Source organism: Magnolia sinica, chromosome 2 (assembly GCF_029962835.1).
Source record: "Magnolia sinica isolate HGM2019 chromosome 2, MsV1, whole genome shotgun sequence".
In the NCBI taxonomy this organism is placed as follows: Eukaryota; Viridiplantae; Streptophyta; class Magnoliopsida; order Magnoliales; family Magnoliaceae; genus Magnolia; species Magnolia sinica.
This window is the reverse complement of record NC_080574.1, coordinates 27,716,838-27,786,966: the sequence shown is the minus strand read 5'-3', so window position 1 is coordinate 27,786,966 and position 70,129 is coordinate 27,716,838. Positions and strand designations below refer to the sequence as shown.

At 39.3% G+C, this 70,129-nt stretch overlaps 2 protein-coding genes and 1 non-coding gene across 3 annotated transcripts; 1 reads left to right on the top strand and 2 right to left on the bottom strand.

The window, feature by feature from the left end:
- The first annotated feature begins 21,130 nt into the window (after positions 1 to 21,130).
- On the top strand, positions 21,131 to 23,514 carry LOC131236810 (DNA damage-repair/toleration protein DRT100). The gene has a single exon (XM_058234268.1). It carries the CDS (start codon positions 21,479 to 21,481, stop codon positions 23,246 to 23,248), a length of 1,770 nt encoding a protein of 589 aa, XP_058090251.1. The 5' UTR covers positions 21,131 to 21,478; the 3' UTR covers positions 23,249 to 23,514.
- Positions 23,515 to 24,233: 719 nt separating this feature from the next.
- On the bottom strand, positions 24,234 to 28,640 carry LOC131236809 (high mobility group B protein 7-like). Its single transcript, XM_058234267.1, has 8 exons — positions 28,497 to 28,640; positions 28,199 to 28,281; positions 28,013 to 28,061; positions 27,806 to 27,913; positions 25,338 to 25,395; positions 25,202 to 25,246; positions 25,016 to 25,102; positions 24,234 to 24,406 (listed from the first exon to the last, which is right to left on the bottom strand). Exons 1-8 carry the CDS (start codon positions 28,601 to 28,603, stop codon positions 24,377 to 24,379), a joined length of 567 nt encoding a protein of 188 aa, XP_058090250.1. The 5' UTR covers positions 28,604 to 28,640; the 3' UTR covers positions 24,234 to 24,376.
- Positions 28,641 to 35,466: 6,826 nt separating this feature from the next.
- Positions 35,467 to 35,575, bottom strand: LOC131238277 (small nucleolar RNA R71). Its single transcript, XR_009167682.1, has one exon. It is a non-coding gene; the product is annotated as a small nucleolar RNA R71 (small nucleolar RNA).
- Positions 35,576 to 70,129: the final 34,554 nt, after the last annotated feature.

Genomic DNA, 70,129 nt, shown 5'->3' with positions numbered 1-70,129 from the left:
GGTTATGACATATCTCTTTACCCTCTTTGTTATTAAACTGCTCATCTAATATATGTCACTATAATCTATGTCTAAGAGTTGTGATTCTCTTTCCACCTTAGGAAACGATTTTCTAGTTATTTTGGATTGTATACAAATGTCGCATTTGTTATTAGATTTTGTATACTTATAAATTAAATTAAGGCTAGACATACTATCCATACTGCAATAATTAATGTCTTAATCTAACATATCATATAAATTGAGCATATAAATAGAAGAAAATTTTTCATTAATGAGGTTAACTTGAACATTGCATTGGATAAATAGTCATTCCCCACATATATCATATTTTTAGACATAATCAATTTATCGAATTCAAAGAGGAGTCTGAAGCCAAACTTAATCAGTAGACTAATAAAGATAAGATTCATTATAATATCCGGTACATGCAACACATTATTTTGGGATAAGTACTTATTTAAAAGTTAGCTTGAGCAATACATTCCCTTTTACTACAAATTTGATTGTGGAGGCGTTTCTCATGTATAGTTCTTATCATCCCCTACTATTTTATACAGATCGAACTTGTCGCAATTTCTGCAAACATGTTTGGTAGCTCCAGAGTTTACCTACCACTCAACATTCTTACTCACCATGTTAACCTTAGAGATGATAGCTGCCAGTCTGCCAGATTTATGTCTTCTATCATATTGACTTGTCATTTTTTTTCTTGCATTTTTTTTTTTCGACAATCTTTCTTAAAGTGGTCATAGATTTTATATAAGAAGCATTGACCCTTATTGGATATGTTCTTTTTAAACCATTGGTTATTAGGTTTAAGTCAATCACTCTTTTTTAAAGGTGGTTTTTTCGATTATCAGTTTACACTATTCTCAAATAGGTTAGTGTTACCCAGGGTCTCCTATTATTATTATTTTTTTGTTACAGAGCCTAAATTATATTTCTATTCAAATAAACATCAAGAGATCCTTTAAAAACATTTTCTCTTTTTCTTATTTTAGAGATTTCCTAGTAATTAGTATCATTTTATTTAGATAAAAGTTTAGCTATAATGGTAGATACTTGTAAGGATTTGTTGAGATTAATGTCATCGACAACAGTCTGTTAGATGATGACCTGTAACTTTTGGACTTAATCGAAGATAGGTTTTTTATCTAACATTTTAAATTCTAAAAACTAACTTATAATGAATTTTTATTGCGTTCATCCTCTGAAATATGTTTGACAAATAACGCTTGCCACAATTCCTTAACAGTTTTCTTTTAGTGGAAGACAGTGTATAACGAGTCAGAATGATCGTTGAAGAGTGACCATTACATAGATAGTCGCTATGCTCTCAATCATGTCATTTTTAAACTTGTTCTGCCATATCATTATTGGAAGGCAGTGCAAGATGATTTTGATTAAGCATGTGACTCAACTTAAGCGATGTAAGGAAGAGATGCACCCTCAATTGTCATCAAATGAAATTTTAGCTGTCAAATGGTCTTACTTGAATAAAATCATGATGACCCATAGAGGATAGGGCTGAAAGTTGGGCGGGTTCAACCCGACCGACCCGTGACCAACTCGACATTGGGTTGGGCTTGGGCAAGATATATCGGGTCCAATCTCAAGCTTGGGCTATACAAACACTAACCCGATAAAACTTGGGTTGGGCTCGAGTTGCCCGACCCAACCCGAACCTGATCAATATATTAGTTTCTTATAAATTATAATTGAGTGTGGATCGTTTGTGTCGAAAGCACACCAGTGATGTCAGGTCTCATTTTTCCACGTCATTTCCAAGTACTCAAGCTAACAAGATATGCCGGATTTCTCTCTCCCATATAGATTGCGTGCTATGCTACATGACTTTTAAAGGAGTAGTTGTCCTATATTTTAGCTTGTTTTTTTAAAGAAAAAAATGAAGTTATTTATGGTGAATAATCACATATATAATTAATAAAATCATAGATACAAAAAATAAATCCTATATTAAAATATAATAAACTAATGTAATAATGAAAATATTAGCACGTATACACCCGACTAACCCGATCAACCCGACCGAGCCCGCTTGGGTTGAGAATTTCCAACCCAAGATTGGGTTGGGTTGGGTTAGGCTTGAGGTATAGGAACCTTGGGTTGGGTTAGGGTTGAGCACCAACCCGACCCAACCCGCCTAACTTTCAACCCTAATAGAGGATGCCATAATATTACCTTAAAATTGAAAGAGTATAGGTGGAAAGATAATAAAATTACTCACTTAAAAATAGGCGTAAGGTGCATTATGATGTCGCTATCTTTGAAGTGATATTTACATCATACTAGTGATTAAACCAATTTGCAAAATGGTTGCAATAATTTCTACTTTCAAAATATAATAAGCATATTCTCCATAACCAGAGAAATTTGAAAATCGGCCTGTAAAATCAAAAAATCATACCTCGAACAAACTTTCATAATATACACTCCTAACTTCTATGGTTTTATAATCCACTCTCTGAAATTTTGTTTGTAGTTTACTAATGGAAAAATCTGTTTGTAGTTTACCACCTGAAAAAACTGCAATTATTAAAAAGACCCAAAATAAAAATGAAGAAGAACGACAACAAGAGGAAATTTTAGGAATTCGGGTGATGATTCGAAATTGCCCGAAAATGGATTTATATAAAGCCATAAAGATTGCTTTAAATTCAATTTCATGGAAAAACATATCATTTTATAGTATCTTTTTAAAAATGACATCCCACTACCATTAATGACATCTATTTTACTTTCAATTCTAAATTAAAGGATGTTCCATTGAACAAAAGATATCACCATTCACAAATGGACACATTAGGCCTGAGCCCAAGCTCAATGGACACATTAGGCCCAAGGCCCGAGCTCAATGAGCTCCAAATAAATGAATGGGCCCAAGTCCAATGCATAGCTCAAAAATTGATAAACCTTATTTCCCTACTTAAGTATTCCTGATCTCCAACTAGGCCACATATGCATGAAGAAATTTGCACCTATAGGAATGAAATCAATGGTCTAGTTTCAACAGGCATGGGTTGGCTAACCAAGGATTGAAATGCCATATTTTTATGTTACAACACATATGCACGGAGCCATTGATAGGTCCATGCTCAGTCCAAATCCAGGTTGACCTTGTTGGGCCAAGCGGTCTACCTACCCATTGCCTCATTTACCTAACAACATGTTAGAAGATGTGTGATATTCAAGATATAGAATAAGGTATTGTAAGCAAGGGTCCATCTGAATTTTTAATTTTTATTTTATTTTATTTTATTTTTTATTTTTACAGTTAGCTTGTTAGTACACACCCATGTCACTACACACACTCCATGTTAGCCATCCCCACTAGGGATTGATACCAAGACCTCAAGTGTTGAAACGAGGTATCTCCACTCAGTCTGCCAGTTGAGCTATGGATCTGGGTGTGGGTCCATCTGAATTTAAATGAATGGTACTGACATGATATCATAAAGTGTTTTCATGAGCAATATTGGATATTTGCAGATATTTGAGGTGTTGATTTTAATTTTACAGAAGGTGACAAGGGAAAGATCCGTTGTAGTACTAGTTTAAGTATATGATTTTGAATTTTAGACCTTATGCGGAGGGGTCAATCATAGCTGTTTTGTATGCCGGTGGTACGATGTTTTGTAGATTAGATGATGTGATATTTGCCCGTGATCTTGGTTGGAATACAATGTCATTTGATTGGCAACATTTGAAGCTATGCAGATTTCGAACAATGAAAATGTCTACTCGAATAATTTGAATGGGGCCCATGTGATGGTTTACTAATCACTCTGCATGGCCCATGTGAAGATTGAAACGGGTGATCACAACCATAGATGCTAAGATTAACATGCTGTTACGTTTCTCCCACCAATGTGTCTCACGTGGTGGATGTGGCAATAGTGCAAAGTGGGCCCCATCATGAGATTACCTGGTCCGATCACCATGTCACATGGCTTGCCCTTTTAGGATGTGTCATTTGGATGCCGATTGTGTAGTGAGTAGCTCACCATGCAATAGATGGTGTGTATTCTCTGTGCGCCCCTACCGTGATGTATGTGTTTTATCCATGTTGTTCATCATTTTTTTTAGTTCATTTGAGGGCATGAGCTCAAAATTGAAGCATATCCAAAGCTCAAGTGGACCACACCATAGTAAATAGTAGCAATTAATCACCTACCCTACCGTAGAAAACATCTCCAGGCACACAGATGTTTTTAGATTAAGCTGATATTTGTGTTTTCCGTTCATCCAGGTTTACATGACCTTATGAATTGTTTGGATGACAAATAAACATCATCATGGCCCTTAAGAAGGTTTCAACGACAAGGTTTGCATTATTTTCTGCAACGTGGTTTACTTGAGCTTTTGATTTTCTTTAATTTTGGGCACAAGTCGTACAATTATTTCCAATGTTTTCTCTGATGTGGTTTACTTATGCTTTGGATATGCTTCAATTTTGGATGCATGACCTAAAATGGACTGGAAATGGATGAATAGCATGGATAAAACACATATATCACAGTGGACCCCACAAAGAATGCACACCACGCTATAGCCTGGTGAGCTTCTGACTACACAATTTATGTCCGTGTCACACTGGTGGACTTAACAGTCATTTCAAACTCAAGTGGGTCACCCACAGTAAAAAGTGGGGATGAGACGCCCACTTTTGGGGCCCACCAAAATACTGGATCACCATGTTATTAGTTTTTATTTTTCCTTAATCCTAGTGGGGCCCATCTTATAAAACGGGTTGGATGGAATATAAACATCACCTTGGACCTAAGAAAAGTTTCATTGTTAGGCATTCCCATCCTTAATGTTCCCCGGGGTATGGCCCACTTGAATTTTCTACGGACCTGATTTTCAGTCTCACGTTGTAACATGAGCTGGCACGAATCATGGACGGAGGGGATGTCTCACCCACACACGACAGGTTCCACAGAGCTTTTTGTTGGAAAACCGCGTCCTTCTTGGCTCTTGCCTATGTCACAATTTTGCAGGAACAGGAAAATGGAGTAGCATTGTCAGCGTTGCATGTTAATACAAATGATCACATACGACCAAAGCTATAATGCAACTCCTGTCAACGTGTCATGAATAAAGGACACCAACCATCCAAAAGGTGGGCCCAACCATAAAAATCACCTAGCACACAACAGGCCCTTCTGCCTCATCAACCGGGCCATACCATCGAAACTCTCAAAAATCAACGGTCATCCAAGTATCTAAGACAAATCATACGGCCCATCTGATTAATGGACGAGCCTGATTATCGATCCAGGCAATCTTCATGGAGGTGCAGCCCATCTGATGAGTGGACCAGCTAACCATAGTATGGTTTGTAATAATAAATAAATATATTTCATCATAGGCGTGCTGATCGCGCATGCACTGGGCTGGTGATAGCTATAAATGGAGGAACTTTTGGTAAATTTCTATGAAAAGCGAGCTCAATCATGCAATTAGTTACGGTTATTATTTATTCCTCCGTATGAAAAAAAAGTGTCAAAATCAGACATCTTTGAGTAGGATATTACGAAAATAGATAAGAAACAAGAAGAGGGGAGCTGCACCATTGCCTAACCTCCGTCTTCTATCCAAAATAAACGGTAGACTCCTGTGATTGTTCACCACCATTTTAAAACGGTGGTGAGTGATCCTCCTCTCATGTTGTACTATGTACAGCCATCCAGACCATTCAAACTGTGGGCCATATTGTGGATGGAGCGTATATTTAAAATCACTCTGATCAAGAAAACTTGACTGACCCTATTGTTGGGTATCAAATGAATGGTTAAGGGTAAAATGGTTGTTGTCCAATTATAAGGGAAAAATCGGACGGTTACTATCATCTTATTAGTGTCATTTTTTGGTGATGTTCCATCCATCAGTTGGTCTGGATTGCCAAGCTTCTATGCCATGTGTTAGGCTGGAGAGTCACCACCAACAACTAAAGAGCTTGCAGTATCCTATCCATTCGAAATGTTCCTCAATTGGGTGTGTAGAGCCTAAAGCATAGGCTTTTAAAAAAAAAAAGAGGAATAGCTTTTTGTGGGAACCTCATCAAGAGGGCAGATTAGTCTTAGATTTATATTATGAAAGAGAAAAGGTTGGGATCCGATTAGGTGTGTTACCCTTACTGTGGGGCCCACCTTGATGATGTGATGTATATCCATGCCGTCCATCCGTTTTTCCAGCTTATTTTGGATGCTGTCCTAAAAATTAAACAAATCCATATCTCAGATGGACCACACCAAAGAAAGCAGTGGTGATTTAAAAACTTCCTAAGGTCCACTGTGATGTTTATTTGCCATCCAACCTGTTGATAAGGTCAAGCAGATCTGGATGAACGGAAAATAAAAAGATAAGCCTAATCCAATTTTTTTGTGGCCTGCAATTTTTTTAAAATGGTCATTCACCACTGTTTCCAATAGTCGTCCACCTTAGGTCTGAATCTGCTTCATTTTTGGGATCACCTTATAAAATGAGCTAGAAAACGGATAGACGGTGTGGATATACAACATATTCATCAAGGTGAGCCGTACATGGTAAGGGCTAAGGTAACACCAAATCCTCTCACGAAAAAGTTCGATACTCTGGCAGAGTGTGATGGATGGATGATACGCTGGCTCCTATACGTCAATTAGAAATTGCAACTTGGAGTACAAGTGATTCAAATTCAAGTACTCATATAAAATTTTTATAAAAAACTACCTAATTAATATAAAATTTACATTTGGGCAGCTTTTTATAAAAACTACCTCAATAATCAATATAATTATCATTCTTAGAGGTGTACACAAACCGAGGTAGCCCGGTTAGCTCGCTCAACTCAACTCAAAAAAGCTCAATTCGACTCAATTTGAAGTTGAGTTCGAGCCGAGTCGAGCTAATTTTTTAAGCTCGAAAATGAGTTTGAGCCGAGTTCGAGTTAGCCCCAGCTCGACTCGACTCGGATCAAACCCAGCTCGAATCGAACCAATTCGTTGACTTGGTTACTTTGATATTGATGTTGCTTACCTAGTGTTTGATGAAATGACTCCACGAAGTGTGGCTAGTTGCAAGGATGGTATGTACATGAAACAAATATTCTTTTTTTCTTGGTTTTTATGTTGCTTACAAGGTGTTTGATAAAATGCGTGTAAAACCATTGTTGTTGTTTTACATACAGTGATATTTTAATGGTGCAAACCAAGTATTTGTGGAAATGATGCATGGGTGAACTCAGCTCGATCTTGGCTCGAACTGATCCGAGTTGCTAACCGAACCAAGCCGAGCTGGCCAATCAAGCTCGAGGACCGAGCCGAGCCGAGTTCGAGCTGAGGTCAGCTAGTGGCCGAGCCGAGTCGAGCTAAGGCCAACTCGACTCGGTTCGACTAGATGTACACCCCTAATCATTCTCTACCTTAGTTGTGAGGAAATGAGTCAGGGGACTCAAGTAGGCCCCACCAAGATGTTTATGTAAAATCCACTCAACCATAGGTCAATCACCCATCCTAAAACATGGAACCAAAATTCAACCTTATCTATGATTCAGGTGACCCACATTATTGGAAAGGGGGCCATGTTCATCCTTAAAACTTTTTAGTCCACATGATTCAATAATGGATATGATTTTTAGGCGGTGGGCATAAATTCTTTAATGGAATCTAATGGTTAGGATAGATTTCATACAATTATCATAGAAGGCTGTATATAAATTAAAGATGGACCTCTTTTTCCTAGCTTCTTCTATCAGTATAGCCCACAGGGATCATAGGTTAGCTTGAGTTTTATCCCTTAATTTAATATAGGACTAGATATCTAATAGTCAAAATAAATCTTACATAAAAATATAAACATCGTGGCGGCCTTATCATATTCAAGAGTGATGTCACATATAATTTTCTTTTCTTTTTTTAACAATCTCTCTTGGAAAGGCATGGACTCAAAGCAAAAGAAAATCATGCAAACTTAATTTACGTGGGCCACACCAAAGAAAAAACTTGGGAGAGTGTGTAACATTGATTTTTTTAAGGTCAACCATGATGATGATATGATATCCACTCTAACTATTAGATGACATACTCAAATTTAGGCTGGATGCTTAAAAATCAGGCTTATTGGTAATTTAAGTGGACCATATCAAGGGAAAAAGTTTGGAGGGCGATCATTTAGTTAAAGCCTTTGGCCTACCATGAGATGACATGTCTAATAGTTTGGGTGAATTTTAAATAAGCATCATGATGGGCCCATCCAAGCAGCCAACCCATCTCCGGCCATTAAAGAAATGCAGCCAAATGTATGGAAAGATAATTATAGCTATAGATGAGGTTGCTTTTAGCACAAGGCAGTAGAATGTAAATTCCATATAATTAGCCAATTTTTGTAAAATTCTTAATAATAAGCTAGGCTCACTTGATTAGCTATTAGTTTGGTAGACATTCTAATATAATTATGAAAGATAATATAGCGATAATTGAGGTAGCTTTTTGAAAAAGGCAGCAGAATGCAAATTCTATATACTTAGGCATTTTTTTGTACATTTTCTTATAAAAAAATTAGGCTTACTTGATCAGACATTAGATTGGTGGATATTTATTGGATGGTTAAAAATGTAAAAAGGATCTCGACAAACAAGTGTCCACTGATCAGAGGTCAGTATTCTTCAGCCAATCTGATTTTCAAGACTGTCACTTAAAGCCAATTCCTTCAACGACTGCAAGCTTAATTTGACTTAATGTATGTCTCGTGGGGCCTATTCATCAAGAGTCAAACTCGGCTGCAGTATCAAATACCTAACTCTCATTGTGAAAAGATAGAATACTAAAAACTAAAAATTAAAAATTAAAGGCCTATAAACGTAGGTGGGCAACAACAAATGCAGGGCCCACCGTTTAGTGACACGACTCCTTTATCTAAACGAACCCACATTGGATGGGAGATGCCCAAAATATAAATCGGATTTGAACTTTCCAACCCTCTTAATGTAGAGCAGGTTGCAAATACTTTCATAGTAAGGATGGACTGGAGAAAGCCCGATCGTAGGTGGAAATAATCTAAACTGTCAAAACCTGAAAACAGTTATATTTCACAGATCAGGATAAGTTTTTCCATGTATTTTATATGATTTTGGGTAGGAGAAGTTACTTTAGACAATCAACCCTGCCCATGCTGGATTTACAAGATTCATCATATCAATAATCAAAAGTCCTAAGAAAGGGTAGAAAAATTAGAAGAATAATGTGGTTAGGCTAAATTAAACTGTTACTAATTTTTTTAAATAAAAAACCATTAAATCTAATAAGAATGGATACCATTTATAAATAATAATTTTAGTACTTATAATAAGTCACGTTTTTGGGAGTTTGAGTTTAAAACTTAGTACTAGAGCTCATCATTTAAAGGAATGTAACTTTATTATTATTATTTTTTACTTAATTTATTTCAAATTTATTAAAAAAAATATTTTTATTTTTATCCATTTTGATTTCGCGGAAACTTAAGGAATCTAGAGAACTCTATGAATTGGAGTAGTTATTCTCATGCAAGAAAATGATGGACCTCATCACATCCTTCTTGTGTCAACTTTGATAAGCAGTGATCAAATGTTAAACAGATCGACTCATCCAATCTGGAATATTTTCAGGGCATCATCCATCCACAATGTCATATCCATGGTCAGGATTAGCAAAGCAGAAATCTTCAAGATTGCAATATATCCTACCCGTCCATATTTGTCACTTTTTCAGGACCGTTGCTACTTTTTAAAAATCGTCTTGAAGGTAGGAGATTCTTGGGGCATCCGTAATGCACAAGGGAACTCATCAGATTAAACTTTGCATGGACTAGCACATCATGAACATTATTTCTGTGCGGATACATCAGAACCGTACATCGAAATCATAAGGCAGAACTCAGAAGGCTTCACTACCAAGAAAAGAACCTTGATACTCTGGCAGAGTTTGATGGATGATACACAGGCCCTTGATACTTTGGATGTGGCATCGAGTAATTCAATTGAACTGTCCAAATTACATGTCTCAGTTCAGATGTATCGTGAACCAAAACTTATACCTGTTTGATCATCTTACCGTCGATTGGTAGACATTTATTGGACGGTTAAAATGAAAAATATCCATTGAGCCTATTTAAGCAAACAAGTGTCCACTTTGTAGTGGGCCTAGTCTTCAAGTGGCAAGTTATTAATATACAGTGGTTTCATTGGGTCCTCATGCATCGAGCCATTATAATGCCTGCCGTACTTAATGCCAGTGGACCATGATTCGCTGATCTAAACCGTTGATCAGATGGACTCCACATTGGATTGTGGATATTCCAATGGACGCGGTTTGGCCAGTGACCCCGACCCCAGCCAGCTGCCTGTTATCAAAGCTCTGTGAGGCCATCATGATATATGTGGTTTATCCACACCGTCTATCTATTTTGCAGCATATTTTTTTGGCATGAACCCAAAAACGAGGCAAATTCAAAACTAAGGTGGATCACACCATAGGAAAACAGTTTTTATTGAACGCTTACCATTAAAAATTCTCTGGGAACAATGTAATGTTTATTTGCCATCCAACCTATCGATGAGGTGGCACAGACCTGGATGAAGGGGAAACACAAATCAGGTCGATCCAAAACTTGTGGCACCCAAAAAAAAATTAACGGTAATCATTCAATTCCCACTGTTTTCTGTGGTGTGGTCCACCTAAGACTTGTATTTGACTCATTTTTTCGGTCCATGCCTTAAGATGAGATTACAAAATGGATGGATAGTATAGATAAAACACATATATTACGGTAAGACTGACAGAGTTTTGACACCATGTTGGGCCGCTAGCCAAACCGTGTCCATTCAATCTAGGAGATATTTTTTGGAGATATTTTGGGCATGCCCCCATCTATGGCGGGCTCTATTAGATGAACGGCCTAGACAACCAAACCATAAGCTGCATCTGTAGATACTCAAACAAAGGCATCTTACACGTCACCCTGTGATTCTATTACTGTATACAGCAATCACGGACGGCATCCATTTACAAAAATAGTCACATCCGAGCCGTCGATCAGGAACACACATCACCATCATCCACTTGGACACTAGTGCTGGACCACAAATCCCAACCTACCATTTTTTTCCTTTGTCAAAAGCATCTTTCCTACTTTAATTTGGAATCCGTCACCCCAAAAAAGAAAAACGATGTTTATTAATATCTGTCGTCTACCATCCATGTTGGCATGATTGATTGATGTCTAATGCATGGATGTGTAACCATTAAGGGTCCATTTTAAAGGAAAATGGAGGTGGGCCGGTCGTGTATCATGGGTTGGTGAAAAAAGGTGCAATTAAGTATCATAGACTACAGACCCTGGAATGATGTCATGTGCAGTTGTACTGTGGAAATGGGTCTCCTTGGACTACCTAGCGGGACTTGAAAATTCATATAATGATATCCACTTTATGGTAGGACATGTGACGCCGGGAAAATAAGACTATATATATATATATATAGAAAATTAAAATTTAATTGATAAATGATAAAAATAAATATCAAACCTTTTAAAATGTATTATTATTATTATTATTATTTTACACACGCACACACACCCCCACACACTCATGCCTTAGTGGGATTTCACCACTTATGGATACTCGAACCCATGACCAGGTGTTAAAACTCCCAAGAGACTACCATTGGAGAAAGTGCTTAGATTAAGTTCAAAAATCAAACTCCTTAAAATTTGTAACTTTCCATACATATTAAACTTATTATTTATAAATGATCAACATTTCTATTGGAATTCATGATTTTCGCAAAAAATAATAAGTGTCCTATTTGGCTCAAATATGTTATTCTTTTAATTTTTGTAAGCACTTTTAATGATTGAGATAACTGCTAAAGCTCATATGATGAAAGTTATAATAAAACTAAAACTTATTATAAATAATAAAAATAAAAGTAAAAATAATTTTCTGATTGTCAATAACATAGAATCTCACAAATTCCCCATTGTCAATCTAACTTCGGTGACTAAAGTAGCTTATCTTTTCTTGAAATAATATATGGCATGTCAAATAACTTAGTATTATTCGTGAGATACCCTTGGTCCGAAAAACACAAGAGATATAAATCTCAGGTGAACCACACCTGAGGAAAACAATAGTGATTAGATATCCACAATTAAAATCCTCCTAAGGCTCAATGCATTGTTTGTTTGACATTCAATCTATTGATTAGGTCATACATACACAGGTGAAGGGAAAAAACAAAGATCAACTTGATCCAAAACTTTTATGGCCCCCAAAAAGTTTTTAATGGCCAAAGTTTATTCAACACTGTTTCCTCTAATGTGGTACATTTGATATTAGAATATACCTCATTTTTGGTCTCATACTATAAATTGATCTATAAAAATAGATAGACGGAATGGATGAAACACATACATCATGGTGGGGCCCACAGAGCACCGACCATCAGCCATTGGCTGGTAGCAGGGGGAGTAGCCAATCCGTTTCCAAAGTGTCCGAACCCGGTGGACCACATCAAGTTGCGTGCGTATCATGGCCATGTGGGCGTCTGCATAAGGTAAACTCTTATACTGTTGTGGTGGCCCACCAGGATGATGACTAGGATTGCTGACTAAGGATCTGTGGTATGGCTGTTATGCAACCTAGTCTCACTGAGTGTGTGAGGGATCCAGGCCGGTCATTTGGTGTGCCCCATCGTGTATTCGCAGTGGGCGGAGAGGCGCATTTGTCCGGTCTCAGATGGGCCATGTACGCAAATATATTGAAAATTGATCGATAGTTAATTATTTAAGTTGTCTTTTTCTCGTACTTGTGTGGCCCACCTGATTACCAACTGACTAGCCTGACTTTCAGGTCACATAACATAATGCTGGCCCCAGACATGACACATAGTCACGTAGCAATTAATGTTGTATTAAAACTACTAATCACATAGTATTATAAAAGGGAAAAAAAAAATGATACGGTGGACTGGAAAAATGGAATATGATAGAGCAATCTCTCCAGGGACGCTGATTGCCTATCGCTACTGGACGGTGCTCCGTGGGCCCCATAATGATGTATGTGTTTTATCCATTCCGTTCATCTATTTTTCCGGATCATTTTAATGCGTGATTCAAAAAATTAGGTGGATCCAAATCTCAAGTAGACCACACCACACGATAACAGTGGTGATTGAACACCTACTGTTAAGAACTTCCTAGGGGCCACTACGATGTTTATTTTCCATACAACCTGTTAATTAGGTAACACATGACTGGATGAAAGGAAACACAAATATCAGCTTGATCCAAAACTTTTGTGGCCCTCAAGAAGTTTTTCATGTTGGCTGTTTAATCACCACTTTTTCGTGTGGTGTTGTCCACCTGAGGTTTGGATCTGTCTCATTTTTGGGTTCTTGCCGTAGAATGAGCTGAAAATCTGGATAAATGGTGTGGATAAAATACATACATTATGGCGGGCCCAGATATCACCATGCAGTAGCGACTACCTAAGGGCAATGTCAGTATGCAATCCGCATTCCCACCGTCATGCATCAATTGGGTCCACCCATATACGGTCAGCAGGACGGGTGGCTCACATTCAAAACAAAACCAATCATGAGACAATCGTACCCATTAATTCCTACGGTTTATCCAATTGGATATTTGACCGTTAGCTTTTTTGCTTTCCACCGTCAATTTAATGATCACGGACCGGATCAATAGGACAAATAGGTGTACTTTTTAAGACATAAACCGTCCATTCAAATATCCTGCCTATGAGCTGGTCTGATTTGCACAACACTCTTATCATGTGTACTGCAAAGAGATGGCTCTACCATGCAATTCACGGGAGCCGATTAGGTGAGGCCCTGGCCCAGTTTTCCCGAACTCGACCCAACCAATTTCAAACCCGTAATGATTTCTTGCTTAGTGAACTCTGTGGGGCCACTGTGATATATGTGTCTTATCCACGCCGTTTATCTTTTTTATCAGCTTATTTTATGGTAAGATCTTAAAATTGAAGCATATCTAAAGTTCAAGTGGACCACACTACAGGAAATGGTGTGGATAATGATGCCTGCCGTGGAAACCTTCCTAGGATATATGGTGATGTTTATTTGTCATCCAACCTGTTCATGAGGTCTCACAGACATGGACCAAGGGAAGCATAAATATCAGGTCGATCCAAACTTACCAAGTGCTCAGGAAACTTTCAACAGTAGGCGTTCAATTCCCATGGTTTCCTTTGGTGCGGTCCACTTTGAGATTTGGATACTTTGTGATGGATAGCTAGGTCGGCCCACTCTGATGTTTGCGAGAAATTTGTTTTATGCGTACGTTTTTCCCCTTATGTCAAGACATGGACCTAAAAATGAGATAGATCCAAAACTCAAGTATGCTTGCGAGGCCTCATAAATTTTGGATCAGACTAATATTTTTGTATTTCCAATTCATGTAATGATCTTATGAACAATAAGATGACATAAAAATGTTGCAGTACACTTAAAAAGGTTTCAACAGTAGACATATCCCTACCCACTTTTTCCGGGGGGCGGGTGGCCAACTTGAGCTTTGAATCTACTTTAGTTTTGGACCCCTGCCAAAACGTAAACTGTAAAAAAGGTGGATGCATGGATCACAAACATCAGCCCCAAATAGCTGGTCACAGGAAGTCCCCCCGAAAGCCTCGCCATCCGGTCCGCAATCCACGCTCGTTCCAAAGCATGCCGCTTAGGTGGATCCAGGAACGCCCACTATTAAATTTTCCTTGAGGCCCATTGTAATATTTATTTACATCCACCCTGTCAATGAGGTATAAATGAAGATAAATCACAGACGTCAGCTTAATCCGAAACTTGTGACTCATATGAAGTTTTTAATGATGACCATTCAATCATCACCGTTTCTTGTGGTTTTGATCTACCATGGAATATTTTAATTTTCAAAATAAGCAGGAAAGTGAATGGACACAGTGTATATAAAACAAATACTTCAAGCTGAGCCCTATAGTCCTAAAACCACATAGCTGGGTGGCTCTTCAAATACATCTAAGTCGTACTTGTCACTGTATCTTTAATTGTAGCAAGTGGCTCAATCAAATCTTACTACATCAGTGTCTCACCCAATCCACTCCCGGATTATCCATCACACCGTATAGATCGGCATGAAGTGGTTCACAAAACTTGAAATTGTAAGGCCACAACCCTATGGGGCCCACTGAAAATACAGCATTGACATCACATATTTTAATTACAGTGGCACACATCTGTGTCTGTTAGGAGAGCCATCAATGAATTGAGCTGCATCAGTCAGATGGTGGTCCCAATCAGGCTATCTATCACATAATCATAGACATCTCACATGCATTGTACCCTTTTACAGACGTCCGTGTCACTCCCTGCGTTTCCTACAATTGTTGTGTGGACGCTGTTCAACAACGAGCTCCATTAGGCGTGTGTGGCATCCACTCCATCCATCATTTGTAACAGCTCATGTTAGTTCTTCAACTCGAAAATAAAACCATTCCAATACCTATATGGGCCACACCATGTGAAAAGGTAGAGATGAGGATGCCTACTAGGGAGTTTTGGATAAAGCTGTTATTGGTTTCTTCCTGTCATCACAGCGGGACTGACATTATGAACGGATGGGATGGAATATAAAAATTAGGGTTAGCCCAGGAAGGTTTCAACGATGGGTGTCCCAACCAGCGCCACTATTCCCTTGAGTTTTGTATGGGCATGATTTCTGGTATCACATCCTATCATGAGCTGGCTCAAATGATGGACGGAGTGGATGTCATGCACACATCAAGGTGGGCCGTAAGGAACTTTCTGTTGCACGAGCTCCCGACAACAGTTGTTGTATGTCACCTATCAAGCGCCTGTGTGTTGACATGCACCCAGATGAGGTCCATGTGCGTTGAGCCATGAGGCCATGGGTCCCACCTTGCGGACTGAAACGAAGTGTGTTTGGAGTAACTCAATATAGACCTAAAAATGTCCACGTCAGCAATGGACATAGTCACAGATGACGACCATCCACGTGGACCAACCATCTCTGTCCCGTGATTAACGCAAAGATCAAAGCAAGGAATTGGCTGGCACGGCCGACAAACAACCATCATATCTGTATACAGTAAAGTGGGCCATGTCTTTGAGTGGGACAGAAACAAAGGATTTCAAAAAATCAAAGGATCGACACTACCGGTTTGACCAGGGAATTTGATTTTAAGAGAGAGACCAATACTACTCATCTTTAGCTCAGATTTCAAGAAAATCAGGACCGTTGAGATTTTGACTCCTTGTCCTCATAAAATCTTTTCCCACGTTCGTTAACGGGATATCATGCCATTTGGAAGCTTCGGAGAGAGTGAAATCGGATTGCGTACTGAGTTACTCAGTGCGCTCTTACTGTACTCAGTAAAGTCTGTTGGGCCTACTGTGAATTTATGTGGTTTATCCACACCGTCCATCCATTTTTCCAGATCTTGATCCCAAAATTAAAGCTTATCCAAAGATCAAGTGGATCATACCACAGGAAACAGTGGAAATAATGATTTTCACTGTTGAAACCTTTCTAGGCCCCACAATGATGTTTATTTGTCATCCAAACTTCTTCTAAGATTTAAAAAACATGGATGAATGGAAAAAACAAAAATAAGATTGATCCAAAACTTCTATGGCCCCAAGAAATTTTCAACGGTAGACATTCAATTCAATTCACACTATTTCCTGTGGTGTGGCCCATTTTAGCTTTATATATGCTTCAGTTTTGGGATAAGGCCCTAAAATCATGTGGTAAAATGTATGATCTGATTGGATAAAATATATAAATCATAGTGGACCCCACAGAGTTTACTCAGTACGCAATTAGGGAAAGCTAGTCGTTATTGGTTATTATTAATGACATTTTGAAATAAAATCGGTAGATTTAGTGGGCCACCTATGGATGGCCTACAGTTCGAAAATCACGATAGTTAGAGATAACAAGACATCACTTTCGTCCAATATTACTATCATGTTTCATTTTTACATTTGAGGACATCTATTGGACGGTCAGGATCATCTGATTGTTGTGATGTTTTAATTATGGTCCATCCACAGTTGGGGCCCAGGAGATCATGGTCCCGTTCCACCGTCCTTCTGCCACATGATTAGTTCAGGACAACCGGAGATATTGTCTAGAATGGAAAAGGATCAAAAAGGAAAAGAGAGCTTTGCTGAGCCCACTCACGGGCACAAGTCAGCTAGTGCACGTCACCACATATGTCAAAAGTGGCAAACGTGTGAAATATCCAAACCATCCATCAGGTGGAACTCTCTCACTATAAATAAGTTGACGGTTTAGAAACCGTACATTTTTTTCAGTTATTTGTGGCCCACCTGAGTATCTGACCAATCGGATTCTTCAGTAGGGAATCTATATAATGGTACCCTTGCGATGGATGGATTGGATATCGCACTTGCCAGCCAGGCGGACATAAATGATGGCTTGTGCATTAGCTGACAAGTACACGCGCGTGGATTTGCAAACCTTCCAGAGGACAAACCAGAAACCGGGGGATGCGGATTCCCTGGTGGCCCTCTATGCCTGATGGCAGGCGCTGTGGTGCCTGCGGTGTATTTGTTTTATATCCATCGTGTCCGTTTATTTTACTAGCTTATTTTAGAGCATGAGCCCAAGAATAAAATAAATCCAAAGTTAAAGCGCATGAGTTAAAGCAGATAAAAAGCTAAAGTAAACCACCATAACAGGAAACAATAACGTAATGAAGTGCTATGATGCTTATTTGCCATCCAACTTGCTCACGAGGTAACACAGATAAATGCAGAGAAAACGCAAACACAAGCTTGATTCATAACTTTTATAGCCTAAAGAAGTTTTTAAATATAGGCATTCCATCACTAATCATCTTTATTGTTGTGACTTGCTTGAGCTTGGAATTTACAACATTTTTTGGCTCGTGCCCTAAAGTAAATTAAATTGACAAAAATGAATAGACAGTGTGGATAAAATATATTGTTTGTATTAAAATCTAGCAAAATCTTATTAATGGTGCAAATTGAGCTACGTGGCATGTTTGATATCTGTAAGGCATGTGACAAATATTTGAAAAATAGATCATATCTTTGAGAAGCTTTGGTACGTAAGTTATTCCCTAATAAAAATGAGTAATCATTACGGCCACGTTAGTGTTGGAATATGTTCTTGGCGTTCGACAAAAATAAAACCACAATTAAGAAAAAGTAACTGCTCTTTTTTGATTAATTAGACACGAAAGCACCACATGAACAAACGATTATTCTCGTAAATCTGCTAGGAAATGTTATAAATAGCATAGGCAAATACAAAGAGAATGATTTGAATCCAATCAAACACAATATCAAATCCATCCAGTTCAATGTTATTAATCCTAGTTTAGGTTACTATCTTCACCTAGGGTTGAAAGTTGGGTGGGTTCAACCCATGACTGTCTCAACATTAGGATGGGCTTGAGCAGAATGTATCAAGTACAGTCTCGAGCTTGGTACATATAAACATCAACCCAATAAAATTTGGGTCGAGCTTGGGTTGACCGACCCAACCCGTACCCGATTGATATATAAGTTACTTATAAATTATAATTGAGTGAGGATCGTCTATGTTGAAGCTATATGACATTTCAGTGCCGTCGAGTCCACATCTAAGAGTAGTCTAGTTTAAGTTTGTCCCTGCGATCACGCCAGACCAACTCTAGTTATAGTCAGTAGTTGTAAATTCATTCAATTTATGCTTGTATGTTGAATATAAAGGAAAACTGTAGCTTTAGGAATTGTCCGCCTACACTCATATGCTGGGCTAGATGTAATCTCCGGCTTTGCTTTCACCTTGCTTACTAGCACACTGCTCTATGAAGTGCCCTGCTACTATCAGCCAACTTGGTGATCATGTTTTAATAGTAAGTATCGCTCATTTCCGTATCCATCTTTTATTTATTTCGTTCGACCATGCAATTGTTGCACTTTCAAAAGCGTTTAATTTTCAAGGCAAAAAAAAAAAAAAAACTTAATGGAAGAAGAACCACAACCTCCACAAGTCACAATTTGAATAGATAATGTAAACTTACTCTAAGAGTAGTCTAGTTTAAGTTTGTCCCTGCAATCACGACAGGCCAACTCTAGTTGTAGCCAGTAGTTGTAAATTCATTCCATTTATGCTTGTATGTCGAATATAAAGGAAAAATGTAGCTTTAGGAATTGTGGCTCTTCTTCCCGTAAGTTTGCGGGCGTGTCATAATTGATATTACGCACACTCAACAGTTGGTTAAATAGATAATTGACCAAGTTATGACCGAGCATTGCTCTATCTCAACTCCAGGAGTCGATGGTCACAATTTGAATCGAACACAATCAATTATGACACGCCCGCAAACCCCGTATGTATTTTGCGTGGCCGAATTTGATACCGACATAAGAAAGTGAATTGCCTCGTGACCCAACAGGATTTGATTAGGCATACCATACCGCCAACAGAGGTGGTGTCACACAAAACATGTTTCAAAGTTACTCGATTGATCATATACACTACCAAGCTCATCTCTAGTGGCAAAAGGCCTAATCAACTCCCGCCACATCCGGTAGCCAGGCAATCCCCTTCCAAAAGTGAGACAGTTTTTAAAAAAACACACCAAAATAAAGACAAAAATAAGATAAAGAGACAATGCTTAGAAAATATTTATGTCCAAATAAATTGTGCTTTAATCCTATTCCTATTTTCATAGAAAACAAAAGCAGCTTTGCTAAACAGAGCTTGTGTGCCTATTGGTAGACAGAATAATGATTTTTAGGAAGGGTTATTTGATTCTCTGGTTGAGCATGATACTTGATGTGCAAGCACGCATTCTTCATAAATTAACTCAAATTAAGCTGCCTAAATCATAAAACTCACTTTTGCTAGCTCAAAGTACCAAAATCACAATCAGCTTAATTGAACAATCTTAACCACTAATTGTTAGAAAATTGTTTGAAATGCAACCATTGGATATGCTTCATTTAAACTGTCTAATAAGTGTCCATCAATCTCATAGTTAGATAATTTGAATGATCTGTAATCCAAGTATGCAATTTCTAAGAGTATCAAAGTTTTTCAAAACCATTTTTTGCTCAATTCAATTTGTATTTTGCACGGCTAACCTAGGGCTAAGATTGTGAAATTGTGTGATATTTATTTATTTATTTGTTCGCTTGTGTTTTCACAGGAGTTTATGTGGTCACCCACCAAATCATCTCATCCATATGCCTTACAAGTGTGCTACGTGTAAGGGGAAGATGCTCTAAAGAATCCTGCAAGCCTGGCAGTTGTACCCAGATGGACATTACTTTAGAGAGGAAAACTGAGACACTGACACAGCACCAATGATACACATGCACTTAGATATTAGTTAGAAATTGCATAAATGGCATATAAATAATTCAAATTAAACTGTCCAAAGTTATGATCCCAATATACTGGTGGTGTGGACTAAAAATCGTGCTTGTTTGATTATCGGCCCATCGGATTAGTGCATATTTCTTAGACCATTAACAAAAATATCTCATGGCCTTATTTCAACAACCATGTGTCCATGAATCAGAGGTTAGAATCTATCAACTAATATTATTTTGGGACCTTGAGTCAGCAACAGATTCTACAACTAATACTAATTTGAGTTAATGCATGTCATGTATACAATTTCCAAGGGTTTGTGTATCAAATGTCATACTCTGCCAGAGTATCAAATAACTCCCCTATCTTATATTAACAAACACTTTATTACTGGCGAAAATAGTCAAAGTGTAAGGATCCAGTGCTAAAAGCAAATATCTTAGTTGTCAAGCACTCAGTCTTCAACACGTGGCACCCATGTACAAATCAAGACGGTTCATCTAGTGGGCCCTAGTATAAATGCAACAATTAGATAATCCTCGCCACTAATTATAGCACCTTTGTTTATTATTCAATCAGTGGCTAGGATAAGTAGGCCATGTAATCTTGATGGTAAGGAACGTGCTAAAATAAAATTGATAATTGAGTAATGTATTACGGAATCGAGATTTCTGAATTTGAATCCAGATGCGCTCCAACGTTCGGGAGGAATTTAGAACTCGTGATAGACAGACGCATGACACGAAAATCCATGTGAAGGGAATAAAAAGAAAGGGAAAAACAAAATCCAAACAAATTTCAATTTCCTTCGAAATCTCCGGCTATAAATAAAGGGCCCCCAAGTTCAAAAGCCTCCGGACAATATTCCCCCAATTTTGAATTTTCCTCACTTTTTCATGATTATACCTTCCACCCTACGTGAAGAAACAAACACAATATCTGTATTTGTATTTTTCATTCTCTCAAACCTGGAGCAACCCCACGACCAGAAAAACCATATATTTTCCCAGCAATCCGCCCAAACAGATCCAGACCCACTTCCAAAATGCAGAATCTGAGATGGGTTTTTCAGCTTTTCATCATCCTTCCCGCAGGCCTTCTTTTCTCCCAATCCCTGGCCCAAACAGACACTCCTCCAGCTTGCTCAGCATTAGACAGGACTGCCCTTCTCAGCTTCAAAGCCAGCATCTTCAAAGACACCACAGGCATTCTCTCTTCATGGGTTGGAACAGATTGCTGTGGTGCTTGGGATGGCGTCGAATGCAACCCAGAAACAGGAAGGGTTACTAGCTTGCAGCTGCAAAGGCCAGAAAGGGACAATGCCCTTTACATGAAGGGCACCTTGTCCGCCTCTTTGGGCAATCTCCAGTTCTTGGAAGCGCTGGTCATAAGTAGCATGAAGGAGATTAGAGGCACCATACCTGAAAGCTTTTCAAAGCTGGCCCACCTCAATCAGCTCTACCTTGAAAACAACATGCTTGAAGGATCTATTCCTTCAAGCTTAGGTGAGTTGCCATCGCTCAAGGCCCTTTCACTGAGTGGGAACCGTTTACAAGGACAGCTGCCCCCAAGTCTAGGACACCTCACTACCTTGCTGCAGATGAATGTAGGGAAGAATCTCCTCACAGGTGCAATCCCACCCACTTTCAGAAACCTCCATACATTGCAATCCCTTGATCTGAGCCACAACCTTCTATCTGGGAGTATCCCTGATTTTGTAGGACAGTTCCAAAGCTTGACCCTTTTGGACCTTTCAAACAACCAATTCTCAGGACAGATGCCCATTTCCTTGTGTAACTTGTATAATGTTATGGACATGTCATTAGAACACAACAATCTCACTGGTGCAATCCCAAGTCAGATTGGTAACCTGAAATCCCTTAGCAGCCTCTCTCTTAGCCATAATTTTCTCACAGGCCACATTCCTGAATCCATTGTCAGGCTACGAAATTTGTGGCACTTCAATGTTTCTAGAAATGGGTTATCAGATCCATTGCCTGCTGCTCTTGCAAAGGGCACCCATTCCATCCTGTCTATAGACCTGTCCTACAACAACCTGCATTTGGGGACTGTTCCTGATTGGGTTAGGAATACAGGCCTAACAGCTGTCCACCTTGCTGGGTGCAACCTCAAAGGAAGCCTCCCAATCTTCACAAAACCTGATTCTTTGAGCTCCATAGACCTCTCTGACAATTCTCTCACAGGGGGGATTGGCCATTTCCTCACAAACATGACAGGCTTGCAGAAGCTGAAGCTCTCAAACAACATGTTGAGATTTGATGTTTCAGATATTGTGTTGCCTGATGGGCTCTCTTCTCTTGATTTGCACTCAAATCAGCTATATGGGTCCCTCTCAAGGCTCTTGCAGAACAACACCAGCAGCTTTTTAGAGGTTTTGGACCTCTCTAGCAACAGAATCACGGGTGGGTTTCCCGAATTTAGTGCAGAAATTGGCTTGAAATGGCTTGATTTGTCAAGGAACCAGATCACAGGTGAGATCCCAGGTTCAATCTCAAACCTCAATGCCCTAGTGAGGTTGGATCTTTCAAGGAATCAGATCAAGGGCATCATCCCTTCAAGTTTAGGGCAGTTGAGAGGATTAGCATGGCTGGACCTATCAATCAATGTGCTTTCAGGCAAAATCCCAGACAGCTTCATTGGGCTAGGAGGCATCAAACATGCAAGCTTCAGGGCCAATATGCTGTGTGGGCAGATCCCACAAGTAAGGCCCTTCAACATCTTTCCTCCAGTTGCTTATGCCCACAACAAATGCTTATGTGGCAAACCTCTGCCGCCCTGCAAGGGAAGAAACTAATTGGGAATCAGTCGGTAGGCTGCTGACTCAGCTGCCAGTGTGGCATGATCATGCCACAACAGCTTAGCCAGAGTAAGAAAGTGAAGGGATTGTTTCCATTTGTAACAATTAACACCCATTATTTTCCTTTTACTTAAGATTTTCTTTCTTCACAATATATATTATCTCTTTTCAAGTCTATTGGAATTACAACTGATGCTGATGGGCATTTGCCCTTAATAAAAATCTTGCTTTGTAAGGGGGAGAAGCAATGGGAGTTGATTAGATTTGCAAGGAAATATTCTTAATTAAGTCACATTTTTTACCATAGTTTCAAGACAGTCTGATACTTGTCCAAGTTAACTCAAACTCAGCACTATACAATCTGGTTAAATACGATTCATCACCCCCAACTCAGGTGACAGAGACCAATATACCGCCTGAGTCAGGCAAGTAGGGCCAGAGTACCATGGTGTGTTGTAAAGACTGTTATGGGGCCATAAAAGCCATTATGTAAAGATAATGGTGGCACCCATTACACACTATGAGGTCATAAAGGCCGTAACATCTGTTAGAGAAATAATGGCCCACAAAAGCCATTACAACCACCATAACAGCCCATTGCACTCCCATAAAAGCCCTGTAACAGTCCATTATAGAGCCAAAACAGGAAAAAAAAAAAAACTCATGACAATCATTACAGCCCCCATAATGCCCATTACACCCTCTATCATAAAGGTAATAGTAGTGGCCATTACAGCCACCATTCCATTAGACAATACCTTGGCCAGTACAGCCGGCTGACTTAGGCAACTCATAATTCAAATTGAGACTGAACAAGTTGATCCAAGTCATCAATCAAGAGCCAACATGCACTAGATGCAGTAAAAATGCTCAAATAGCACAAACGGTGAAAATGGGTCAAAATCATGCAGTTTCAAAATCTCTCAATGCATTACAACGGGAGGAATTACACAATCGCATGATTAGCAAAAAAAAACCCATGTGGCAGAAATTGTACTGCAGGAAATCATTTTTTTGAATTCAAACAAAATTCCATTCACAAAACCAGTTGTCTGCTTGGACAGCATTGAACATTCACAAGAGTTCGGCATCAAAGCAATAAATTGCATTTAGCAGAAGTAGCCATCACTCCTCTTTCTCTGAAGCTCCTTGTTCCTGTATAATGTAAGCACATTGCACGATATAAGGAGAGAAAAACATTATGTGTATAGATAATGATCTCATTTCCTTATGGGAACTTCCCATGTGGTCAAGCTATGTAGGCCCCACCATGATGTATGATGAACATCCAAACCATGCATTTGGCAGGTCCCTTCTAGTTTATGGCATGCCCCAAAAATCAAATGTATCCAAAACTCAAATAGGCCACACAATCTGAAACCAAAAGCACTTGTTGGGGCCTGCTTAAGTTTTGGAATGGCCTGAAATTTGGTGTGATTCTTCAATTGAAGCAGGACACACTGAATGGATTAAATGTTTGAACCACATCTCTATGGGCCTTATAAACAATCAAGAAGGTTTTAATGAGTGGGCATCCACTCTCAACTAATTATCTATGGTGTGGCACACCTAAGTTATGAATTGGCCTGATTTTTAGGCCCATAACCCATTATGGAAGGGTGCATCTAATTGATGGTGTGGATGTCTAACACACATTACAACAGGGCCCACAGAGCTCAACCTCATGGGAAACACGCATGAGGTCAACCTCATAGAACCTTTATACCATACGTGTGTGTGTTTGTGTATATCAGATCTACATACTTCTTCACTTCCTGCATTGAATTTTTCCAAAGCCTTCTCATACTCTGCCTTGAGCTCTGCCACCTTCTCTAGGTAGGGCTTCTTTTCCTGATATCAGTGCATTGTCACAAAATACAGAAATCAATCCACTGATAACAACACAGATAAAACAAAGGAGCAGATGACAGAAAGCATTGTAGCACTCACTTCATCTGTCATTGATTTCCATTTCTCACCACCTTCCTTTGCAACCTTTTCGCCAATAAAAGAATGAAAATTAACGATTTGCCAAGCAATTAACATAGTGGACTAATTCATGCAAAGAATTAGTAAGAAATCATACCACAGAAACACTCTTTGAATCAGGATTAGCCTCTTTGTATGTTTTCCTAAAATCATCCCTATCATTGGAAAACAAAATAAAAATTAAGAGAATTCAAATGTGCAAGTGCTTCCATGTGAAGGCTACTTTAAATCAGAGACTATGCATTCTTCTCATTCAAACTATCATTTTAAGATATGCTACATTAAAATCCATGTAAGCACATGTATACAGCATCCAACAACAGTGCATATGGCATGCATACATGATTCCAGAACAAAATCATAGGGTACATTGTAGATGGAGCACATCTAATCAAAGATGTTTAATCCTGACCATAGAATTGGCAGGCATCAAAGGGACACTGGATGAGAAAATGATCATCAACCCTAATTCAAGATACAAAATTGAAGATTAAGATGATCTAATCCTAATGCACCCAATCAATGAAAGCAATAGTTTTCAAAAATCAACCTAGCAGGACCTACCATGGGAAAAATAAAAAATCTTAAGGGGCCCTATGTATGCCTAAAACATTTCTAAAATATAAGTTACAAGTAAATTTGTGCAGCAGATGGTGCTTAGGAGAGGAAAATTACCTAGGACTTTCTCTCAAGCTATAACTTTCTTATAGTACTGAGGTTATTTTTTTCAAGTTACCTTAACTTTGTAACAAGGCAACATATGAAAATTTCGAATCCAAAATTGCTTGGAAGAAATGCAACTGGCAGGAAGCGTCTCCCTCTGTCAAGAATATCCCTCTACAAACCTCTCCCTCCCTCTAGGTAGGGTTTCAAGACATTTTTTTACATTTCAATCTTAAGGTCACAAACTAGATTGGTTACTACCCCTACTAGGGCCTAGCGAGAGACCAACAGTCATGTCGGAACCTCTATGGGCCTACCATGATGTATATGTTTTACCCACATTGTCCATCTATTTTGACAAATAACTTTAGTGCATGAGCCCAAAAAGAAGGCTGGTTGAAGGCTTAAGTGGACCACACCACAAGCAGTGGGGATTGAAATCCTACTGTTGAAAACTTCCTAGGGCCCAGCATAATTTTTATTTGCCATCCAACTAGTTCATAAGGTCACATGATGAAGGAAAAACAAAAATATCAGCTTGATCCAAAACTTCTATGGTCCCCATGATGTTTTCAACAATACACTTCCTGACTGCTTCCCATGGTATGGTCCACATGATCTTTCAATCAGCCTCCTTGTTGGCCCCATGCCATAAAATGATCTGTCAAAATGGATGGACAACATGGATAAAACATATACATCACTTTATGCCCATATAAATGAATAGCTAAAGCTAATTCTTAGGCTAAACTGTTCATTTACATGAGATCACATGTAAATAAGTTTCCCATAACTTCCAACTTAAAAAACCTAAAGACATCCAAACACAGCCTAAAACTTACAGATCGTGCAGATTTAACTTTAGGATCACACCACTATTAACTTTGTTTCTTAAACATCTATGAAGAAAACAAATAAAAGGGATGTGATTTGCATAAGGGAACTCCACCATCCTTTCTTTAGATTTTTTATCTTTTGCACACATCTCAAAAGAGAGCCATACACAAGGATCAAAAGGACTGCTAACCACTTTATGATCATACACATCATGGTACTTTAGAAGATAATAAATATCTTAGATTGGGAGAGCTCTATGGTTTTCTTTGCTCTATCCCTTAACATCAAGATTCCTAGAATAACATCAGCTTCAAACCATCTCCAGCCATTGCCTTCACCTTTAACTCCTCAGTAGTGCATGAGAGATTTTTTGTTTGACTTACAAAATGTCAATCCTAAGTAGATGAACTCATTGAAATCTGTGCATACACTGATTTTGGGCTTAGGAGGAGCATCATGGAGTTCAAGTCCCTCAACCTGGCCATCCTGTTGTTCGATGTTCTATGCACTACAATCTAGCCTTCATGAACAATTCAATTCACTAACAACCTTCAATATCAGCTTGGAGCCATGAGCATAGATTCTCCCTCTCACAGCACATGTAAGATACGGGAACATCAATCATATGACAGGCAGCCCCAATGTTTTCACTGATGAAGGAGAATTTTGGCCTGAATTCCATCCACAACAAGACCCATCATACAAAGCATGGGCTACTTTTCCTAGACTAACCACAAGCAGACATTAGACACATTTTTACATAAGAAGGTAGTTTCTATACCCATACATGGATGCATAAACAGACATACATGGTTCATTATAGAATACATATGTAGATAAGGGATGAGTAATAATACATTAGGTGCAAAAGAACCCCATTTTCAATATAGTCAGTGAAAGGTAGGACAGACCCATCAACCGATTCATGTGATAGTCCAAAGGAATATCGTGTGTAAAGATTACACATGCATGGATGAATGCACGAGACATGGTCCTAAATACAAGCATTGGCAAGCCCAAAAATCTTTTTTTTTTTTTTGAAAAAAAAGTTAGGGAGATGCATACATGAAGAGGAAGAAGGCAGTTGGAGGACGCTTGGGCTTGTTGGGATCCTTCACTTTCTTCTCCTTTTTACCCTTTTTGGGCTTTGGCTCTGACGACACTGCTTTCTTCCTATTATCCATTTAACAGAGTCAGTTCAAATTCTGTTTTAAAACAGAGAAATATTTAGAGAGAGAGAGAGAGAGAGAGAGAGAGAGAAACGAAATTCACTTTTCTGCTGGCTTTTTAACGTCGGCGACCTTTTCTACAACCTGAGCCTCTGATAAATCAAAAAAGAAAAGAGAAGAAAAACAGTTCAACAAAGTAAAAAAAAAATAATAATAATTATGACGAAGAAAAAATTTCAGAAAAAGAAAAAGAAAACTAGAAAATGATTAAAAAGAAAAAGACAGATACCCAGATTCATCTTGATTTTGGAGTCAAGGCTGCAGCTATGCATATCAATAAGCCCAACGGGTACATCTTTATTACATTCATCACTGCAATAAATAAATTTAAATAAAATAAAATTACAGACATACACATAGAAATCACAACATCACCCAAGAAAAGAGTATCCAGAGAAAAATAGAAGAAATGAGATGTTCTTTTCAAAACCCAAGTAAACAATTTCCTCCATGAGAGAGAGAGAGAGATGAATATCTATCAAAACAGAGAGGGGAAAAAAGAAGAAGAAGAGAATGAAATGAAATACCATTTGGTGAAAGCGCTCCCATCCTTGGCGCGTTTGAGCGAACCCGTCTCGACTTCCACCCTCTTTCTCGGCCTCGGAGGATTCGTTTTCGAAGAAGCTGGCGCCATCGCGAGAGAGAGACGTTTGGGGAGATATGAGAGTTGGGGTTTTCTAAAACAGAGGAATAACTGCGGATGGAATTTTATTTTTGGCGGTGTGAGGGGATATGGCGCGGAAGTTTGAATTTGCTTTGACACGGATCGAGGCTCTGATTTCTTCCGTGACCGTCGATTTCGCCCACCATTCGACGGTTCAGATCTAGTGTTTGTTCCCTTTCTCTTTTTTCCCGCCCTTTTGTGCTTGAGCGGAATATTTTCGCGCCGGGTTTTTTTTTTTGGGCGGATCGAAAAGCGGTCCGGTTTAGCTTGTGGGCCCGTTTCTTTGCACGTATGCACGGCTTGCGACTGGGACGCATGGTTAGATAATCCAGACCGTTGGTAAGTTGCCTCCCACTGTGGATGGACTTTTCGCTGAGAATCTAATTGTCGTTGATAGAACTATTTTAACCTTTCTATATGTGGCCTATTAATATATTGTTGATAAAAGAAATGCGATGATGGTCCACATTCAACTTAACTGTTTTTTGGGTATTTTCTACCATGCTGTAAATGGTCTGAACCATTTATTATTGGGGCTGATACTGGCCCACTGTTCTGAAAACCACATGAAATTTCCATAGCAAGCTTGACCCGAGCTCGACGGCCAGCCCAGCCAAGTAACATATCGGTTGTGGACCCATTCGTGTATACTGGTGTATTATATAAATCAAAAGAACTTCGATTTCAAAGTTATTGTGAGTTAGATTCCAATGCATTCCAAATCCAAGCTATCAAACCGGCTAATAGTACATATCCAGTTGGGTTTTGGTATAATCGGATGAGCTAATAATATATTGTACATATTGAGTTGGGTTTTAGTATAATAGGATTGCTGAGACTCAACTCACTTGGGGTAGGATTGAGAATTTCCAGCCCAATCCCAACCAGGCCTATGTTTGGGTTGGATTAGTCAGGTTGGGGCTGAGCCTGACCCAAGCTGCACCTTAGCATCTCACAAAACATGAAGCACAAAGTACCCCGTGATAAAGATAAGACTATATATATATATATATATATATATATATATATATATATCATCTTGATCCATCACCTGTGCACCTATGCACATGTGCACCTTTGCACACGTGCCATGGGTGTCTAATCTGAACGGTCCATGTGATGCGGAATCCCATAAAACCCCATGTGACAAATTTTCACCCTGATCTAATATGCTGGTGGGCCATAGCAAAGAGAAATGCAAATCAAGGGAGGAAACTGTTTTCATTTTTCTTGGCCCATTAAAGTTTTAGATCAAAGTAAAACTTGGGCCTGGGAGGTTTCAGGAGGTGTTGCTTCACATGAACGGTTCAGATTTTGGATCCACATCACATATGATGGGTTCTCAAAAAAGTTCGTATGTAGTACGTACGAACTGGTTCGTAGGTGAGCATTTCCGTGTGTGTGTGTGTGTGTGTGTAGTGAGGAATGCTCATTGGAAACTCATTTCTGGTGATACGAGTTCAAAATATGAATTGATGCAATACATTATGAAATCCTCATGACTCAAATTTTACCCAGAATCAAAACTTTGGTGAGCCATGGTTTCCTCTCTTGATTTGCCTCTCTTATCCGTCATGGCTTAAAGTTTTAAATCAGAGAAAGAGTTGAGCCCTAAGAGTTTCATGGGATGTTGCATTAGGCGGACAATTCAAATTTTGAGCTCATATCATCAAAAATGAGTTCCCAAAGAGTTCATAGGAGAACTTGTGATAAACACAGCATTCTTTTATATATAAAGAGTAGCATCGCTAGAAGTATGCTCCCCTGTGCACCTCTGCACATGTGTCATGGGCCTAAAATCCAAACGGTGAATGTGATGCAACACTCTATGAAACCCTAAGGACCAATTTTCACCATAATCTAAAACTCTAGTAGGTTATATCAAAGAAAGATGCAAATCAAGGGAGAAGACCGATTTCTTTTTTCATGGCTCAACAAAGTTTTGGATTATGGTAAAAGTTGAGTCCTAGGGGTTTATGAGGTGCTGCGTTACATAAAATGTTCAAAATTTAAAATTATATGTATGATGAGTTTTCAAAAAGTTCTCACAATACATGTATAGGAAGAAACCATGGCTGGCCGAATAAAAAAGGAGCTATTGTGTGAATAATGAAAACCAAATGAAATGTTTTGGACAAAATAGTAGATCAATTCATCCACCTCGCGAGATAATGTATCAATCTAATCCGTCCATCTATGGACCCCACTTTGGATAGCAAATGGTTGAAATTTAATACATGCTAATCAAATATGGTGGCTCTCAGCTGGTCAGCAGGATAAGAAAGTGTCTAATGGTATAAAAATAAGTATGGAAAATTGAACGAAAATGACCAGTATACTATGTAATAGGTCCAATTTTTGAAACACAAGGCACATGCTCCATGAAGCCCAATGGATCGATGGGCCCATTGAATGTAACTACTAAACAATTTTTTTATTTTTATTATGAGTCATTAGTGTTAGGGATTGGGTCGTGGAATTACATAGATATGGATATATGATAACAATCCAAGAGCACCAAGCAAATACAGGAGAAAACAAAGATTTAACATGGAAAACCCTTTCGAGAAAAAACCACAATACAAAGTGATAGATCTTGACTGTGAAAGCAGAAATTACAAAGAGAGATGACTTACCCGATTCGAACAACCTTGAATCTCACCCTTGCTACACCCTTTGCAAACCCTAGAACCCTTCTAAAAATCCATTGAAATACTTTAAAAAGCCTTATAATGTTTTTGAAAGGCCCTGGGAACTCCTATTTATAGTTTAGGAAACCTCACTTTTCTAACCGACTTGGAATAGTCCAGAAACCACCTCAAATTTAAGCAATTTGTGCTGTCTGCGTAACTTTCGACGAGTTGAAGCAGATCTTCAGCAAGTCAAGGATTATAGAAATTCCAATATATTTTGTTGCTGGACTTTGAGTTAAATTTTCTTGGACTGTCGAACTTTTCCAGATTTAAGACATCTTTTAACAATAATCCTTACCATGTCTTCAATCATCAAACGTATAACTTATTGACCTCTTATCTTATCTCTGCATCACAGCATAGCTCCAATCAATGCTTCTCATGCACACTTCGTCATTCTTTTACGCCATCACCAAGCCTAGAGAAGTTGCACAAAACTTGAACTTCTCTTTATGAACGACCTTGGTGAGCATGTATGATGAATTCACGCTGGTGTGAATCTTTTCCAGTATTATGCCTCATTCCTCAAGCACCTGTCGGATAATTTTGCTCTGATTGTGGAAAGAGCCATCACAGACTAAAGTTTCGACATCCAACTAATTACTCCACTCGCCATTACAAAACGTGTAACGTTAAGTCGGCTTTTTAGAATCCACACTACCAGCGTAGTCTGAATCCACATACTCTACCAATTTTGTTAATGTCTTTCCAAAAGTTAAGACGTAGTCTTTTGTACCTTAAAATATTGCATATTAGACCCCAGTTATTACCGGATTTTATGAGCATGATATTGTTAACGTCTTCTTTTAAGCGTGTTTGTATTGCAAGGTGAATTCACGAGCTTGGACTAAAAAAGAATGCTAAAAGCATGGATTTAACGTTCATGAGTCACCAAGGCAAGGGATGGATCCCAGGGGACCAAGATCGATAGATTTACACGCCAGAGATCCGAGAAAATTGAGAAACTGAAGCTCAAGTGGCCTGAAAGTCAGCCAGAATGCAAGATCACAGGATTCTCACCATCCATTCGGCTCGAAACTTCATGCATGACCTGAGGACCATAAATTAACCGTACACGTCAAATTTCAGCCATTAGATCCATGTGGAAGTGGCCCAATAGAGATATTAGAGGGCGCTAGCCATTAAAGATCATCTTGGCAATCCATAAGCGATCAAGGCTCAAACTTAGGCGTTGGAAAGAGCGTGAAAGATAACAAGTCCTGGTGAAATTTTGTCTCATTTGCATGGTGTAATCAGGAGATACGGACGACAGAAGTTATAACAAAAGAGAAGGGCAAATTTGTAAATAGATGTGCATGGCATCAAGCATACGTGAAGCGGATTATATTTTTAACGGTGAATGTTGTCCACACATCGATTGAGCGTGTGGCCCACCCTGAAGTCGGATCTACTTCAAACTTGAGGCCATGGGCCAACACTACGTACAAGAGTCGATGGAGGGAGTGGATTTCTAGGACAGGCATTGCAGTGGACCCCACCTATTTTTTGTGCAAAACATCCAAATAGAGCCGTGCGAAACGTCGACGTGTTCCCACTGGGTTTTGACAGTGGGCCCCACCCATCATTCCATTAGATGATCTGACCTGTCCAATTGCTCCGTGGAGTGGCCAAGACCCTCGCCAAGCTCGCCTTTCGGCCCAATGCACGTGTACGCACATGGAATGTTGTAAAACACAGAATGGATGACAGAATCTTTACTGAAAGATAAATCAAATGGGCCACACCAAACCCAATCCAAAACCGTCCATATCTGAATAGTTTTTCAAAGAGAGCACAATGGACAGAGTGAATTTCTTGGAAAAATCCGCTTATAAGCCCCACTGATCACAGAAGCCTCTCTTTCTCGTATGTTCTACGCACTGACGTGCGTCTGGAGAGACTGGGCCGTTCTACGTCCGTGGCCAGGATCGGCCCATTGATCCCAGCCGTCCATATCACTTCCCAGGGACGTCCAATCATTCCCAAGAAGCTCGTCCGGATTAGATTTCGGAATGGGCTATCTATTTTCTGTTTCTTCGATTTACTGCATAAGGAAGTTTTCAGATTTGCTATTGTGTGAAAGCTACGCACCGTCTCTTTGTGCGGAAACTCCAACCGACTAACCTTTGACAGCTATAAAGAGAAGATAGAGTTGAGCACAAGAGGCATGAAATTTTCCATGGGACGTGGGCAGAGGCAGAGAAAGAGAGTAGAGTAATATTTATTTATTTTTATTTTTTTACTGTTTCTTTTTAGTATTTTTCTAAAAAATGTTTAGCCTAATCATGTCTATTCTAGGCTAAGCCTCTTAGCTAGGGCTAAGAGGTGAAGCTGGTAGTATGATTAGGATGGTTGCTTGTTTTAATTCATGTCTTGTTGAACCTTATGGATTCTAATTTAATTATTAAGATATGCTTTTAGTTTTTAATGGTTTATTGTGACTCAAATTACAATGGATCTGCGATAGCTTTAAGTATGTTCTTTCCATTATTGAGATTGTGAACTGGGGAACCCTGTTGTTCACCATTGTCTCATGGACATGGTTGGGTGATGGAACCTTTCCTAACTTTCACAATTCTCTCATGATTGGCTGTGAGATTAGTAAATTTCTGTTGTTTGTCATAGTCTCCTAGGCATGGTTAGGTGACAGAATCACTTCCAAATCTTCACCATTCTTATTTATTGAGGATTAGATCCATGAAAAGTTCAGAGATCTGACAAATCTCTTCGTACCAATTGGATAGGATAGGACTCTGATTCCAGTTGTGTCCTTGAATCAATGCAAGGTAACTTCCCAATTGCTACAAGTGGATCCTTGACACCCTAGTTCCCACCTTTATTTTTTAGTTTTTAATTAATCTATTCACAATTATTCCCTCATATTCGCTTGATTTAGATTAAATCTTAGTCTAGTTCTAGTTCTATTTAGTTTTAGATTACGTACAGGTTTCAATCCCTTGGGATTTGACCTCGGTCTCACCGAGTTTATTACTACATCACAACCCTATACTTGGGGAGTGAACAAGTTTTTGGCGCCGTTGCCGGGGATTGGTAGTTACGTTTTTCTGAGATTAACTAGTTTTAGGATTAGTTTAAGATTAGGATTTTCTAATTTTAAGTTAGAATTTTTTTTTATTTTTAGAAACTAATCTGTTTTCCTGTTTTGTAGGACCTTGACATACACATTTTAAATTGGTAATATCTTTCTAATTTTCTAGTCTTTCTGTTTTCTATTTTAGATTAGGTTTTATCTTTAGAAACTTTCTAATTCTAGGATTTCTTCTAATTTAGAAACTAATTGTCTTTCTATTTTAGGTTTAGAATTTTCCTAATTTGTTTATAGAAACTTTCTATTTTTCCTTTTAGAAAATTTTCTTTTTTTAGAAACTAGTTTATTTTAGGATTTCCTACTATTTTTAGACTTTTTATCTGTAGAAATTAACTTGGTTTGTTTTGTTTTACAGGTTCTTAGTTTAGGACTTCTAATTTCGTAACTTCCTTCCAATTCTTTTCTCTTATTTTGTAGATTTGTATTTCTTCCTTTCTTTTAGATATAGGTTTAGAATTTGAATTAAGAGTTGTAAGTGTTTCATGCCCAAGTGGGTCCGTGACAACACTCTACGTCTCAAGGAGGATTGGATGAGGGGTTATCTATCCATCGCATGATTAGACACTACTTGAGATCCTCAGAGTTAACTGAGGTTATGGCCGCAAATCAACCTCTTCTACCCCAACCTAGGGTGGAGGACATCCAGGATGAGAATGAGGTGCATCAAGCACCCCCACCTCGTACTTTACGAGATTATTTACAACAGGCGGGGGTGAGTATGTCCTCATGCATGGTTTTTTCCGAAAATACGGGACACATGAATATCAAGACAGGGGTGATTCAACTCCTTCCAAAGTTTCATGGGCTTGAATCTGAAAGTCCATATTTTCATTTGAAAGAGTTTGACGAGATTATAGTCACTTTATATTTTCGTAACGTGTCTGAAGACATAGTCAAACTAAAACTCTTTCCCTTTTCTTTGAAAGAGAAAGCTAAGATGTCGTTGCATTCACTACGTCCCCAATCTATTGGCACATGGAATGACATAATAAGGGAGTTCATAAAGAAATTTTTTTCATATCACAAAACGAACACATGTCGAAATTTAATCATGAACTTCGCCCAAAAGAATGATGAAACATTCTTCCAAAGTTGGGAGCGGTTCAAGGATCTTGTCAGTTCATGCCCACAACACGGTTTTGAAACGTGGCACATTACACACTTTTTCTATGATGGTCTGACATCTTTTATGCACCAATTGGTCGAGACAATGTGCAATGAAAAATTCATGAATAAAAATGTCGATGATGTGTGGGACTACTTGGACAGATTTGCTGAAAACACACAATTATGGGACACATACCCAAAATCAAATACCACTTCTAGGCCTACTCAATCAAAAGAAATGGGCGAAGTATACCTTCTAAAAGAGGATGATAATCTCAATTCTAAAGCGGTTAATCTCATAAAGAAATTCGAGGCCATGGAATCAAGGAAGGACAAGGGTAAGGAAATTGTTTGTGGTATTTGTGGTTGTAACAGTCACATAATTGAAAATTGTCCAACCATATCTGCCTTTCAAGAGGTACTGACTGAGCAATCCAATATTGTAAATAACTATCAAAGAACTTTCAATGGACCTACCTCTAATACGTACAATCCTGGTGGGAAAAATCATCCAAATTTTAATTGGAGGAATGGACAAACTGATACCCCTCAAGGTTTCTTTAATCAGACTTCACAACAACAACAAGAGAAACCTTAAGAGGATCTGATTTAAAACATTTTGAAAAGCAAGATCATTTTAATCAGGGTATGCTACAAGTCTTGCAAGACCTTAATAAAACATTACAAGGACTTAAGGCTGAAAACATGATTGGGAATAAGGGGAGCCTCTCAGCTCAACCTCTTCCTAATCCAAAGCTGCAATATGAAGTTGGCAACCCAAGCTCTTCAAATTAAATGAAGCATGCTAAATCCATCACCACTCTTAGGAGTGGGAAGATTATTGATAAAACCCTTCCAGTTAGGCCCGAAAAGCCTCAAGAGTCAGAAGAGGACAATAATGATGGATCTAGTGATGCCCGATAAAAATTAGAACCGAAACTTCTAGAGAAGCCAGTTGCTCTATTTCCCCAACAGTTGGTTGCACCAAAACCTCTCTCTAACTCTCAGGATATTCTAGAGTTGTTGAAACAAGTGAAAGTCAACATTCCTCTACTTGATGCTGTAAAACAAATACCTTTATATGCCAAATTCCTGAAACACCTATGCATGACCAAACGACGGCAGAGTATTCAAAAGAAGATCTTCTTGACTGAGAAATTGAGTGTCATCCTAAAGCAAGATGTGCTACAAAAATTCAAAGATCCCGGTAACCCAACCATATCATGTGTAATCGGGGACTATCGAATTGATCACGCACTTCTTGACTTAGAGCGAGCGTTAATCTTATTCCCTACTCGGTATACAAACAGTTGGGTTTGAGTGAATTAAAACCCACCCTAACCACACTACAACTTACTGATTGTTCTGTTCATGTACCAATAGGATGTGTTGGTCCAAGTAAACAGATTTTACTACCCTATAGATTTTATCATCCTGGATACTGAACCCATCAGTAACAGGAGCACTCAGATTCCCGTCATTCTTGGTCGCTCATTCCTTTCCACCTCAAACGCAATTATCAATTGCAGGAATGGTGTCATGAGTATGTCTTTTAGGAATATGACATTGGAGTCAAACATCTTTTTCAAAAACAAGATAAGAATTGGGAGGATGATGACGATTTCCACGACATTAACATGATTGATTCTTCGTGGAAGATAGAACGCCTCTGACCTTATCCTCTGACCCTTTAGAGACGTGCCTAGCATACTCCCATGACTTGGATGATGACATGATTAGAGAGACATGTACCTTACTTGATACTGCGCCGGTGCTTGAAGTTAACCAGTAGAGGCGACAATTTGAAGAATTGCCCCAAACTGATGTCGTGCCTCTATTGTCTAACCTCAAGCCACCGAACCTTGACCTAAAACCTTTACCCTCTAATTTAGAATATGCCTATTTAGGTCAAGAAGAGACATACCCAGTGGTGATTTCATCTCACCTTGAGAATAAACAAGAGAGTATGCTCATTTCTACTCTTGAAGAAGATAAAGGAGTTATTAGACATATCATCACAGATCTCAATAAGATGAATGAGCTCCTTTTAACTGAATTTTTTAATTCTTTGGATGATTGCTTGACACACTTTGCAGATTCAAACGATCCCATGATACAATAAATAGTGAATGCCTTGCAAGACAATACCTCGGTAGTTGTCACGGACTGAGAGAGCCCTTATTCTGAAGTACCTCTTCCCCAAAATCCTGAATGTTTACCATTTAGGGAGGAGGAGTTGAAAATTGAATTAAAGAGTGAAACTTCGGCGTGTGTTGAGACTATACCACCTACTATAATTTTTTTTTGAATTTTATCTACTTGTAGTCTCTGATTCATCATAGTGTACTAATTTCAAAATTTTTTCTGCCACAAGTGAATCATATAAACTTTGGACACTTCAGACGATTAAAAGAAAAATTTATGCTGTGGTCCCTCAATTTCTCTAGACATTCACGCTCTAGGACATCCAAGCCTACTGTATAACAGGCTTTTGGATGATCCTGTTGAAAAACCTTCTGAGAAATTTACCAAGATACTTGCCAACAGAAGAACCTGGATGCATGATTGAGTAGATTTTTCGTGCTTTCACAGTTGAGGATTAGAATTTACTACTTTCATAAGACTAGGATAATTTGCTTTATGCTATTCTTGGTTAGTCAATTTTATGCCATTAGGTTAGTTTGCTTCCTGCATTGTTTTAGGATAGTTTGCTTTCGTGTCTTCACTCTTGTGCTGACCGGCTTTTATGCTGTGATCATTATGGAAATGTCTTCCTCGATTCTTTCGTCCAGGTACTATCTTTCCATGACTCCTCTTTTACTGTCGTTGTCCCATGTGCATTGCATACTTATTCCTTTTACATTGATGATAATGTAGCTTTCAGGTTGGGAGTGGGCGATTAGGTGACCTAATCAGTATTTTCTCGGTCTTGAGCAAAATTTGTGAAATGTGAAAATTTTGTGAATTGTGAAATTTTTTTATAAAAAATTTTCTGAAAATTCTTGTGAATTTGAAGTAATTTTGACGGCTATCATTGATTTAGAATTATAAGATACAGAGTGTTAGGGATTTATGACTTTTGGATTCAATTATCTGTTAGACTTCACAGTTAAGTTCGAACTGTTAATCCATGATTAGAAAAATATTAATTGAGTCATGATTTCACAAGACACATCTCGCTTGCACATTAAGGTTTTAGTTTGATATTGAATTGTAACTTGGTAGTCATTAAGCATGTAAGGAACTAGCCTGGAAGATTTACCTATCATGATTAATTGAAGAAAAAAAGAAAATACCTATGAAAAAAAAAAACAGATACCTTTGGAAAGGGTTGGGCGAATAATCTTCACCATAGGTTTACTCCCTATAGGTGTAGATTTAATTCTCCATGGATGATATGTGAAAAGGGTTGGGTGTACGATCTTTACAATAGGTTTGCTCCCTATAGGTGCGAATTCGATTCTCCTCTCCCTTGATGGAAAAATCAAAAGTGGGAAGAATGAAAAAGAAGAATTGTAAGGCAAGTTCTGGTTTAGGTTTTTAGTGTCCTAAATGCTCTTTTGATTATCAATGTTATCATAGAAATTGACGATTGGATCTCTTAATGATGATAAGTTGGATTGCACTACACACCCATGGAACTCAATGTTTAGAATTTTTCTAATTGATGGGTTAATACATTGAACTTGATTATGAAGTTTACCGTGCGCTTGAGTCCAGGAGAAAGTAATGCCCAACATTCATGAAACTTAGAATTCTCGCATCTTGACTATTTTTCACAAGTCACTTGGGTTTGTAGGAATTGTCTTGTATTTCAATTTATTTTTCGCATACTTGGCTCGGGATGAGCAAAATGCTAGTTGGGAGTTGTGTTGAGGGTCAAATATTGCATATTAGACCCCAGTTATTACCGAATTTTATGAGCATGATATTGTTAACGTCTTCTTTTAAGCGTGTTTGTATTGCAAGGTGAATTCATGAGCTTGGACTGAAAAAGGATGTTAAAAGCATGGATTTAATGCTCATGAGTCACCAAGGCAAGGGATGGATCCCAGGGGACCAAGATCGATGGATTTACATGCCAGAGATCTGAAAAAATTGAGAAACTGAAGCTCAAGTGGCCTGAAAGTCAGCCAGAATGCAAGATCACAGGATTCCCACCATCCATTCGGTTCGAAACTTCATGTATGACCTGAGGACCATAAATTAACCATACACGTCAAATTTCAACCATTAGATCCATGTGGAAGTGGCCGAATAGAGATATTAGAGGGCAGTAGCCATTAAAGAGCATCTTGGCAATCCATAAGCGATCAAGGCTCAAACTTAGGCGTTGGAAAGAGCGTGAAAGATAACAAGTCCTGGTGAAATTTTGTCTCATTTGCATGGTGTAATCAGGAGATACGGACGACGGAAGTTATAACAAAAGATAAGGGCAAATTTGTAAATAGATGTGCATGGCATCAAGCATACGTGAAGTAGATTATATTTTTAACTGTGAATGTTGTCCACACATCGATTGAGCGTGTGGCCGACCCTGAAGTCGGATCTACTTCAAACTTGAGGCCATGAGCCAACACTACGTACAAGAGTTGATGGAGGGAGTGGATTTCTAGGACAGGTATTGCAGTGGACCCCACCTATTTTTTACGCAGCACATCCAAATTGAACAGTGAATGTTGTCCACACATCGATTGAGCGTGTGGCCCACCCTGAAGTCGGATCTACTTCAAACTTGAGGCCATAGGCCAACACTACGTACAAGAGTCGATGGAGGGAGTGGATTTCTAGGACAGGCATTACAGTGGACCCCACCTATTTTTTGCGCAAAACATCCAAATTGAGCCGTGTGTAACGTCCAGTGACGGACGTGTTCCCACTGGGTTTTGACAGTGGGCCCCACCCATTATTCCATTAGATGATCTGACCTGTCCAATTGCTCCGTGGAGTGGCCAAGACCCTCGTCAAGCTCTCCTTTCGGCCCAATGTACGTGTACGCACATGGAATGTTGTAAAACACAGAATGGATGACAGAATCTTTACTGAAAGATAAATCAAATGGGCCACACCAAACCCAATCCAAAACCGTCCATATCTGAATAGTTTTTCGAAGAGAGCACAATGGACGGAGTGGATTTCCTGGAAAAATCCTTTCATAGGCCCCACTGATCACAGAAGCCTCTCTTTTTCGTATGTTCTACGCATTGACATGCATCCGGAGAGACTGGGACGAACTGGGCCGTTCTACGTCCGTGGCCAGGATCGACCCATCGATCCCAGCCGTCCAGATCACTTCCCAGGGATGTCCGATCATTCCCAAGAAGCTCGTTCAGATCAGCTTTCGAAATACATTGATTTCAGACATATCTTGATTGACGATCTACATGTCATCAACATACAATTTCAGGATGATGAACGTGCCATCACTCAGTGTCTTGCAATGACAAAGTAATTGTATTCACTTCTAAAAAAATTCTAACTCACCATGAAGAAATTAACTTTTATACTACTGCCTAAGCGACAGGTCGTGTAACGACCTCCTGTAATAAAAAATTTCTGCCCCTTTAAACTTTAAACCACTTCGGCTGCTTCATGAATAACAACTCTTCCAATTTTTCATGCAGAAGTGTAGTCTCATTATTCATCTGTTCCAACTCGAGATTGCATTGGACAACCAGCGTCAATACGAATCTAATAAACCCCCGGTATACCACTGGCGCGAATTCTCTAAGAAGTCGATCTCTTATCTCTGAGCATGACCTTTCACCACCAACCTCGCTCAGTATATATGTTATATCATTTTGAAGATCCACTTGCATCCAATCACTTTCTGGCCCACTAGAAGCTCCACCAACTCCCATGCGTCGATCCGGTACAACGAGTGCATCGCATCGTCCATAGTTACTTTCCACTTCTCAGCACCAGACTCACCTAAAGTCATTTGAATAGCAGACAGATCCTTCTCGTTTGTAATAAGAGCATATGTGATATTAGAGTCGTTCATGTAACTCGTTGATATCCTGCGATTATGTTGTGTGATTCTTCTCATAGGTGGCTGCTCCACCTGCTTTGTATATTTGTTCGCGCGTCTTAGCCTTCATGCCCTGCCCACTCATGTGGCCATGCCCAGCATGCCACACATGTACAGAGGTGGAATCTGCTACAGCCATTACAACTCCACCCGTTTAAGTGCTCCCGATCAGCCTATAAATATTACCAAGTCGTTACGCTTTCATGATTACACGTGCTTCCTTAGATACTTTAAGAGCACCATTGATACTCGTGAACTTGCATCCTATAGCCTCGAGTGCATTGGGAGAAATTAAACTCTTTTTCATGTCGGGAACGTGCCTCATCTCAGTCAAAGTACGCTTCGTCTATCAAACATCTTGATGCACACCGTACCAACAGCCACAACATTACAGGCAATGTCATTGCTCATAAACACTTGTCCACCATCACACTCTCTAACCAACTCCAATGAGGAGTCATGTGAAAAGATGCTTATGTGTTTAGAATCCACTCGTCCCTACGATCATCGTACAAGTGTCTAATCGTAGACACAAATAAGATATCACCTTCGCATCCACTCATTCTTTCATTAAACGTGACAGTGTTAGCCTCCATGTACGAAGCTTTAAATTCTTCTCTTTTATATTTAGGATTTGTACAATCCTTTTTCATGCGTCCTTCCATCCCACAATTCTAGCACTTTAACTTACCTTTGCCTTTATCCATGGACTTAGGTCTTGACCTTGAAAATCATATACCTTGCTCCTGCCTCTCGTAATCAGTGCATTGGAAGATGTCCTCATGTCACTTTTTAGCTTTCTTATGGCCTTCCCTCGAAGGATTGAGATAACGGTGTCAATGCTCAGGGTTTTATTTGCGGTGCACATCGCGTCCTTGAATAACTCATACAATGCCGGAAGGGAATTCAGCAACATATATACTTGTTCTTCACCTTCAATCACTTCCTCCATATCGAAAAATTTACAAACTAATTCATTAAAGTTGCTGATGTGGGCTTCCAGAATTTCACCATTTGTCATATTGAAGTTATACCCCTGTAGCTTCAAGTGTAGGTGATTTTCAAAGAATTTTTTCGCATAAATATCCTCTAACTTCGCCTATAAACTAGCCACAGTTTTCTCCTCAAAACATTGTAGAGAACCTCATCTATGAGACATAAATGGATGAAGGCTAAGGCATTCATATCAAGATTATTTCAATCTTCATCTTTCATATTCGATTTTCGCTCATCAAGAGCCTTTACTTTGTCTTACTTGGTTAATAGACTAATCATCTTAATCTTCGATAACTCAAAAATATTTTTGCCTGAGTACTTCTAATATCAAACTTGGCATTTCCCATTGATGTTAATCCTGCAGATTTAGATTTCTACCCCAACGATTTCTCTGATACCATTTATTGTGGATTGGGCTGCGGAATCATACAACTATGGATCTGGGATAGCAATCCAAGAGCACTAAGCAAATACAAGAGAACACAAAGATTTAACATGAAAAACCCTTTTGAAAAAAAACCATGACACAAAACGACAAATCTTCACTATGAAAGCAAAAATTATAAAGAGAGAGGACTTACCCGATTCGAACTACCTCAAATCTCACTCTTGCTACACCCTCTGCAAACACCAGAACCCTTCTAAAAACCCTCTGGAATACTTTAGAAAGCTTTATAATGTTTTAGAAAGGTCCTAGGAACTCTAATTTATAGTTTAAGAAACCCCACTTTCGCACCAACTTGGAATAGTTCGGAAACTGCCTCAAATTTACACAGTCTGTGTGATGTCTGCGTAACCTTCGACGAGTTGAGGATCACGGAAATTCTAATATACTTTGTTGCTGGACTTTGAGCTGAACTTTCTTAGGTTAGTCGAACTTTTCCAGAATTAAAATATCTTTTAACAACAATTAGGTCCTCGTCTAACAATTTACCTTCCTAAGCAAAGTGCTAGATGGATGAACCAAATGTTAGTGTTATATGCCCAACAAAACCAATGAGTGAATTTTAACAGTTGATTTTATGACTTTGACCTTGGATTATAAGGATTATAGGCCTTGCATAGACATGTCTTAATAGTTGATTTTATTATTTTGATTATAGAATATTAAATTGTTTGTGCGTGCGTGTATTCATGTGTGTGTGTGTGTTGTCATTAGGAACTAGAGATTCCTATTATTGTCTTTAGGAACTAGAGAATGGATAAAACCACCATGGGTTATGAGAGATGTGCTCTATGGATATTAATATCCTATTATTTCATGACCACCCAACAGATTGTAGGATAAGTTTATGGTAGCCATTGTTCACGTGTAGTTATCCTATGTAAGGGAATTGATGATGAATTATAATGGAAGGTATTGATGATGAATTGTAATGAAAGGTCTTTACCATCAGGTTAATAACAAGCCAAATACACTTGCGTCGTGCCTTACACGGGAGTATAAGGGTGTCATGAGAATGGGTTGTACTTGTTCAATACTTGCATTTGAAGATCAATTCAAGTCCCTAAACCAAGAGACTTGTCATTTATAGACTACGATTAATTAACTTGCGTATCCATTAGATTCGGCCATCTCTAAACTGAGGAAGCACGAAGAGTTCAGATATCTAATGGAATGAACTTTGATTCATTTCGAAGAGTCAATTAATGTGGCTCATATGTGGGTGTTGTTGGGTTAATATATTAAGATAGTGGTTGAGGTCATCTTATCCAACTAAGGATGCAATTATATCTTAGCAACATTCTTTCTAGCTATGATCTGGTAAATAAAATCATCCATCAAGTGCTTTTTAATTGCTATTGGTACTCAAATGGTTTCTAATAATTTATAAGTATTTACAACCATTGATCTTTTATTTTAATAGTCAAAATGTTTTAATTACACTTAATAGTAGTTCCGACGGTTAAGCTCCCATGCTACATCATTTGTTTAGTGAGAATTAAATTGAGGATATATAGCTATGTTTAGTAGAGTAGTGGAATTAATTTAGCAACATAATTAAGGAGTTATAAACATTATATGCAGTGAGGCATACTATTCTTTGGCAGTAAAGCACTATACAAGTATCTCTTTCCAAAACCCTACTTACTCTTATGAGAAGACACATAAGAGAAAGCCTTGGACACTCTAGCCCCTTAAGGTATCACCACTTAAAATTAACATAAAAGAAAGAAAAAAGAAAAAAGAAAAAAAGAAAAAAATAAAAGTGAAAAGAAAAGAGAAGAGTGAATCCTCCCCTCCCTTCCCTGCCTCCGCATCTCTATTATACATGCATTTCTTTGTAGGCAACCTTTACAGAGTTTTGCATGCAGGCTTCCTACTCTCCTCATTTCAGATAGATTTATGAAAAAACCTTCTATTTTAAAGGCACACGAAAAAATTTATTAATATATATATGTTGAACGATAAGCTTAATTCATTAATCTAAACCTTTGAGAGTTTTTATTTTTTTAGTGTTTCTAGAGCCTTAGCACTCAATTGATACATCATGTCAAACGACCGCTTGCTTTAAAAGCTCAAGCCATTAGAGGACGGTATATCAATGCATATCAAGGGACTTTTTAACAATTAACATCCAATGTACACATGTGGCTCACTTCACGAATATACTCTATGCACGCGTCTGATGAGTCAGACATGGGTCCGACGGCACTTTTGGGGTGTATGGTATGGGGAGATAGGGGCATGTGGGCCTAATCTTTTGGGTTGGGCCTCAGGTAAAAATCATCAATTTACCAAATGGAGCAGGAATCAGATGTGGGCCCGCCTGCCGGACCCATTGCTGATTCCACTAGCTTTCATATAATGCTGCAACCTGGCCAAACTATGGCCTTTTAGGCCGGCCAGTACCTTTCTGTCCAGGTTTTGGGATGTGGGTTTGGTCTACGGGTCAGCCCTGGCTCGACTCTTCAGGTCCACTAAATAAATGTCCTGGGATTGCGTCTGGTCTAAGACTCATATGAACCATGGGCCTGAACGAATGGGTTGTAGTTTGGGCTTGGACCATTTCTCCCTCAGTTTCTACAAGTCGGGCATATGCTACAGGTCATTCAAACCGTTGGTATGATGGGCTTACCATGGACGTTCATGCTTTGAAAAATCGCCCAATGGATCAGTCCTAACCCTTCAGTAGATGGCCACAGAAATAGACGGTGGAGAAAGAAAGATGGCCACGGTTCACATTCAATCCATGAAAAGGCTAAACATTATAAGGCCAGGGTCTTTCAAGTAGGGACCACACAAAGAAGGACTACCATGTTAACCGTTTGGATGTAGAAACTGAAATCCACGCTGACGTAGGACCTCTTTTTAAATTGAATTTAGACCGTTGTTCTACATCTTCTCCGCCGTCTGTTTATAAGTTTTAAATCAAAATGTTAGCATTACCCGAGCAAGTAGATTTTTAATGCAGAGTCAATCCAGGTGGGACACAGTGGATCAACGGTCCGATTTACCTATAATTGATCCCAAGGGAGCGGGGCCACGTATATTATATTGTTCTACTACCACACCAGATATAGTCCCCATTTGTTAAAACTGAAGTCTAAAGACTGAGAAATCTAAAGCCTGAATCTGATATCTGAATCCTGAATATGAAATCTGAAGTCAAAAAACTTTGTTTTATAACTATGGATGAAGTCTGAAAATTAAGTACTGAACTTGAAAGAAATATATTAATTTGACATATTTGCCCCTATCTTGGGTTTGGAAATGTTTTGCAAGAAATTATTTTTTATTAAATGAAAATAAAAATATTATATTTAACTCAAATAAACTAAAATAATTAATATAAAATTAAAAAATCATTATTCATAATGACCTCAGTTTCTCTTAGTGAGAAGATTGTCACTAAATGTCATGTAAGGTTAACCACCAGTAGCAACAAAACCTTCGAATATGGTCAAGATGTTCATATGCTATCAAAACCATGTATAAGGTCATTCTGAAGTGAAAACCCTTAAAATATGGCTTGATGGAAAACTTTCATGGCCATAAAAATGCTTCAAGGATGCTCACTTAATGCTATCCATAGCATAGCGTTTATTTTCCATCCAATATGTTCATAAGGTCACAAATAACTGTATGAAGAGGAAAAAATAAAATTCATATTGATCCAAAACTTCCGTGACCCTAAAAAGGGTTTCAATGGTAGACATTCAATCTCCTACTGCTTTTTGTAGTGTAGTCCACTTGATAGTTCGATATGTCTTATTTTTAGTCTCAAGCCTTAATACTAGCTCGCCAAATGGATAGGCGGTTTGGATATAACACATACCTCGTGATGGGACCGAACGAACTTTCTGACACCAATAGAGCGGCTATATAGCTTGTGTGAGGTAAACCAGCCCGCCCGCATCCTGACGCCCATTGGCTACAATATCGAGATTTGCTATCGTCACCAAGTTCCATGGGCCCACTCTGATGTATGTGGGCCCCACTACCATGTATGTAGTTTATCCATGCCGTTCATCAATTTGGAGATCTAATTTTAGGGAATGATTTAAAAAATGAGGCAAATACAAATATGTAGTTGACCCCACCACAAAAAATGGTGCGGAGATTGATGCCCACCGTTGAAACCTTCCTAAGGCTCACTTAATTTTATTTGAAATCCAACTTATTCACAAGTTAACACAGACATAAAAGAAGGGAAAAAACAAATATCAGCTTATCAAAAACTTGTGGCCTATTTAAGTTTTTAATGGTGGGTGTCACTCACCCCATTGTTTTATGTGGTGAGGTCTACTGAAGCTTTGGATTTGACTCATTCTTTGCATCTTTACCTAAAATTATATTTTCCAAATAAATGGACGGCATGGATACAAAACATACATTATGATGGGGCCCACAAACGTCACTTTAGAGGCGAATATGGCTACTCAACCTTTCAGTATCCAATCGGCGTCCCCGCAACAGTTTGGCTACTACCCTGCCACAGTGGCAGGTGCTATGTGGGCCCCACCATAATGTAATGTTTTATCTATGCCGTACATCTATGTTTCTAGATCATTTTATAGTATAAGACCAAAAATGACATATATCTCAATCTCAAGTGGACCACATTACAGGAAAACAGTATTAAATGAATGTCGACCATTAAAAACTTTTCAGGGGCCATAAAAGTTTTGGATCAAGATTATCTTTGTTTTTTCCCATTCATTTGGGTCTATATGATCTAATCGGATTTCAAATAAACAGTACATTGGGCCTTAGGATGATATTTAAAAATGAATGAATGGAATGGATGAAACACACACATTGTGATGTGCAGATAAGTACCGCATGTAGTTGGAATGTGTACAACGTGAAAGAAAAAATCTCTCATGCAAATGATAATTTTGGCTTAAAAAAATAATAATCATATAGAGCATTCTCTGTTTCCATTAAGCTAGACTCCCATTATTGAAAATTTTCAATAAAAGGACCTCTCATCACCGAAAAATTTCAAAATAAAATTGTGAAGCGCTTTCATTTTTATGCGTAAAGAAACACCACTAAACATGAAATATTTTTCAAATTTGGTGTTAAGTACAAAAATTCAACGTTAACAAACAGGCCCCTGGCCTCTGTTTGGAGACCGAGTTTCTTGTTTGAAACAAACGGGGAATTTCCATACATGCAACGAGTTTGCACACGTGTGGCCATGGTTATTTCATCCAAGCCATTAATCTGATGGACCTCACCGATCCCAAAAGATCTCCCTATTGGAAGATCCTAACCACCGAATCTTTGCTCTTTTTCTCAACCACGTATTTGTATGCCAGCAATAGTAAGGAAATTGTTGACTGATTAATGAGTTTTAATGGGCACCGTCCATCTACAACGGGTGCCCTCAGATGAATGGCTTGGATAAAAAAGCTGAGCCTAGCAAATGCAAATTTTTTGAATACTGGCCCACACAGTTCAAAATCTGGGCCTCTAACAGCCTTAGGATCGGCCCATTGACGGCCCGATTTCAGTGAAGATGAATGCCGTTAGAAAGTATCAGTGATTTTGTAGTGATCCAAACGACTTCTGTTGTAGTGATCCATTGATAGCTAACCTGGAAGCTTGGCCCGTGGACTGGGCTTGGGCTTGCCTAGTCAATTTTCAGGCCAGGATTCAGCTCGGCCCATCTTAGCCTGACCTGATGGCTTGAGCCAGCCCGAAATGTCTATTCCACAAATTTCCATTTTAATAATCGGTTAGACAATACATTTGCACATAGACCATTGGTTTTCATTTCTCTAAATGCTGTACTTCTTTATCCATGTGCAGCCCATCTGATCAACGGTTAGATGAGGAACATTCACCTACAGCATAGAGATTTAATCAATTTCTAGGCTGGACCCGGCCCATTGACAGACATTCTGTTGGTCCCACCATGGATTAACCATCTTCCCAAGATCTCTGAAAGATCCTAGCCACCAATTTCAGCAATTTTTTTCCAGATAAATGCAGTTCACTTCTCATGGAGTCCATTCGATAGGGTGTAAATGGGCTAAGCTGGCTAGATAATTGAGAACCGTCAAGTCATGGTCAACGATCTAAGCTTCGGTACCAAGCCCGGCCTACTAGTCAAACAACTAGGCTTAGGCTAGACCCTACCCAATAACATAGAGCCCGGCCCAATAACATTGAATCAGTGGACCACACAGCTACATCAGGCCTTTTCCCATAATCAAATCCAGACGGTCCGAATTAATTTTTTGGTCTCGACCTTTTGTCTCTAATTTTCATGTAACGCACTGGCGACTTGGATCGAGTCATGTCTCACCTGAGTCAGTGGTAAATTGGCTCAACCCGTCTGAGTCAGGGTCAGGTCAAACCATGCGCGGCCCGACCCTAATTTCAATATTGGAAGGTTTGAAATAGATAAAATAAGAGATTCCTTTCTCTTGGCAGTGCAAGTCCCATTGTAAAAATGGCTAGTCTTGTCAGCACATGATCCCATCAGTTACGGTCGTCTTTAAACTATAATAGTACGAATTGCTGACGGGCCCTTTAAGTGTCCATTCTTTTTAGGGAATCTTATAAAAATGTACCTAATTAATATAAAATTTACATTCCTGTAACTTTTCAGAAATGTTTTTAAAAGCAACATCATTAATTGATATACTTTTCATTTCATCACCTTCTTTACATTTATTTAAAAGTCGGTTGAGTAACGTGCCAGCAAATGGACTGACTGCTCAAGTAGGCCCCACTGTGATGGTTATATAAAATCCATGGTGACCACCATATGCAACACCTTATTTAAGGTAAATGGCTAAAAACTAACCCTTATTTGTGATTTAGGTGAACCATATGACTGAAAATAGTGTATGGGAGCAACGGTTGCCATCCAAACTATTTCTCTTGGTATGGTTGACCTAACCCATGGGTGGGCTTTATTTTAGTCCCCAAGCTTAAATTTTTGTGTGATAATTAGGGCTTGTTTGGATATCACCTAATAAGTAACTTTTTAATTTGATAAGTTACTTTTTTAAACTTTAGTTTGGTAGGCGCAGTCTTTTATAAATGACTTTTGTGGTGAAACTTAGTTATTTGCCGAAGTATTTTTTTTTATTTGTTTTTAAAATTTTAACTTTTCTACTTAACTCTCTCTTTCCATAGGATGGATGGTCCATATCAAAGGAGGTCCCACGTGATGGGCGGTCCACATCAAAAGTAGGCCCTTATGATGAATGGCCCACATTTAAAGTGGGCCTGCATGATGGATGACCTAGATTAAAGGTGGGCTCCACATGATGTGTGGTGGACATTGAAGGTAGGCCCCACATGATGGATACATCATTTTGATAGTTGGCCTTGCATGATAGATGACCCACATCAAGGTAGGCCCTACATGATGGATGACCCATGTCCTGGTGGGGCTCCACGTAATGGACGATATACATCAAATGTGCTAATGATGAATGATCCATATCCAAGGTAGGCCTTGTAGACACACCCCCTCCCCCTATGCAGAGAAGTTGATTAAGTTGATTCAAGTTAACTCTACCAAACCCCAAAACCTAACCTTTATCTTAAACCAAACCTAATCCAAAACCTTAATCCTATAATCCAATTAAAACCAGTCAATCCAACCTAACTCATCCAATCAAGCTAAGTCAACAAGTAGTTAAACTCCACCTAGTCAACTTGTCAAGTCAACCCCACTGAGACAGTCACCCAATCAACCTACCTAGTTAACTCACCTAGTTGAATCAAATCCCAAACCAACCCTTATCCACGCCCATACAACCAAGCTCAAATGGAAGCAGAGCCTCCACGCATGCATAGGAGCTCACCTAAGTAAGTAGGCCACCAACCATATATCAGTTCCCTTGTCTTGGCAGGAGGCGGCGGCAGAGATGAAGTCTCTCTTTTGAGATGTACAATCGCAAAGACGAAAATACTCCAGTGGCATTCTCTTACACCGAAATTACAATTCATGTCATCTAATTCAGCCATTCAGATATTACCATATGATAATCTTAAATCCAGGCTATCCACATCATTTTCAAGCCTACACTTGACAAGAATTACAAAAAAACTAGGCTTGGGAGTTATAAATACCCCCATCTCCCTTTTCGTTTCAAGACATATTCTCATCCAAAAAATCCAAGCCTTCTCCATTCAAGGAGAACCCCCATACTTAGCCATTCCATCCCTCCACCAAGGAGAGGAAAGAGAAATAAGAAAGTATTCAACCTAGGTTAGCCCGGTCTAGTTCAAAACGTTAGCCATATGAGCAACCAAAGTCCCAATTTAAGCCACTCGATCTAATCCTCACAACACCTATTCTCTTCTCAAACCCCATGCTTACCATCCATCTTTCAATTAACTTCTCCATTTTACATAAGCATCGTGAAACACCCATTCTCTTTTCAAGCCCCCTGCTTATCCCATCTATAGCATTGCATTTATAATATTGTACACTCAGTTACTTCAAGCGTATGATCTATGACTTGCCGAGTTAGTTGAATCTTGCCCATCAGAAATTTGGACTGGTTGGTTATTGATAAGTGAAAGAATTAATGCAGATTTATACATCCGAAACCATAGTTGGTCATATGCATTATATTTAACGCCGCATCACACACACAACATTTTATAAGTCTGCATATATAAGCATTACAAGCATAGCACTTAGCAGTTAACACCCAACTTGTTCAAACATATACTCTTTGGCTGATTGAGATAATTAGATCATGCCATTAGAATTTTGGACTGGATGATCATTGCTCTAACAAGTGAGAAAGTCAAGGCAGATTTATATAACTCAAGTTACAGCTTGTCATAAGCATTGCATCTAACACGACATCGCACATACCTTACATCCTTAGTGCACAAGTACTAATCCCAAGTCTCAATATTTCATGAGATTTTGTGAAGTAGAGATCGTTGATTAGTATAGGCAAAGTAGATGCCTAACACCTTCCCTATTTGTAATTATGGTCCCTTAAACATAATCTTTAGTTATGAATTGATGAGTCATTTTAGGACAAGGAATCTATAGATTCTCCCTCCTAATGTTTCTACAGAGTCTAGCTAACTATGGAATCAGAGTAATTGACCGACGACAACTCCAGTAAAATATAACACCCCTCTTATACTAAAAAAATGCACTCACACGTTAGAGCAATCTGCCTAGGATCTATAAGCCCACATGATGGACGACCCACATCGAAGGTGGAGCTTGCATGATGAATGACCCACAATGAAGGTGGGGCCTACATGATAGATGGTCCACATCAAAGGTGGGCTTCACATGATGGACAATAACATTGATGATGGACCCCACATGATGGGCAATAACATTGATGGTGGGTCCCACATGATAGATGACCCATATCAAGCTGGGCCCCACATGAGGGCAATTCACATATAAGGTTGGTCCCTAATGATGAATGACCCACCTCTGAGGAGGGCTATGCTTGATGGACAACCCACTTTGAAGTTAGGCCTTGGATGATAGACGGTCCACATTAAAGGTGGGCCTATGTGGTGGACAACCCACATTCAAGGTTGGCCCCACATGATAGATAACCCACGTCAAAGGTGGGCCACGTGGATGGTCCACATTGAGGGTAGACCCCACACACAATAGGTGGTTCCAAGGTGGGGTGGGCCCAACATACTGGACATGGTCCACATTGAGGGTAGACCCCACACAATAGATGGTTCACACTGAAGACAAGGCGGGGTGGGCCCAACATAATGAACGGTATACATTAAAGGTTGGGTCTACGTGGGGGTGGGATAAATACTCATATGATGTTGGAAATTAAATATACTTATTTACTCTTTTATTTATTTATTTAATACACTGAGAAGTACATTGTTTACAATAAGTACTTATCTGTTCCATAAGTAGAAATCAAGAAAAATTACTTGAGGCATTCCTAATCCCTTTCAATCTGCTCGGCCAAACAGGCCCTAAGGAGATCTAAAGTCCACGACCACTACAAGATTTAGATTAAGTTTTGTACCTAAATAGCGGGTATGTTCCTTGCATGCACCAAGTTTGTACATGTCCATGGTTGTTTTATCCAAACCATTGATCTGATGGACCTCACTACTCTCAAAAGATCTCCCTATTCGAAGATCCTAACCATTGAATCTTTGGTCTCTTTCTCCATCGAATATAGATTGTAAGTGCATTTTCTCTCAACCACATTTTTGTATGCCATCAATTGAAAGGAAATTGTTGACTGATTGATGAAATTTATTGGGCAGTCCATCCATGATGAGTGCCCTCAAATGAATGGCTTGGATTAAACAACCATAGCCGCACATGTACAAATTCAACGCACCAACAGAGAACTTCCCTGTCTGTCCCAAACAGCAAACTCTGGCCGCCTCTGGGCCGGGCCTGGGCCTAGCAGATACTTGAACACTAGCCCAAATAGCTCAAAATCCGGGCCTTAAACAGCCTCAGGATCGTCCCATTAACAGCTCGATTTTCTGTGAAGATAAATATCAGGAGACAGCTATCCCCACAAGTGCCCCCTTAGAAAGTATCAGTTTTGTAGTGATCCAAATAACTTCTGTTGAGTAGGGATGGAAACCGGAGTGCGGCCCGGCCCGTCGGCCATGTTTTGAATCAGGCTAACCTATAAGCTTTGCCCGTGGGCTAGGCTTGGGACCTGTCCAATCAATATGCGGGCCAGGATTCGGATCGGGCCATCTTAGCCCGACCTGATGGCTTTAACCGGACTGAGATGTGCATCCCACAAATATCCACTCAAATCATCGGTTACACAATACATGAATCTCACACGTAGACCGTTGATTTTCATTTTTCTAAATGTTGCACTTCTTTATGCATTTGCAGCCCACCTGATCAACGGATGGATGAGGAACATTCATTAACACAATAGGGATTTGATCAATTTTCAGGCTGCGCCCGTCCCATTGACAGACATTCTGTTGGTCCCACCATGGATTAACCATCTCCCCAAGATATCTGAAATATCATAGCCATCACCAATTTCAGCATTTCTATGTTCAGATAAATGCTAACCCTAGTTTCAATGTTTAAAGGTTTGAAGTAGTTCAATTAAAGCGATTCCCTACTGTAGTAATGCAAGTCCCATTGTAAAAATGGCCAGTCTTGTCAGCGCATAACCCGGTCAGTTACAGTTATCCGTGTCTTTAAACTATAAAAGTACAAATTGCTGGAAGGCTCTTTAAACATCCATTATTTCTAAGGAATTTTATATATATATATATATATAACTACCCAATTAATATAAAATTTACATTATAGTAGTAACTTCTTCAAAAAAGTTTTTCAAAAAAGCTACTTTATTGATCAGTATAATTATCATTCCACTATCTTCCTTAAATTTCTTTAAGGTGGATTGGACGCTGCACCAACAATTGGATTAGCAGCTTGGGTGAGGCCCATTGTGATGTTTATGTAAAATCCATCACGCCTGCTAGATGCATCACCTTATGTTGGGATAATGGCTCAAAAATCAACTCCATCTATGATTCTGGGACCACATGAGTAGAGCAACCTCCAAACTATTTCTCTTGGTATGGCCGATCTAAAATATGAACGAGGTTTTTTTTTTTCCCTGCCTGAACTTTTGTATGACATTTAATAGTTGGAGTGGAATTTGTATTAATTATATCGTTAGCTTTTTAAAAAAGGGTAGGGCAGTATTCTAGTTTTTGGTAAAATTCCCTCATATAATAGTGGCCAACTTGATGATTGGATTACGTAATAGGTTAGTCTGGGCCATTTATCATTGGCCTTGCCTCGGGTGGAATAATGGGCCTAAATTTTTGGTCCTAGGATGATGTAGAGTGGGTTGCAGGCAATTTTATGGCCAAGATGAATCAAAAAATACTCGATCAGAAGCAGAGGTGATCCAGATTGTCAAACTTAAAACAGATACATCTCACAAGCCGAATGAACTATCGGACATACCATATATGATTTTGAGGTAGGACGAGCTACTTTAGCCACCAAATGCCCATGCCAAATTTGCAAAATACCATTATATGGACGGTCAAAATCCTATTTTAATTTCATTTTTACTATTTATAGTAAGTTTTAGTTTGAGTATAACTTTTTATTTATTGGGCTTTAGGAGTTGCGCCCAACATGAAAAGTGCTTAGAATAACTAGGAGAACATCATGGTTTGGCTAAATATGATACTTACTATTTTTTGGCGGAAAACCATGCACACTAGTAGGAATCACGACCGTCTATAAATAATAAGTTTACTATTTGTAGTAAGTTGCGAATTCTAGAAGTTTTAATTGTAATTTAATTTCAAAACTTCTTCTATAGCTTAGTATCCCTATCTAAAGGTGTGTAAACTCATTTATTCAGTCATTAATCAAATTATGAATTTTATAAAATTTATTTTCTATTTTCCTTGTTTTTTTCCTTGTAGATTCAAGTAGTCTGTGTAAGGAGTCCAGATAAACTTATAGATTTGGAGTAGTTATCCTTGAAGAAAACGGTAACCGAGCTCATCATGTTCATCCCTGCGTCAAAGGCCTTGTTGTTAGGCCTAACTTACCAGCCCTAGACTACCGGGTCAGGTTCACTTAAGGCCCAATCAATTTTCGAGTTGGGCTTTGTTCATGTCATTTTAGTTCAACCCAGCTCAGCTCAGCCTGATGGAGTTTATACATCCACATGTTATATTCTACAAATTTGCCATTCTTATCTTTGGGTTAGGCAACCCATCCACATTGAACGTGGACTATTGGTTTCATTCTTCAAAAATGTTTAAAAAAAAAAAAAAAAAAACTTTTGTATGTGTGGCCCACTTGATCAAATAAATAGATAAGGAACATTTAAGAGGGTGATAGATTTATCAGTTTTAGGGCTGGGCCTGAGCCACCAACTCTTTCAGGCCTAGGCCCGGCCCTTTGCCACGAATAGTTTCAAGGGGAGTTATTTGATACTCTGCCGAATGTGATGTTTGATACGCATGTACTTGGAAACCGTAATGTCCTGTACACTTGTCCGAATCAAACAGTCCAAATTGTGGGTCCCACCAAATCCTGCACAGTTCAGAACCGATACTTGTTTGTTGAATTCGGACTGGTGACTGTTTTTCATTTGGACCGTTGATTAAACTACCAAGTAAGAAATTGGATCAGCTCACTTTTTGGTCTTCAGTCAAATAGGGTTGGCCCACTAATTTATGTTACTTGTACGCTACGCGACCACGCTTATAGTGCCTGCTTATCAAGCATCACACTTTGCCAGAGTATCAGAATTTTCCTCTTGTCCTATTGTCAATTGATGAGATTTTTTGGGGCCATGGTCCATCCACAGTGCCGTCCAGCACACCCATTGGTGGACCCCACCTGCAGAAAAGAATAACGTGGGTATCCGTGACATGTCCTTTTATTACGCGAGATGGGGCTACCCACCTCACCTCTCACCTCCTTTCGGTGCATTAATGCCTACGTATCTTTATATTCTATACAAATACTGTGCGGCTGCCATGGCCGTTGGAAACTACCGTAAATTCCCAAAGTCACGTTTCTTCGTCCATTCAATACGCGACCCTATCTTCCAACAATATACTCTGATCAATGGGGCTCACTGTTTGGTTGATCCATACCGTTGGAGTGTTATGCTTCGCAATGGTTAGACCATGCCCCCAAATGTATCTTGTTGTATCAGGGAAGATAACGGGAACTTCCACAGCAGTTGTCAGTTTCCTGATGCACCAGCCGTTCAAATGGGACCCACAGCTTGTTGATTGAGGACGCGGATTAGCTGCTGAGGTTTCAGTAGCTATCTCACTACTTAGTGAAGTCGCCAAATTTTGTGGGGCCTACCATGATGTCTGTGTTGTATCCACACCGTCCATCCATTTGGAGAGATCATTTGAGGGCATGAGTCAAGGAATGAGGCGGATCCAAAGCTCAGGTGGACCCACAACAGAAAACAGTGGGGATTGAATACCTACCATAAAAAACTTCCCAGCGAAACAGAAGTTTTCAATTAAGCTGATATTTGTGTTTTCCCTTCATCTTTGTGAATATATGAACAAGATGGATATCAAATAAACATCATGGTGAGCCCTAGGAAGGTTTCAACGGTGAGTGTCATTGTCTCCACTGTTTCTGTAATGGGTCTACTTGAGATTTGGATTTGCTTCATTTTTGGGCTCACGACGGTATGAATACAAGATATACATCATGCTGGGGCTCACAGAACTTGGTGACATCACTTCAGCACCGTTTCCTGTGATGTGGTCCGCCTGTGATTTGGATATGCCTCAATTTTGAATTATGCACTAAAATGAGGTGGCCAAATGGATGTCTGGTGGGGGTAATACATAAACATCACGGTGGAACCCATGTAGCATTTTCCAGCACTGACCTCGGTACATAGAGGTGTAACTTCCGAATCCGAGTCCCCAAGTAATCTATCCTATCTTCTGATGTGGCATTGCCCATAATTCTCTTAGGTCCGTGATCCAAAATCACATCAGATTGAGGGATAGATCCTGACCATCTAACTGGTATCAAATGGATGATTAAATACGAAATTGGTAAACGATCCGGAGCTCCGTTCCTCTCCAAACGTTGGTAGAAAAAGCTGTTTCTACCACACCTGTTCATCTGCGTGTAAAGATTATTCACCAGTGTGCGGGAGAAAATGGACGCGGTTTGCCTCTTGACGCTGCCACCAGCCAGGTGGTCAGGATCGTTTTAGGATTTGACCGAAAAAATAGGAAGATCTACATCTCAGGAAAATAGTAGTGATTGAATGTCCACCACTAAAAACCTCCTAAGGCCCACCGTAATGCTTTTTTGACATCCAAATATTAGCTTGCTCCCGTTAAGTTTTTAGCAGTGTAATGTGGTCTATTTGAGATTTGGATTTACCTATTTTTTTGGATTATACCGTAAAATGATATGGAAAAATGAATGAACCGGTGAATAAAGCACATACATCATGGTGAGATCCACAATCACTGACCACTAAGCCATGGGCTAGTGGCAGGGTCACTAGCCAATTCCCCGTCAGGAGAAAATGGTACTCAGCTGTTTGTGTGGGCTCCACCGTGTTGTATGTATGCTATTCAACCCGTGCATTAATTGAGACCCACCATGACGCCAAAAGATCAAGTCTGTAGATGGATTAGGTGGGCCACAGCTTAATGGTCATCCACGGAAGGAAGAAAAAAAAAGAACAAAAACAAAAGAGAAACTTCTAAATTTAAGCCGTGGTCCCTTCAACCGTTTGATCAACCTTATTTTTGGGTCGTCCCAGATTCATCGTGGGACGACCACTCTAAAAGTATAAAAATCAGAGTGGGTCCCACAAGGAGAGCTGTGGAATGAGCTTTTACAGCAAACTTGGCAGAGGATCCGCCTCAAAGGTTCAAAGCAATTAGCAAAATCACGCATTTAAGACCAGGAAACTAGTGTAATTTCAGGCTTTATCAGGTCCTAAGCTCGGAAATTCTGGTTTGTAGTACACATGTGCATGTATATATCCACGTGTACGGTGGACAGTCAAGCCCATTTGAAAAGTGGTTAGAAGGATGATGATGATGACAAGATGATATTAATTAGAGCCAGGCCGTATAACAAGCTTTTAAGAGCCTTAACAGTTTCTAGTGTGGCCCACCATGCATATGCTCTGCGAAAAGGCTGACTTGGATCCATACCTAACCAGACTTACATGCGCCAGGAGTTAATGAGGAATGCAAGGACGAGGATTCGGTACTCCCATGCCCGTACTCACGCCTTTACACGTGGCATGATTTGATTCAATGCATCAACTGCCAGAGATGGCCCAGGAAAATCATGTTTCAAAAGTTGCTCGGTACTGAGAAGGATTTTGGAACTGCACGGTAACCCAACGGCAGGATTTGCTTACGCTGGAGTCCCGTTCGTTAGAGTAGGTGCTGTTCGGTCACGTGCTCAACGTAAAAACTTTGGGAGCCCAGCTACGTGGTGAAAAAGCTCTTTAGCCCCACCACGACGAATGTATTTTATCCGCACTGTACATATATTTTGCCAGCTCATTTTAAAAAAATGATGCATATATAAATCTCAAGTGGGCCACACCACAGGAAAAAGTGTGGGTTGGGGATTGAACGTGTACAATTGTAAACTTCTTGAGGGCTCGCCTACCGTTGGCAACTTATCAAGGGTCCACCGCATTTTTTTTTCCATCCAGCCTGTTCATAATGCCTTCTATATCTAGATGAAGGGAAAACACAAATATCAACTTGATCCAAAATCACCATCGCCTTTGGCATGGTCCACTTGTTGAGCTTTGTATATGTTTTAATTTTAGGCTCATGCCCTGAAATGAGCCATCAAAATGAATCAATTTCACACATAAAATGCATAATCCATGGTAGTGGCTATGAAACTTTTCCACTACATTGGTGGGTGGGGTCACCACCCACTCCACTCCCCTTTCAAACAAACATACTTTGTATCTCTGATGGGTCACCACCCAATTAAAATTCATGAGGTCTGAATTTCCTTATAAAAAGGCTGTATGGCCCGATCTCTGACAGGTCACCCGGCAATCAAGTTTCACCAGGTTGGAATCTACTTTCAAACATGACTTGTATGGGCCAATATACTTTATAGGTCACCACGCAATCAAATTCTACCGGGTCCAAACACTACCGAGATCCACAGTGTTGGAGTTGTCATGCAATCTGCATTGGTGCTGGACTGGTCGTTCAATCAAATCTCAAACATGAAGCCTACATCCCCGTTGGGATAGCTAGGGCAATACCCAATTTGGGACAGCCACATGCCTGTGCACCAGTGGGAAGCTATGTAGGGCCCACAAAATGCCTTTGGATAATCTACTCCGTTCATTAGTTTTGCAAGACCACATTAATACAAAAATGCAAAATTCAGGCAGATCCATAACTCAAATGGGCCACACTACACAAACAGTGGGATTGAATGCCAAGGATAGGAAATTTATTGCAGGTCATAAAAATTTTGTATCAGCATGATATTTGTACCTATAGTTTATTTGAGTGGTAACAACTATACCAAAGGTTTAACTGGCATATAAAAATAATGGTTAGTTTTAGAAAAAGTATATTAAAAAACAAAAAACAAAATTATTTAAATTTAACAGCATGATGAATCACATATAAATATGCTATACTTAAAGTTTAATCCGCCTCCTTCTCTATTGTTGATGGGTTATATGCGAATTGCTTTCAGAATAAGACGAGACTTCTCCCTAAGTTCCTGCGTGCATCAATCACGAAAGTATCTACTTAGGAAGTTAGTAAAGACAACTAGTCATCTAACATATTTGATGAGTGGTCGAACTCAGCGATTCAAACAATGTTCGAGCTACTCAGCAACTTCTTAAAAGGAAAATGCTTAGAGAGATAAGATTTGATTCTGATTGGATTTGTTGGACTTCGATGATTCTAGACCAGGATGGTCCAGTATATATAACATCTAAGGAGTAGACTGTTACTAAGTGGCCATTAATGGGTTAGAATATTTGTAAAACATTTATGACCTTCGACACTAATCTAGTGATGTTTCAGATCGTTGGATCAAAAATATGATTGTTGGATTATCAAAGCTTGACCATTTCCAGCCGCTTATAAAACCTATGCCATCACACACTTCTCTTATTGCACAACAATTGTGATGGTTCATATAAGGTTGCGAGGGAGTGATAACTTTGGGACACGATCCATGTATTCCAGAACTACTCATTGAAACAAGCAAGCTGAGCATCTCATCCTTGCAACTTTTCTCCAACTCTATCCGATGTGGAATTAAAGAAAACACATTTTTCCTTTATTTTTTTTAAAAATATTTTTGAGGGACAACGAAATTTTGTAGAAAATTTTAACATATAATAAAGACAACTCTTATGCATGCGTGTGTTCCAATAACATTGGAATACACCCTAAACATCTTATCATCCATTTTTCCATGTAAAAATACTAATAACTCAACCACTTATAAATCACAACTTTTCTTTCACTCTATTCAATGTGAGACTAAAAAAAATACAATTTTTTTTTTCAAAAACCATTTTGAAGGGACAACAAAAATTTTAAAATTTTTATTTATTTTTCAATTAAAATTTTAGTAAAATGTTTCGTGGTAGATGTTGTCATTCTAACTGTTTCATGTAGTGTGACCCACCTAAATAGTCAATTTACCTTATTTTTGAGCTGTTGTACATTGTAGATTGCAAAACTGATAAACAGAATAGATTTGTTGCGCACATTTCTGTAGGCCCCACAGTTTCCTGTTTAAGGCCTTGCACAAAACTTTAAGATCTAGCATCTTAAATCAAAACCAGAATTTTGGGATAATAAAGTAATAAAATAAATCAAAGATTAAACCACACCACACAAGAGATTTTTACATGGAAAACCTTTAAAGAGATAAAAACCACAGGACCTCGTCCAGATCAACAATCCACTATGAAGTAGAACGTTACAACATTCTTCACTCACACATGAGTCGATAAACAATAAGAGAATAAAAGAAAAATGGAGAGATTTAACCGATTACGAGGACGTAAAAGCGCTGAGATATCAAGTGCACAGTAGATCACCTCTACGAGTAAAACTTCCCTTCCACAAGCTTTCTTTCTCTCTTTCTCATTTTTTGTCTCATGCTCCAAAATATTGTAATAAAACAGACTTATAGAATGGATATATCATTGGCATTACCTTGCATTTCAAAAATTAAAATTACATCTTTTAAACCAATTTCACATGCACAAATTCCCATGAATTTTCAAACGCAGTGAAACCGTAATAATTACTATTTTCCAGGTATTTTTCATTTCTTTGAAAAACAAACAGGCCCTAAAGAGAAAATAATCAGATGGCCGTTAGACTTTGAGTCGAGCCCCACTTAACCGGTTGAGCGAGGCTCACGACGTCCTAAGAGGAAATCCCATCACTTCCAACCATAGGAACATCATGTGGCCGAGGCACAGTCGCCCTGAGGGCAAATGGGTATATATGATCGAGATTTGGGTAGGACCTCCATGGGCTTGCTGTTCAATCAATTCTTTCCAAGGGAGGCAGGTCAGGCCAGGGCAGTGCCCAACAGCCGACCATGCTATTATTTAGTTTCCTCAGGTCCTCTGTATGCAAGTGGGACCAAAAGTTCCACGATCTAAACCGTTGATTTGATTGCTAATGTGTTGGATGGCAGATGGTCTAACAATCTTACAGGCTGGAAGATCCTACCCTTTCGATCTTCGACTTTTCATTCCACTGAATGTTAACGGCGACCATGTTAGTTTTCTAACCATCTAGCAGACTAATAATTGAAGGGTTAAGATTGTTCCAGATATTCTAGTGCCCAACTGGACAATTGAACCATAGATGCCACATGCCCAACGGGCCATGAATTGGTTGGTTGGGATCAGCATACATCCATCCCGCACGTGCAAGCAGTGATCTTGTACATGCTATCGATGATCATTGTCTTTCTAACCGGGATTTTTTTTTTTTGGACCACAAACTCCCCATTAGATGACGGGACCAGCGTGATTTTCTTGCTAATGCAGGTTTACGACAGGTGAACGGCCAGGATATCAAGAATCGTGACCCCGGCAAATGATGTAGACTAGGAATCTGGCGAGTAACTATCACATTTCCCACTTTACCAGATCGCGGTGTTATTTGATGCGAGTTCATTATTCCCTGTCGCGATTCAGGATGCACCGTCATTTGGGAAGCGGCTTCGATGGATCCCTGACCGTGGGGTCCACATTGATGCATGTGTCTTATATCCATGCCATCCATCCGTTTCGCCAGATCATTTTGGGGAATGAGCCTAAAAATCTTCCTGGGGCCCACGATTTCAGGTGGACCACACCACAGGAATGTGGTAGATCCAAATCTCAGGTGGACCACACCACAGGAGACGGTGGTGATTGACAATAAAAATCTTCCTGTGGCCCACGACTTCATCCAGGTCTTTGTGAACTTATCAACGGGTTGGATGGCAAATAAACATTCCAATGGTCCCCAGGAAGTTTTTAACGGCGGGCGTTCAAATTACACCAATGTTTCCTGTGGTGTGGTCCAACTGAAATTTGCGTCTCTGCATTTTGGTTCATACCATAAAATGATCTTGATAAACGCATGGGCATGTTGGATATAAGACACATACATCAAGGTGGGCCCCACAGGGATCCACCGATGCGGCGTCCTTCGTCGCGGCCCACAAGCTAGGTGTGCTCTAATGATCAGAACCGTCCATGTTTCGGACCGTATGCTATCTAGGCCACTTCAAGAAGCTTACGCCGAACGGATTACCGTTAACCAGTATTATCTGCATATGAATTTAGAACAACGAAAAGCATGCTCGACGAATCGCTTTTAAACTCTAAAAATCGAAGGTTTGGATCACCGCTGAATTGTGAGTACGGGACAATAGCTTACTTATGATAGTAAACGATAATATGGACGGTTCAGATCATCTGAATATCCCCAGCATGTGGGCTCAATTAGCTGTAACCTGAGTAGTGACGTAGGCAAAACGAACCCATTCGATGCATGCTCGACACTCTCTCGAGTCTTTTCCCACAGACGTGTTACGTGCACGACATCTGACCGTGCAAAACTTGGGCCCCACCATGAAGATTAGGTGGGCCACACCCGTTCGTGGAACCAGACCATGTCCGTTTGTTTCAATGGCGTGGCCCACTAATGAGTTCAGGGAAAAAAATAATCACACACCATGTAATCTTGATGGTGGGCCCCACCGTTTATCTGGTCCGGATGTCCTACAGAGTAGCAGAAGCAACACATTGCAGAGAAAATGCATTTTAAAAAGGACGCAGCTGGCTGCTAGAGATTAGTTCTCATTTATAGCTGGCTGGAGTGATGCAAGTTAATGCGTAAAGAGAGATCGTTGTCTGAATCAGATACTTTTTAGTTAAAACCGAATAGAAATCTCAAAGCATGTTAAAACAAAAAAAAAGATGAAAATCACTTTCTTCTTCCATCTTTTTCAGAAAACGGGCCACAAGAGAATCTCTCTCTCTCTCTCTCTCTCTCTCTCTCTCTCTCAGACAAGCTCCAAGAAATCCAGCAACCCGTTTCTCCAAAGCAAACGCAAACAAGAAAAAAAAACCCATTTCTGCAAAATCAAACGCAAAGAAGAAAAACCCATTTCTTGAAAAGCCAACGCAGAGAAGATGACATAACCCATTACTGATATTAAGAAAAGAAAAGATTAAAAAAGAAAAAAAAAAATCAAGACCCAGGAGAATCGAGATAGAAATCCCAGTACAAAAGCTACCTCACCTACACTCGTTTCTGAAAAGAAGAAAAAAAAAAACTCTATATACAAGAAGCAAAAAAGAACCCACCCAAGACAAAACCCATTTACCCTATTTCTACCATTTTCAATCTCTGTCATCTAATTCAACAGAGGAATCCAGACCCAGCATCGTCGAAATTCAATGCATAGCTGAAAGGGTCGTATTTGAAGCTGAACCTTCTCCTCGACCGCGCTTTCACCTGCCTCCTTATCTCTGCCCGAACCTTCCAGAACAAACTCCTGCATCTCCTCTTCCCATTGCTGAATGCCAGCGTCGTCGGCTCCAATATCACTGAAATCATCGCCATTCCCTCCGTCAAATCGAAGCGAGGGATAGAAACGAGACAGAAACCCAAAACAGAGAAATGGGGTTGAAGCCCTTTTATATTGAGATTGGAGAGAATGGAGATTTAAAAAGAGGGTTGGCTTGCTGGGCAAGGCAAGAGAAAGGGAGCAGAAGAGAGAGAGAGAGAGAGAGAGAGAGAGAGAGTAGAAAAGTGGTGCTTCTGCGCCTTCTGATGCAGCAATGCTACGGCGCTGTCGAAATAGGTGGGTTGTCACGTGGCGTACTGGAGACGAGACTCGCTTTGCCTCTCACGTGCCTGTTGGAATACATGTGCGAGATCCGAGCGGTTCGTTAAGATGCGACGTCGGAAAATTCAGGCAAAATGTAGTTTCCGCACGAGACGCTCGTATTACAATAGACATGAACGGTTAAGATAAATGGACAGTTCTTTCGAATTGTGTGGATACACGTACACCAGCGGGTGATCAGATCGACACGGGGTTTTAGAAATCATATCTGATACTGTAGATCGCTTGATGGACTGATCAGATCCGCTACACGCGTATCTGGTTGCCGCGTGTGAGGCGAGAACAATCTCAGTGCCCGCGAGCGAGGTCAGTTAGCAAAAGCATTCTTTGAGTGAGGGGAGGCAGTGGAGGCGCGATTGATAGATTGATGGGGGGACGGACAGCTCTACAACCGATAGATGCAACTCATTAACTCGTGCGAGTTCTCTATTTCTTGGCAATCGTCACACGTGTGAGACGCAGGAGCTGCTCATCAGGTGATTCTCACATTGTAGATTAGAAAGTAGTGAAAAATAAGACTTACTTCAATCAGGTGGGCCCAACGCGCAAAAGTAAATGAACAGCTGAATAGAAATCAACCAACGGTAGTTATTCCATGTACTCCAATGGTTCAGATCGATCCGAGTTTTTAGGTCAGTCATCTGATAAGCGAGGATCGCATGATGATTGGGTTTCATCACGCACGCTTGTGACTCATTGAGCGAATGTCACGAAGAAGTACTCTCACACGAGTGCAGTCGGCATTTCCATTTCCGCATTAACCTCGGGTAGTTACGTAGAAACGGAAGGTGAACATTGCTTCTTTTTGTTTCGTCCTCGCAAAAACTCGGCGATGTTTCTATAAAATCTGCGAGTTATGACCACAACGGGGGAGAATGAGGAGTCAGTTATTTGATACTCTAGCCCCGTGTGATCTACAATACACAGGCACTTTCGTTTTTAGACGTGGCGTATGTGTGAACTGTTCCAGTCACAAGACAGACTGTATATATGTTAGTTGGATGGATGTAATCAGTGATTTTACGAAATTTCCTGTTGAATATATATTTTCAGGGCTCTTTGGTTGACATTTTTTTATTAGCAGAATGAATGGGAAAGGAAATACTATTTTTCATGTTCGTTTATTAACAACATTTTATTTCTAAAAAATTGAGGTTTATTTTTAAATCATATATTTAATAAAATAAAAATATTTTGATTGCAATTTCAAGTCTCAAAGAATTAAGAAGCAATTTGAACCTTACTATAAGGCACTTGATCAACGGCTTAGATGGAATAACTCAATAAAGAACATGTATGTATGGAGAGATTTTGACCCATAATTGTGACTGACCATTAAAAACATTTTGTGGCCATCAAAGTTTTGGATGAAGCATATATTTGTGTTCTTCCCTTTATTGGGTTTGTTTGATCTCATAAAGGATGGCAAATAAACATCATGGAAAAGTCATGGAAGTTTTTAATGATGGGTCATTCAATCACCATTGTTTTCTATACTATGGCACACTATCCATTTGGATCTACTTTATTTTTGTGCTTATGCCTTAAAATGATATTGGAAAATGGATGGACAGTGTAAATGTAGAATACATATATCAAGGTGGGCCTTAGGGTAAGGGCTGCATGGTCGTGGGTGAGGCCCGAGCATAACCTAATTTCCTCCCTATTTCAGTGGGACGGTGCAGCGGCCCTTACAGTTCCATGTTTGCGTGGGAAAAGATATGTGGGCCCAACTATAGTGTATGTGTTTTATCCATGTTGTCCGTCCATTTTGTTAGCTTATTGTAGAGGACTAGGACAAAAATGAAGCATATCCAAATCTCAAGTCTACCATACTATGGGAAACAATAGTGGTTGAACGGTGCCATTCAAAAGTTTCTAAGGCCCACCGTAATGTGTAGTTACCATACAACTTGTTGGTTAGGTCACACAAACCTTTAAGAAAGAAAAACACAAATATCAGGTTCTTTTAAAATTTCATGGCCCCAAAGAAGTTTTTAATAATGTTCATTCAATCACCACTGTTTACTACGGTGTGGTCCACTTGAGATTTGGATCTTCCTTATTTTTGGGCTTATGCTCTAAAATGAGATGGAAAATGGATAAGCAACATAGATAAAATAAATATATCATGATGGCTCACAAAGCTTTTCTATCACTGAAGTGCATACATACATCATGATGGCCTTTATTGGGGGCCACCATTCCAATAAGACGTTATGGCCTTTATTGGGGGCCACCATTCCATATCCAGGCTGTCCATTTGCTTTTTCATATCATTTTAGATTAAATTTCAAACATGAAACAGATCCAAATCTCAAGTGGACCATATCATATGAAACGGTAGTGATTGATCATTAAAAATTCTTGTAGACCATAAAAGTTTTGGATCATGGTGATATTTTTTTCTATCTTCATCTAGGTTGGGTGATTTTATCAGCAGTTTAGCTGTAAAATAAATATTATTGAAATTTTATAGTGATGGGGCATTCAATTACCATTGTCTTGTATATTATGTTCCACCTGAGATATGGATATGCTTCATTTTTAGGCTCATGCACTAAAATGATTTGAAAAAATAAATAAGCAACATGGATTTGAAAGAGAGATGGGATCTATATAAGAATACATACATCAAGGTGGGCCCATTGTAAGGGCTCTATCATCCTAGGTGAGGCGGGGCCGCACCTAATTCGCAGAGGAGATATGGTAGGAAAGGAAATGTCCTTTCTCATGGTCTAGGTGAGAAAATAAAAAGACATTAAAAAAAAAATAGATGCATGAGAAATTGAATTTCCATTTTTTTCCTATGACTTTGGTATTTACCAACAGGCTCTTAGTGACTGATTTCAAGTCACTTTACTAAAGGGTATTTATTATTATCATTATTAAGAGATCATAGCTTATTCTATGTTTGATTGCACCAAAAATGTAAAAAACATATTACAATCATAATGATTTAATCCACTAAGTTGACTCATGGCTCTATGGTAGACTCACAATAGTTTCAACATAGAGGTCACACATATGAGTGTGTGAAAAAAAAAAAAATCCCTAAGTTGACAGGATTTAATTTGGTGTATTAGTTAGTGTTCCTGTTCAATTCGGCTAAACGTGTAATGAATGACCCAATTTCAATTAAACTTGTGCGAGTGGATTAGGTATAAGGTGTTCCACAATCAAATAGGACTTAAATAAAAATGAGTGCCTTATAACCCTAGGTACAAAATTAGGACTACATCTAAGAAGGTTGGCATGACTATTCAGACACCAATTGTTAAAGCATTCATGTGATTTACAAAAGGGTGTGGTAGTCCTTCTGATAGAGGTTTTTTTTTTTTTTTTTGACAAAAACTTTTTTTACAATGGTAATAGCTTGGGTTATATTTCATCAAAAAAAGCAATAAGAATAGAGAAACAAAATATAAAAGTTTGATTGTTGATTTTATTGATCAAGTAGCAAATAAGCAAAATAAAAAAGCAAAAGAGACTATCGACAATAATGTATGCTGGTGAAACAGTTGTGGTGTTGACGGTACACCAGACCTGGACGGTTATGAAAAATACTAGATGGTTATGAGACAATCATGGTATATGGTTAGCAAGATGTGAGCAAGAAATTATCAAGTAATAGCCTAGTAATCTGGGAGATTCGATGAGGAGGTCATCGACATTTATACCAAACCTATTAGTGTAGTGCAGCAATGCATTGGACAGTAGCAGAAACTAAGCTATGAGACTAAAGACTAGAGGCTCCAAGCTTGCTACAATGTGGCACTGGATAGAAGTGTGTGAAATTAAACTTGAACTAATACAGATACGTCCATGAGGGATGAAAGATTAGATAAATAATGTAGAGTCGGAAGGATTGTGTGTGATTGTATTAGTGTAAAGCTTATTAATTGTGTTCGTGTGAGGCTTGAAGCTTTTCTTTTTATGTTGCTTTTATAGTTTTGGAGAGATGGTGGCCGTGTGTAAGATTTGGTGGTTTATAGGAGAGGTCTACCAATTAGGTAGCAACCTTTCTGGTAATGTTTCCTTGGGCATTACCTTGCCTAAATGAAGATATCTCTGTCTTTAGATAACTTTTGATTATTTACATCCGATCTTCATAGCGTCTAGAAGGTTCTCAAGTATCTTATGGAAGCATATCTCTCTAAATTAGAGTATTAGAACGGTAATTCTTCAAACAAAGGCCATGTTGTGTGGTGATTGGTTAAATAAGAGTCCAACAATGATAGACTTCTGGCGAAACTTCCTCTACCTGTTGCTGCTCAAGAGCGCCTCGCACCTACTGGTCACATGTTATAAGATAGACACGACCACCTCTTAGAATTTTAGCCGTGTGTATGTTGTTATATTTTGTTTTAAAATAGTATTAAAATTTGAATTTTCAAGTTTTCGGTAATTTTTCTCCATTTTTTAAAAGTTGTAGTACTTTTGAGTTGTGGGTTTTATCCCACATTGGATTTGACATAGTAAACTATCTTATATATAAGATAGTCTTTTTGCCTAGGGCTTGAGCTCCTTTTAGAGGGCATGTGAATTTGATCCTTGGGGGGGGGGGGGGCTATGCCAATAGATCTAATCTATGCCATTGACCACACGTGCGCGCGCGCCGAGCCGAGTCCGAGTCCGTTTGCGTATGCGTGTGCGCGTGCGCGACGGGACTGGACGGGACGGGCTGGGCGCGGGTGCGGGTGCGGGTGCGGTGTATGTGTACTCACAAGAGTGTATGTGCGGGAGTGTACTCGCATTTGTGCTTTTTCGTTTTAAACTAGAGAGATGCGTCCCTTCCGGTTGGTCGCCCCTGTTGGGTTTAAATCCAATGGACCTAACCTTTTATAAAGGGTGCTTATGCACCACTTCGGAGTCTATATAAAGACAACCGATTCCAGTTTCATATATACGAAAAATTCTTCTCTTATAAAACGCTCTCTGATATTCGGTTTTAAGCATTTTTTACTGAGTTCATTGCTGAGTCAACTCAGCACTTTTGGATTAAACTGCAAGTGGTTCGAGCCCGTGTACAGTGAGTGCACCGCTGGGACCGGGTCGTAGTCGTTGTATCCTGGAGGTCGATTGCTCTGGAAACCTGTTGCACTTGGGACGCTGTCCAAGGGGAGCAAATTCGATTGACTCAGTCACGCCTCGACTCAATTCAATAAGTTCTTCTTTCTCAAAATTTATTTT

Excerpts from the sequence above, each read along its gene's own strand:
- LOC131236810 (XM_058234268.1), top strand. The coding sequence starts at position 21,479 with ATGCAGAATCTGAGATGGGTTTTTCAGCTTTTCATCATCCTTCCCGCA.
- LOC131236809 (XM_058234267.1), bottom strand. The coding sequence starts at position 28,603 with ATGGCGCCAGCTTCTTCGAAAACGAATCCTCCGAGGCCGAGAAAGAGG. Across the intron at positions 25,247-25,337 it reads ATTCAAAGAGTGTTTCTGTG|GTTGCAAAGGAAGGTGGTGA; the intron begins GTATGATTTCTT and ends ATTGGCGAAAAG. Across the intron at positions 24,407-25,015 it reads TCAATGCAGGAAGTGAAGAA|GAACAAGGAGCTTCAGAGAA; the intron begins GTATGTAGATCT and ends TACATTATACAG.